Below are 72,089 nucleotides of genomic sequence, written 5' to 3' on the forward strand. Positions count from 1 at the left end.
AATGAGTACCAAACTCGAATCCACAAAATGCCCCAGCCATCCTAGGAAAAACATTCCACTCCTCCAACACCTCAGGAGTTTTCATGCCACTGGCATTTTGTTTGATATTCCTTTTCAAATCTTTTCTTCAGAAAATGCCTACATACCATACAAGTATTCTCTCCCAGGTAATGTATAATAAAACATCCTCTATGTGTGTGTTTCTTATATAAATTCTGAGCTTAATTTTAGAATATGATTGCAACATTGAGGATACGCTTATAATATTGTGATTCAGGTTGGAATTGCTCCTGAAGGGTTGGTCATTCTTAGTGTTGATCATATGAGAGAAAAGCTAAGCCCTCCCAAAAGAAAATAGGGGTGGATCTCTTACTACTTTTATCCTTCACATTCTTAGAAATGGACCTCTGGAGCTCAGTCATGCCTGAACTTCCATATGACTGGGGAAAGACAACATCTGCCTCTCATAGATAGATCTAGAGATAGATAAAGAGGCCTCCCAAGGTTTGTGCTCATTAGCATAAGATGATCAACTCATTTGTAAACCAAATTATCAAGATCAGCAACCTCCATAAGCTATTTCCACTTCCTGATCTGTCACAATCAGTTATGAGATGCATCACAGTTTAATTATCAATAACAAACATCAAACAGACACTTTACAGAAGAAGACATACAGGCAAGTAATAAATATATGAAAACATGTTCAACATCTCTAGTAATTAGAGAAATGCAAATTAAAACAACTCTAGGATTTCATCTTACTCCAATTAGAATGGCGATTATCAAGAAAACAAACAATAATAGATGTTGGCATGGATGTTGGGGAAAAGGCGCACTTTTACATTGCTGGTGGAGTTGCAAATTGGTGCAGCCACTGTGGAAAGTAGTGTGGAGAATCCTCAGAAAACTTGAAATGGACCCCCTTTTCACCCAGTTATCTCTGTCCTTGGAGTATATGCGAAGGACCTAAAATTAGTATACTACAGTAACACAGCCACATCAATGTTTATAGAAGCTCAATTCACAATAGCTAAGTTGTGGAACCAACCTAGATGCCCTTCAATAGATTAATGGATAAAGAAACTGTGGTGTATATATATATATATAATGGAATATTACTCAATCGTTAAAAGGAATGACTCTATGACATTTGCAGATAAATGGGTGGAATTGGAGAATATCATGCTAAGTGAAATAAGCCAATCCGAAAAAAAACAAAGAACAAATGTTTTCCCTGATAAGTAAATGATGATATATAATGAGGGTGGGGGTGGGGAGTGAGAGAAGAATGGAGGAAGCTTAGATTACATAGAGGGAAATGAGAGGGAGGGGGTATAAAAAATGGTGAAATGAGACAAACAGCATTACCCTATGTACATGTATGATTACACAAATGGTATGAATCTACATTGTGCACAACCATAGAAATGAAATGATGTACCCAATTTGTGTACAATGAATCGAAATGAAGTCTGCAAAAACTTTTTAAAAAGAGGTAAAAAAAAAAAAAAAGAATATTAGACTGGAAAAAAATAAATGAAAAATAAAATGCATTTACACTATTAAAAAATCATCAGTTTAAATATGACTTATTTAAAAAAATAACTAGAGTGGATTCCTGATTATCCCAATAATATGGTCCTCACTGTTCTGCATGACAATATGCTAACTTGAAAGGGAGAAAGTGAAGAGGAATCATAGCTAGGTAGTGGACAAACACTCATAACCTGGGAGGTCCATGAAAGTAGGTCATACGTCAATGTCACTTGCCATGTGCTTTTTTCAGTGAGGAAGAATTGAGAACAATTCTTCCATTTGTATGTTACTATTTTTCCCATTAGTTATTCCCTAGTCTAATAAACACATGTATAAGTGATCCCTCTAACTCTTCTTTGTGCTGCAGGGAATCATTTGGACCACAGAGAATGTGAAACAAAGAGCAAAGCCCTCTTAAAGTTCCCAATGTTTGGACAGCCATGGTGACTACTTCCCCAGAGGGAATAATTATTTTCAGGAAAAAGATTAGGGGTTATAAAGTTCCATGGCTCCTTCCACATGAAAATTTACTGTCTAAGGTTAGTGTTATTTTGTAATGTAAAAGGCAGTGTTCTTGAAGCGTTTTTAACACCCCCAAGCAAATTGAGTCATGACCCACTTGTTCCTCTTGTTCCTTCCATAGTTTTGAATGTATGCTCATACCATAGATTTTATCACTCTACATTCTAATTATTTGTTTACATGACTGCTTTCCCAGGACACTGACAAGTCACAGCAAACAGACCTTATACTACCTTGAATTACTATTGCTCATTAGCATGGTGTTTGATGTCGTTGATAATCACTATCGAGTCTTCATCAATGAGTCAAATATGATTAGAAAAGAAACAAAACAATCATCACATTCAGTCTGAGGTCTATTTGACACACAAAACGTTGTTTTTCTGAAACTCAGATGTGATGGAGTTAGTATTTTGACAAATTTTATTCAGGCCTGACTTCATAAAATTCAAGATCCATAATTTAGCATTCTGTCCTTCTCATCATTTTTAGGGTGTTTCCTGTAACTTTTATACCGCTGAATTCTCCTCCCACCACACCTCTTAAATGCCAGACCATCTGGTTTAGTCTAAACCGCAGAGTCACAGGCCTCTCTCCCAGTTACCATTCTATTTTCTACCTTATTTTTCTCCCTTGAAGAGCTCAGTTAGTTCCAAAACTTTAAATATCTGTGCCAATGATTCCTAATCTCCAGCCTTGTCTTTTATATTCAATTGCCTCTTCAATAGCCTCACTTAGATAACGGATAGGCATCTCAAATGTAGCATGAAAAAAATCAAATTCATATTTCTACCTCCTCACTTCTCAGAGTATTTATACTCCTGTCTCCTTCAGTTCAATAGAAGCAACCACCTTGCCTCGAGATACTTAAGGGGAAAAAAAAAGAAAAGAAAAAAAACTAGACATTTCATTGTGGACTTCTTTTTACCCACTTGAATCTCCCTCTCACATCTAAATCATGAACAAATCCTGTTGAATCATCCTCCAAATCATAACCAGAATTGACCAATGCTTCTCCATATATACTACTATCACCCTTGTTCTAAACTACTACAATATGCTAGTCACTAGTCTCTGCATTTCCACTCTTACCATTTCTGAGCATGCTTCTTTTTTAAATGTAAATATGATAATGTCATGTTTTTTGCTTTAAAAAACCTGATTTTGTAAGCAGAATAAAGGCCACCCAAAAATAACCTCATACAAATCTGTGGATGCTATGAATATGTTATGATATGTGGCATGACAAAATAAAGGTTGCAGATGGAATTAAGGTGGTTAATCAGCTGAATTTAAAATTGGGAAGTTATCCAGGTGGGCCTAATATATGACACTACCTATTAAGAACAGAATGAGTTGAGTTGGAATAGAGGGATACAATGTGAGAAAGATGGAGCTAGCCATCTTTGAAGATGAAAAGGGGCCATGAACCAAGGAATGAGACCAAGCTGTAGAACTAGAAAAGCCCTGTCCACACCTTGATTTTAGCCCATTGACACCATTTCAGACATAACTTACAAAATTGGGAGGTAATAAATTTGTGTTGTTTTAAGCTACTGAATTTGAGATAACATATTTTAGCAGCAACAGGAAATGCATACATCCTCCCAGGGTTTCTTATTGATCTGAAAATAAAACACAGACTCCATATTTTTTGTTACAAATTGTAGATGTTCAGAGACAGGTTTGCTGAGGGTGAGGACCAACGATGCCTACCCTTCTTAGCCTTACCCAGCGCGCTTACCCAGGCACTGGAGATCGAGCTCTGAAGGCACGGATCTAATTTTATTTAGGGTTGCACAGGACATATATAGACACATTATCCAATCAGGTTAACATGCTTGTTAAACTATAACAGAGTCAGCCTATAGGTGAACTATAATGTCGAGGGTCCAGGTAGTGTAAACAAACCAAGCATGCCTAAGCAATTCTGCCCAGCAATAGATCTGAGACAAAGGACTAGGGGAATGGCAAAGCTCCTGCACACAGCATCACATCACAGCTTTCTGTGATGCATGACAGATGAGGCCTCCCCTCAGCTCAGACTCAGCCTCAGCAACTGCAAAGACCTTCATTCCATGGTGAGTCTTTACCATTACCTCAGTTTCTCTGTTCAGACTATTTGGCTTACTTAGACCATGGTGTCAGTGACTGCTGTCAGATAAGCTTGAGGAATGTTCCCTACAACAAATTCTATGAGATCAAGTCTTCCATCTATCTCCAACCACCCGACTGCACATTTTATGGGTTTCACAAACCTGCATAGCTTATTTCTGCCTTAAGCGATTTTCACTACCTCTTCTTGTACCTAACATGTTCTTCACCAAATCACCATAACTAGCTTCTTGTTACTCATGTTCTCCTACAGTCTTTTTTATTCACACTTTCCATGATTGTTTGATTAACTTCTGCACAGAAACCTTGTGTAAAAATCCCCAAACTTCAATGGCCTACAATGAATGACAAACATTAAAATTCATACTCATGGAATGGCAGATCTTCTAACATGTTTTGGACCACAAAATCTTAAGAGACCTAAGTTTTTACAATTATCTGATTTAAAATAACTCCCAATCTTTATCACATCTCCCTATTTTTGACCTTGGCATAGGGTTTACTGATTTTTTTCTTTTTATTTTCCCTTTCTTATTCATGTATTTATTTATATTTGTTTCCCTAATCTCCTCTATCAGGCTATAATAAAGTAGTGTAAGAATAGAATGGCAAATAATAGGCAGGATACAGTATTTTTTGTATAAGTGCATTACCAAATGATAGCAGATTTATGGTTCTTAATATGAGGACTTTTAAAAATTTTTCAGTAAATGCAAAAAGTTTCATAAATGTGTAAGATTAGGAAGTGATCATTTGAGCTGACTCCCATAAATCTTTCAATAGAGTCCACATTGGTCATAGATAAGAGTAGAATAGGCGGCTGGGAACAGCATTCATCTTCTTCCGTGGTTCCCTTCATGACTAGCTGTCATTACAGGAGAAAGCTGCCCCATAATGCTATCTCAGCAAAGACCTTTTCCTGCATTATCTGATATATGGTCCTCACTTGAATAATCACATTGTTCTAGAATTTAAGTTCCAAGGGTAGGAAACTTATCTCGCTTTGTTCTTTACTTTGTTCAGAGAATACCTCATTGTTCCTGCTATCAATGAAGTGGTAATCAAGCTGAGGGAGAACAAGACTTACACTCATGAAACGTCATAGGGCCACTCAAGGCAAATATTGAGATCTGAGATGTGTTATATGGGTAACAAGGGCTTGGATTGAAAAAGACACAGATGTGTCTGTCCTAGGGAAGGGGGGTAAACCGAATCTGACCATTAAAGGGAGGTGGGGACATACAATTCGGGTAGACAAAGAGACATAGTAAAGATAATGTAGATGGGCTGGAGTCGTGACTCAGTGGTAAAGCACTTGCCTAGCACATGTGAGACACTGGGTTCACTCAGCACCAGGTAAAAATAAATAAATAAATAAAATAAAGGAATTGTGCCCACCTACAACTAAAAAATATTTATTAAAGAACGAAAATGTAGATGAAGCAAAAGGCACAAAATGAAGAATGAAAGTGAATTATCAGAGAACCAAAAATAGAGGTGCTGGACTCAGGGATAGTACAAGGGGAGTGCAGAATACAAGAGGACAAAGCAAGCTCAAAGGATGAAGACCGGAAAAATCAAGATAAGCAATTGCAATCATTTGGGTCTTAAATGGACAATATGTTAAAGTCTTGTTCTCTGGCATTATTGGGAGGTGATGGATCCTTTAAGTGGTGGGTACGAGTGGGATATCTGTAGGTCACTGGGGGCATGCCTGTGAAGGAGATGGTGAATCCCACCACATCCTCTCCTTCTTTTGCATTGCAGCTATGAGGTGAGCAGCTTTGCTTGGTCACGTGCTTCTGCCACGATGTGCTGCCTCACTAGCGCCCAGAGCAACATAGCAAAGCAGTCAGAGACTGTAGCCTCCAAAACCAGGAGAAAAAATAAATCTTTTCTCTTTATATGATGATTTTCTCAGGTATCCGTTACAATGATGGAAAGCTATCCAGTAATTAACCAAATAAATTGATACTTGAGTTTGATAGGTACTAAGGAGTAACAAAGATGTAAAGATTATTTTAGTAACCAAGGTATAAGATCAAGAATATTATCATTTCAACTGCACATGCCTGCAACACCAGCAGCTCAGAAGCCTGAGGCAAAATGATGACAAATTTAAAGCCAGTCTCATCAACTTAGCAAGGCCCTAAGCAACTTAGAAAGACTGTGTCTCAAAATAAAAAATAAAGGTCTGGGATGTGGTTCAATGGTTAAACATCCCTGGGTTCAATCCCTGGGACCAAAAAAAAGACTCTTATAATTTCAAAGAAAGATTTCAGAAATTGTATTATGTCATTAAAAAGAGATGAGATATATTCCATGCATGTACAATTTTATCAAAGTGGACTTGACTGTCATGTTCAACTAAAAAAAAAAACAGTTAAGAAGAGAGAGATGAGAAAGGTTATACTTTCCAACTCATACCATGCCTTCTCTCCTCTGAAACAACCAATCCTAACTCAGTTACCACTTTCTCCATTAGGAACTTTTCCTTCATGCATGGTATTCTATATTCAGATTGGTGACAAGGATAAATAGGACAAGCTCAAATTAAAATCAAAACATGGCCCATTAGTTTAGAAATCGTCATGTGCCTTACTCTCTAGATCTCAAAGGACACATTTAATTATTCCAATTTAGTATGCCTCAGATGTACAGAAGATTGGGTCTCCCATGCTGTGCTCTGATGTCAATGTCAAATAAATCCCCTTAGAATTATTCTGAGTATTTGAACCATGTTTTACCAATCACATAAATATTATCATTGGCCTCTTTGCAGAAATATTCTCCTAAATATTTAAGAAGATACTTTTTTATTGCTGGACCTGCTTTAAAAACTAACATTAGGTGACCAACTTGCCTCTATAAAACTCTCATCAGGGAAATTCAGGTGAGAAAGAATTTAAAATATATTTTTGCTAAAATATTAATCTCTGAAATATTTATTCCTCTAAGTTACTTACAAGATTTTTTTCCTTGCAATTTTAATTTTTTTAAATGTTTTAAGGTTCTTCCCTGTACTCTAAACTTTATTGTGTCATACTAGATAATTGCCACTCATTTGCCTCACTTCTGAATTCAAGAGGAACCCAAATTTACCAAAAAACAAATTATAACATACTGACGATAATAACAGAATACAATAATAAAGTTTTTGAAACTTCTTTGAATAATGTAGTTTACAACATGTTAAAACGGATTATTAGCCTTTACAATGAAGTAGAATTTAAAGGTCTTGTGTTGGGCATTCCTCATATGCTAAACAAATTATATGAGCAAGGACTATCATTTCAATACAGTCTTTTAAACTCTCAATGTAATATTACAGAGGATTCTAGTTTGTCTTTTGATTGTTAGAGCAATTAAGTATAAATGTAAAATTTATTTCTGTTTAATCAATTATTATCAACTTGGAAAACTGATGGAAATCGTTATGTTAAGTGACTTAAAGTTGGCAAAAGTAACATTTAATTTAAAAGATTCATATTGCATAGATTATAAATGTTATTTTCTTTTCCTGGTGATGTTCTTTAAGTTCTTGTTCCCAAGTAATCTGAGATTTACAAGCAATATTATCATGAAACTGAAAAAGAGATAGTCCAATGTCTTTCCAAAACAATTTTTCCTCTGTTCTTGAAATTTGGAGCATAGCTGGAGTCAATGCCTATCAGGAAAACTATCTACCTGGAAATATCTAAAAGAGGCAACAGTGAGTGTAAAAAAATGCAGGTAGAACAGAGCGGATATATAATAAATATCAGGTCGGTGAATAAATGATTCTCAAAGTACTTAAAGTAATTTAAATTGAAATAAAATGTTCCTCAATAAATAAGAACTCTGTCTATAAAGATATATCTAATGAGTAGAAAAAGGAAGCTTTCAAAATATCCTGAAATTTCAATAAATGTAAGTACCAGAAAATCTAAGAATGCCACAGAAGCACATGACACTGAGAAGAGTAAAAGGCGACAACAAAGATACAGCTTTTCATAGAAGCAAGTGACCGTAAGAATGCATTAGTACAATATGTGAGTAAATCCCTGAATGTTTGAGATAAATGCAGTACTGTAACCCTAAAGCACAACAGACATTAGTCAGGCCCTCAGTGATTACTGTGGCCTTGTCAGTTATAAAACAAGGAGACTAGGAGCATGCTATTTTATTTATTGAATAAAAATTGTTTCCTGATTATAAGAGTAATAGTAATCATAGGGAATTTGAAATAAGAAAATACAAAAAAGTGAAAATATTATTTTCCTCAACAGAGAAAACTAGAATTAACAGTTTGATGTGTTTTCATGCTACCTTTAGTTTATATTTATAGGTACTTATTTGAAAATTAGAATTATTCTGCATATAAAACTTTTTGTTTTGTTTTTCACATAGTATTTTGTACTTATTACATCATTACAACAAGTATTCTGGGTAAATATAATTTTTAATGATTGTACAACATACCATCAAATGATGATTAACTTTTACTTACCCATATTGATCTTTTAGGTATTTTGCTTTGGTCAACATTGTAAAGATTGCAGTAGACATGATTATATGTGAACCTTGAGTTTCTGATTATTTCTGATAGACTTAACATTTTTAGAGGATAAACACTTAAGTTTCATTAATCCACTACCAAATAATTTTCCTCCAACGTCTATAACAACCAGAAAAGCAATTAGAATTCAATTTCATTGTTACAGAGAACATTGAATATTATCATTATTTAAAATCTTGCTACATTGTTAGGCAAAATAAATATGCTCACATAGCTGTTTCAAATGATATTTCTCTATTAATAATGAAGGAAAACATTTTTGATATATTAAAAAGTTGCATTTCCTTTGAGAGTTTTGTTTCTGCCATTAATCTATTTTCTACTAATTATTCCTACTGATTTATACAACTTTATATAGAAAAAACTAGAGAAGTATTCTACATACTGCAAATAATATCCACATTTGTGTTTGACATTTGATTTTATTCATGATTTTTTTAATATATATGAATTTAACAATTTTTAACCCTTAGGATTTCTCACATTTCTTTTAATAGCATTTAAGTTTTTTGTGTACATGAACATGAACATGTGAATAATTTTACACTGCATTAATAAGTGGTATTATAAATAATCTACAAGATTTTTTGAACTGCCTTTCTTTTCCCTCTTCCTTCCTGTCTCTGTCTTCCCTGTTTTAATTTATAGCACTTTCCCTGCCCATCCCCTGTTATTAAATACTTTTTTAATAGCCACCCTTTTCCCCAAAGCATTTAATTTTAACCATATATTTTAATATTATTAGAGATAATAAATTACTTAGAATATGCAAATGAAAATAATCCTTAACTTTTAGTGTAGTAAAATATATGTAACAGGAAATTTGCCATTTTATCCATATTTGACTGTGCAGTTCAATGGCATTAATTACATTTGTATTATTGTACAAGTATCACCATTACTTATACCAGAACTTTTCCATCTTTCCAAATTGAAACTCGGTAACCATTATAACAGAGCTCCCCGTCAAACCTCCACTGAAAATTAACACTTTATATTCTACTTCTATAAATTTACTCATGCCTTGTGTAAATGAAATCATACAGGTCCTTTGTATCTGCCTTATTTCACTTTGCATGGAGGTTTATCAATGTGGTAACATATCAAACTTTTATTCTTTTTAAAGCATATTTGATTTTATATGTATACCATATTTTATGCATTCATCTGTACATGAACATTTGGGTCATTTCCACCTTTTGGCTATTGTGAACAATGCTGCTATGAACATTGATGAACAACAATAATCTTCTAAACATTTTTTCTAAACATTTAATCCCTTTGGTACCAGGGATTAAACATGGGCACTCTATCGCTGAGTCACATCCCTAACCTTATTTTGTATTTTATTTAGAGACAGGGTCTCACTGAGTTGCTAATCTTGCTTTTGCTGAGGCTGGCTTTGAACTCATGATCTTCCTGCCTCAGCCTCCTGAGTGGCTAGGATTACAGGTATGTGACACCACATCCAGTTTCAACAACATTCTTAATCACCACGCATATGGTCATTGTACTTGTTTGGGAACACTGATACAAATTGCTGACACTTGAATTATCAATCAGTTTTACCTAACCATTATAAAGTTCATGGTCCTGAATATGCCTCAAGAACTCGAAGCCATCCTTGTGCATTCAATTGTAAATGTCCTTGAAAACAGACTGGGAAAATGTTCAGTAAGTGATCAAAGAGGTTTTATACTGGAAAGGTTGATTCTTCCTCAGAACTAGGCACTCACCAAAGTCCAGGTGAAATGTGGAGCCATTGTGAAATATGCTTCTCTTCCTTTGAGCCAAAGAGAGCTCAATAGTGTTTTGGACTTTCTGCAAACTAGCACCTTATATCCCACTTTTTTTTTTTTTTTTTTTTCCCACAGAAGTTGGGAATGATTGAAGAAAATCATACCATGAAAAATGAGTTTGTCCTCACAGGATTTACAGACCACCCAGACCTGAAGGCCCTTCTGTTTGTGGTGTTCTTTGCCATCTATCTCATCACCATGGTGGGGAATCTAGGGTTGGTGGCCTTGATTTTCACACAGCATCAACTTCACACACCAATGTACATCTTTCTGGGTAACCTGGCTCTGGTGGATTCCTGTTGTGCCTGTGCTATTACTCCTAAGATGCTAGAGAACTTCTTTTCTGAGGACAGAAAAATTTCCCTTTATGAATGTATGGCACAGTTTTATGTTCTTTGCACTGTGGAAACTGCAGACTGCTTTCTTCTAGCAGCAATGGCCTATGACCGCTATGTGGCCATATGCAGCCCCCTGCAGTACCACAGCATGATGTCAAAGAAACTCTGTGTTCAGATGACCACAGGAGCCTTCATTGCTGGAAACCTGCACTCCATGATTCATGTAGGTCTACTCCTGAGGTTAGCTTTCTGTGGGTCTCATCACATCAACCACTTTTACTGCGATATTCTTCCTTTGTACAGACTCTCCTGTGTTGACCCGTATGTCAATGAACTTATACTCTTCATCTTTTCAGGCTCTATTCAAGTCTTCACGATAGGTAGTGTCCTAATTTCCTATATCTACATTGTTTTTACAGTTTTCAAAATGAAATCTAAGGAGGGAAGGATCAAAGCCTTTTCCACCTGTGCCTCTCACTTTTTATCTGTTTCGTTATTCTATGGATCTCTTTTCTTCATGTATATTAGACCAAATTTACTTGAAGAAGGAGATAAAGATATACCTGCTGCTCTTTTGTTTACAGTAGTAGTTCCCTTACTAAATCCTTTCATTTATAGCCTGAGAAATAAGGAAGTAAAAAGTGCCTTGCAAAAAATTCTGATAAAAATAATTACCTCAAGAAAGTTTAAACAGATGACCTCTACTGTAGCTTAATGATTTAGATGCATCAAAACCTTCCACATGAGATCACACAGAGAAAATTCATAAAGTGGACATAAGCTATTAATCTATCATAATAGATTTCAATACAATATGTAAATGGGATGATGTATGAAAAAGAGTAAACTGTGCTAAATCTCAACAAAAAATAATGAAAACCAAACTTTGAAGTCACTAGACTAACATGTTAGTATGTTGTCAAGCTCAGTATATCTTTGTCAGAATCCAGGATGATCAAACCCAAAAGACAATAGCAAAACTCAAGAAATATAAAGACAGTTGCATACACATTTATAACTATCCCATTTCAATAACTTACAGCATGAATGTTCCAGGTAAGCTGAAAGAGTTTAAGGTCCTGTGAAACTTCAATCAATGAAATCACTTAAAGTTATGCACATCAAAATTTTGGCAAGTGAGTTTTGAGGAAACAGTTTTAATAGAATTTAGAGGACACTAATGAAGTTAGGATAGAAATAGAGAGGAAATGAAGATGACAAACAAAAGTGAATATTACATCTCCAAATTGAAGTTACTGTAGGGTTAAATGATTAAACACAGAATGCCCATCTTCCAGTTCTATCTATTCCATGTGTATTTAAAGAGGTACAATAACATAAAATTCTAGACAAAGAGTCAAAAGACATTTCACATTCTAGGAACTCCACTGTCATTAAAACTAAACTTCTCCATCCCCCTACTTGAGAGGTGAAAAGGGATTCAATAGTGGGACACTACAATGGCCTAATACAGAGTCACTGAGGACATATGGTTGCTAAAATGTGGATACGGCTCATCCAAAACTCTTTCCTTTTAACACAAAATGTGAAGTTGTAGAATGTGGGTGGAATCTATTGGTCTTCATGGGACATCATAAAAGAATTACTTCCAATTATTCACTCACCATTTATTTATTCAGATCCAGTTATGTAGAAGCAGAATTCTAGGTGCTAGGATATATCAAATACCAAAACACCATCTTTTCATTTTGCCAAATCATAGAACAATGGTTATTATCTTAATTACTAACTTCTGGATCAAGGAGGAATCATATCATATAAGTGCATTCTACTGTCATGTGCAACTAATTAGAACAAATAAAATAAAATTTTAAAAACTCCCCTTCCCACCTCTTTTCTTGATGCTCCGAGGTCACATCTAAATTCCCATATGACAATTGTCAGATTGATGCAGTGCCCCAGACTAGTCACCCACTAGTGACTGATGTCACAGGGAAAATCAACATATTGAAATTGTTGAGAAAAAGCAGTGGGAAAAAAATACATTTCCAATTCCCAAATTCATAAATGAAAAAATGTAGACCCCCCAGTTTCTCTTTGTAAGTTCCAAGAAAACCTAACATAGCTCATTCCATTTATATACAGACATTTCAAGATTTCCTTGGTTGATTCAAATTAAACCCATCTATGTGGGATTTTCCTAACCTCATCTCTATCCTTTTGTGATTGTGTGTAAGTTTAGGTCCTTGCCCTGTATTGTGGCATTCAGTGCATGGACTGTGTCATGTTACAGATGAGCTCTGTCCAAACTGTGATCATCCAAGATGTTGAATCCTAGTTGGCTCTCTGGTTATCTCTTCATGCCACTCCCACTTTGGGTATCCACATCTATGTCTAGTCCCCAGGATGCACTAATTTTTCCTAGCCTGGAGGTCAGGCTAGGTTCTCACATTCACTCGGCTAAAAGTTTACTGTCTTGGTCTTTCTAGCTTGTTGCCCCCTAATTTCTGAGTAAATTATCTTAACCTCCTTCTTTCCAGGTACAGAAGAAATCAAAAGGCATCATTTTTGGATTTAAGATGACACGCAATACCAGTAAAATGCAGAGTTTTGTTTTCATGGTCCTCTCAGGAGGTCCCTCTTATTCATAGTCCCCCAGATTTCTCTGAATGTTTCATTGTCACCCATCTGTATTCACAGGATGCCCCCTGATTATTTAAGTCTCAGAGCCCAATCTCAGCAAATAGCAACTCTTCCCTCTGATGTTCCACTGTTTCTAATTCATTGAATCTTTATTCCCCTAATGATATCTAGATTGACACTGACGTCCTCCTCTGGTCTCATGTCTTAAATTAGCAAGAAGTTTTAACTGTTCTGCTGCTATCTGAAATGGGAGGGAAGGAACTTGCTCAAAATAGAATCACAGGCTTCATCTGAGAGTTATTGGTAAGAGTAGAAACAACTCACAAAATAAATCCTTTTACATTATTGACCAATAATTTATAGTAATTAGAGAAAAGCAGAGATTTATTTAGGACTTTAGTTTCTTGAAAATAAAACTAAAATATATGGAAATAAATATTTTATCTTGCATTTAATTAAATAGTTTTAATAACAAATATGAACTATGAAAATAGTGAACAAAGTGTCAAGTATTTTCCTGAGTATTATTTTCTAAATTAAAGTACACCAACTTAAAAATTTTAATTTTAAGAAATGGTAATAGTAATAAAATAATGGATCAATTTTGTAAAAAAAAAGGCTCCTCAAATTTTATCAAGGGTCCCATTTACTCCTTTTTTGTATGAACTATTCTGTATTAAACATCTTACATTTGTTTGTTTGTTTTTTATTCACATTTAGATTGTTCTAACTATACCAGATCATTTGTTAATGGAATTATACATTCTGTTCAAGCAATTTTCCAACATCACTTTCATTAACTTCACAGTATCTGTTCAATCTTTGTAAAGATCACTTAATACTGAATTTCTGTAATGCTTACTATTAATGCAGAAAATCAGTGGGCAGCACATTTGTCACAATGAGTGAAGACAGATACTAAGGTGAAGCAGGGAGGGATAGTTCAAAGGAAAGTAATTCTATGTACGGTCAGCTTATTCAGGAATATTCATATATTATGACAATTCTCACACATCCCTAGCAGCATTGACACTTTGGAGACTGGCATGTTGAGGGCTGTGTGGTAAAAATCACTCTGTGGCTCATCAGTTAGTATCATATTGTTTCATCATACATGCAAAGATTGGCACTTGACCTACTTTGTAGTTATTTCTAATGCTGCTAACTCTTTCTTTCTTCATACATTTTAATTATTAGAGTTTTACTTGACTCCTTGCTATTTCCTGTTATCTGGATGAACTGTCAAGTTATCTTGGTATGCAGTTTGGTGACAGAATATTCTACATATTCATCTATAGACTCACCATTTAACTGCCTTCCCTGTCTTTCTTCTTAGGATGATATTAGTCTTCAATCCCTGCTCATTTTCAGAATAAGAAAAGTGCTCTGAAGTTGGCATTGCTTTGGGACATGTCTGCTTTATCAATGAGCCTATCTCAAGACATAAGTTTAAATGTCATATTATAAGCAATGTTGATGAAGCATTAGGGAAGCAGAATATAGTGGCAGTCTTCTGTTCTCCTCTAAAGTCATAATCCTAGAGTCACAAACTGTTGAAACTTTAATTCTCTAATTTAATATAACTCCCAGATTACATTTTTAACCTACTTAGATGGGACTATACTGTAGAATAGGGGAAAAATGTGTTTTAATATGAACTCATTCTTATATCAGAACAAATAAAAGATTTCATTCCACCCCCAGATTTGCCAGTCTATGAATCTTTCAAAAACTTAAAACTTTTATAATATTGAATTATTTCTATAAATTTGAGTTATCATTAGTTTATTTAAGCAAACTTTTAATTAAATGCAGATGTTATGATTTGTTTATTTTTTAAAAGTATATGCTTGATATTGGATTAATTCAGTCCTTCAGAAAATATGTACAAAATTATCTGTAGCACATGCGATGGCAAAAAAGATAGGAAAAGAAGTATGCTAAGATTCAAACAACAAATTTATACAATAAAGAAACAATCTTTATTTTAAAATATTTTATGTGAATATTTAATACATATATTCATAACTTCATTTGATCTTCTATACCTCATGAGTCAGTCACATTTAGAAGAGGTTGTGTCTTTCTTCAAAAATTTACTTTTTATGGGCTGGGGTTGTGGCTCAGTGGTAGAACACTTGCCTATCACATGTGAGGCACTGGGTTCAATTCTCAGCACTACATATAAATAAATGAATGAAATAAAGGTCCATCAACTACTAAAAAAAAAAATTACCTTTTACTAGTATCATCGAAACTTTACCACATATTCCATGAACCGTGGAATGATGGATAAACAAATTTTAAAACTTTCAAAAGAGAATTTTACATAAACTTTTAAAAATCTTTGTAATAATTTTATTTATAACTCACAACAAAAGTAAACTATTTTTAGATATTTTTAAGTAAAATATTTACTGCTTAACTAATCAAACTATTAAAAATCAAACATACAGCCTACAACTCACATAAGAATCTTTCCTTCTTGACTTTTCCTAACCCAGTATCATGTGATTTTCTACATACTAGCCAAGATTAGTCTCTATTAGTCCTTCAAAGTCCCTCTTAGGGCCAGTCTCTGGTTTATGCTGCTTTTGACCATCTCCTTATGATGCTGAGCAAGAAAAGTGCAAATTCTTCCATGTGCTCTCTTCTTATATTTTCTGGAAAGTAACAGATAAATGGCAATTCCTGTTTTCACCCAAGACTAACTGTAATACATGAACATTTTCTTGACTATTCCTGTTTCATGTTTTTAAATGACCTTAATCAAATCAGAAGATATTTTCCTTCATTTTTGCTTTTACCATATGTGTAAGTCTCATTCTTTCATTTAGCCGACCTATTTTTGAGATTTATAATATATGAACCACTGAGGTAGGTCTCAGGTGAAAATTAAAATTAAATAAGACCTAATATCAACTTGAAAGAATAAAATTTGTATTCAAGAAGATGTTTTATGTTAATTCACATAAAATCATTTTGAAATATTAAAATGATATATTACTTTATTATTTACCTAAATATATTTTCACAACAAGTCCAATACTAGGCATGATCAGCGAGCATCTTTTTTATACCTACAATCTATGAGTCATTCCATAAGTAGATTAGCTCTTGCTTACTGTCTCAGTAGGTACATCATGAAAATGTTAATTTCTGTCACTTATGTCCCTGTATTGAAGGGCTCAAATTCACTATAAGAGTCCAGACCAGAAATGAAAAGCATAACATGTTCTCCCTCTTAGGTCAAATCTCTCTCTCAAAACTAATTTTCACAGGCTGAATTTATAAACAAACAGGCTATAAGATAGAATGTAGTGTGCACATGTTACCAAGGCCATGCCCTTGATAACAACTCTTGTAGAAAGGAAAAGAAAGAAGCATTTGGAAGGGGGAAAATTCAGTGCCATACAGATTCCTTATAGCCAAGGCCAATCCCACAAAAAATCTTGGAGTTAGAAGGGCTCCATATGTCTCACTGAAAGGAAATGGAAGAAATGAACTTTGAAAAAAAGAGACAAATCAGTTAAAAATAAAACTTCAAAGAATTATAATTTGTATCAAATAGAAAATTCTGCCATTAAAAATATAAGAAGAAACTAAATAAAAGTAACATTTAGAATACAAAAATATACTAAATTCTTAAATTACAATAACAGAAATTCTTAAAAATCAATTTAAGAGTTAGAAGATAAAGCTGAGAGGTAGAGCAAAATGATGGAACGGAACTTTTTAGCAATTGTCTCCTGGCAGAAATATCTATTGGAGCAACTATCCATGCATAAAAATATTCTCATAAAAGCTAAGGGAACTATTTGAAAGATTTCAAACCCTGAACATAGCACAGAAATAAGGAAAGATGAATCGAAAGGATTAGAAAAGATCATTTCATATGACATGTGTCCCTTTTCCCTCATGTCTGGGTAACAGTTATGAGAAAATAGGTGCTTCATGATGAAAGAAGACTGAAATGATCAACCAAATTTACCATGGAACTCAGTGTCTGGGAAGCCTCCCTGACTCCAGATTCTGGGCCATCAACCACAGATCCAGCCTTCTAGTCAGCTCATTTACATGTGACCCTTCTAACCCAAGCCTTAAATTCATCCCATCAGGCCAACCCCTGAAGACCCCAGTCCAGACTGAATCCCATGACCCAAATCTTCAGGCCTTTCCCAGTACCTGACCTGCTCCTGTATCCCTAGTCCTCCAGTCAGCCTTTGTGTTTGTCTGGTCCCCACAACCTCAGACTCCAGGTCAATACACATGAACTCAGTCTCCAGGTCAGTTCCACAACCCCAGGCTTTAGGCTTACCTCAAAGCCCCTATATTTCTAGGTTTGCAATTATTCAGTGACAATCTAGCCACAGTCCCAGATTCCAGACCAGCTTTAGCAGATCCATTTTCCATGCCCAACCCAACTTGAGGCAAATACAGTCCAAAAGACAAGGCCAGGAGCTACAGCCAGGACCCCATAACTGCCATTCATAGAAACCACCCCCTGCACCCTGAGAATCCAGGCTAGTCTTCATAGACTCAAGATTCACACTTAATTCAACAGACACTAGCTCCAAGTCAAACTACCACAGATATAGACATCAAGTTCATCCATGAATCTCACCAGATGTTCCAACCACAATCTGGACTTGTTGACTTCTGAAAGGTATTCCTGTTGAAGTCATAATATAAAGACTCGAATAGATGACCACTTCTCCAAGTGTGCAAATACCAGTGCAAGGCCACAAATAAGATGAACAACTGGAAACATGCCATCAACAAGCAAACAAAATAAAGCACCAGTAATTAATCCTACAGATATGGAAATTTACAAACTGCCAAACAAAAATGTCAAAATAATCATCTTAAAGAAACTCAATAATATTCAAAAGAACACAGATAAACACTTAAATGTAATCAGGAAAGCAAATGCACAAAATGAGTAGCATAACAAAGAAATAGAAACGGTAAATAAAGAGCCAAACAGAAATCCTGGAACTTGAGATGACTGCACTGAAGAATTCCATAGAAAGCTTCGACTGCATACCCAATCAAGCAAAAGAAGAAATCAGGGAGCTCAAAGACAGTTCATTTAAGATTACCCAAAGTGTTATTAGGTTTTCATTACTGTGACCAAAATACCTGACAAGAAAAACTTAGAGGAAGAAAGTTTATTTTGGACTCATGGTTTCAGAGCTTTGGTATATGGTCATCCAACTTGATTGCTCTGGGCCCAAGGTAAGGCAAAGCAGCATAGCCAAAAGACATGGTGGAGGAAAGCTGCTCAGTTCATGGCAGCCATGAAGCTGGGGGGCTGGGGAATGCTAGGGACAGATAATAGTTGAAGACTACACCCCCACTGACCTACTTCCTCCAGCAATGATATGATCCATTTGGCTAAAGTTATCATCAATATTCCATTCAAATTATTAATCCATCAAATGAATTAATCCACTTATGAGGTTATAGCTCTCACAATTCACTCTTTTTTTATTTCTGAATATAGATACACTGACTAACACATGAGCTCTTCAGGGGACATTCCTAGATCCAAACCCAGGAAGAGTAACAAAAAGCAAAAATAATAAGAAAGTAAAAAAAGTCCATAGGAATTATGGGACATTATCAAGCAAACCAATGTACCTGAATGAGGGGAGAAAAAGAAAGGTACACAAAACTTATTTAAAGGGACAATGATAGAAAACTTCCCAATATGGAGATGGAAATAAACATCCAGATCCATAAAGCCTAATGAACCACACATACTTTAAATATAAAGAAATCTTCTCTAGGACACATTATAATCAAATTCTCTAAAGTCAAATGCAAACCTTGAAATTTGGGAGCAGCAATAGGAAGACAATTTGTTATATACAAGACTATTCACAATTTCTCAGTATTATTCTCAGTATTATAGCAGGCTATGAGAGAGTGAAAGATACATTCAAAGTGCTGACATTAAAAATCAGCCAACCATAAGTACTACGCTCAGAAAGACTATTCTTCAGAAATCAAGAAGGTATCAGGACTTTATTAGGAGGAGTTAAAAAAAAAAAACTTGGAGAGTTTATCATCTCTCCACCTGCCTCATGAGAAATGCCAAAGGGAGTTCTTCAAGTCGAAATGAAAGGATGCTACCTAAAAAAATGAAAATGTATAAAAGTATAAAACTCATTTTGAAGCTAACATTAAAGTCTTAAGTTTTCTAACATGATAAATATTTAAGGTTATAGAAATGCAACTATCCTGATTTGATCATTACACATTATATACATGTATTGAATTATCTCACCATATGCTATAAATACATGTGATGAAAAAAATCTTAAAGAATATAGTTAAATTCAGAATACAATTATACTCTAAAGGTGATGCATAAATTAAACTCTAATATAAAATTAAAAGATTAAAGTATGCAGAAAATATGGCTATAATTTTGGATTTGAATATAAAAAAATATGAAAAAAATAACTTTGTAACTGACAGAATAAATAGCTGGGGAAAGAGGAAATAAAATTTGGGGGGTTTGTATGTGGTTAAAGTTATGTTGCTATCAGCTAAAAATAATTCACTACAAGTGGAGGACACTTCACATAAGCCTCATAGTAAGCACAAAGAAAAAATCTGCAGTAAATACCCCAAAGTTAAAGAGAATGGAATTAAAGTATACCACTATGAAATAAAATCAAATCAAAAAGGAAGATATCAAGTTAAGAAAAATAGAACTAAAAACAGAAAATAATCAACTAAACGAAATTAATAAGTCCTTTCTTATCGATAATTAAGAACAGTTCTAATTCTCCAAACAAAAGTCACAGTGTAGTTAAATGAATTTAAAAAAAAAAACATTCAAGTATATGATCCCCATACAAGACTGACTTTAAGCACACATATAGGTTGAAAAAGAGACAGGTGGGAAAAATTGTAATAAAATAGCATTGTGGATATACTTTTATTAGACAAAATAGACTTTAATGTCCAAAAGTGACACAAGAGACAAAGAAAATCATTACGCAATGATAAAGTGGCCATTACAAAAAGATATGATTGTAAATATATGTGTATACATCAGAGAACATAAATATTAATGGAACTGAAAAAAGATAGAACGCAATACAATAATAGTAGGGGACTTCAATATTCCACTTTTAACAATGGACAGATCATCAATAAGGAAAATGTGAACTAGAACACCACTACAGACCACAAGAACCTAACATATATATACAGAATATTCCAGCCAATAACAGTATTATACGCATTCTTCACAATTACATGTGATATATTCTGAACGACAGACCATGTGTTAAGTAACAAAACAGTCTTAACAAATTCAAGAAGTATGAAATAACAGCAAGTGTCTTTCCAATCACAAAGGTATGAACCTAGAAAACAATAACAAAAATGGGAAAATACAGAAACGTGAAAATTAGATGACAGTCCTAAAATCATATGGACCAAAATAAAAATCCAAAGTGTAATTTTAACATATCTTGAAATAATTAAAAATGGAAATACAGCATTGCAAAACTTGTAGGATATAGTAAAAGCATTTCTAAGGGGAAAATTTAATGATAAGCAAGAAGATCTCAAATAAGCAACCTAACTTTACACCTCAAGGAATGAGAATTTAAAAAAAGAACAAACTGAGTCCAATATGATCAAAGGAAGAAATAATAATTTAAGACCAGAAATAAACAGAAAAGGGCTGGGGATATAGCACAATTAGTATAGTGCTTGCCTCGAAAGCATGAGGCCCTGGGTTCAACCCCCAGCACTGCAAAAAAATAAAAATAAAATAAACAGAAAAGACTAATAAAACCAAGAATTGGCTTTTGGCAAGATAAGCAAAATCAATAAAGTTTTATCTAGAAGATTAAAGGAGAGAAGGATCAAAAATAAAATTATAATTGAAAGAGGAAACATTATCACTGATACCACGGAAGTGCAAAAGAAGCTGTACAATTGTATGCAAACAAATATGAGAACCTAAAAGAAAGGAGAAATTTCTAGAAACATATAACTTATCAAAATCCTGAAGAAATTTTAAAAATCTGAAGAGATCAATAATGAATAAAGATATTGAATAAGTAATCAAAACATCCCAATGGTATGGAAAAATAAAACAAGAACCTGATGACTTTGATGATAAATTCTACCAAGAACTTGAAAGAGTTAATGCCAACCTTTCTACCACTCTCTTAGAAGATTAAACGGAAGGGCATACTTCCAACTGCTTTTTACAGGGTCACCACTACCATAAAAAAAGCCATAGTAGGAGAGTACCTGGAAATAAGATTATAGCCACTATCTTTTGTGCACACAGACACAAAAATTCTCAACAAAATACTACCAAACTGAATTCTCCCAGCACTTTGAAAACTTCATGCACCATGATCGAATGAGATTAATCCCTGGGAGGCAAGCAATATTCACATGCAGATCAACAAATGTAGTATATCACATTAACAGAATGGCAAATTAAAATTATTTGATAAAGGGAAAGCATTTGACAAAATGCAACCTATTTCATAAAATTCTCAACAATTTAGATATAGAAAGATTGTACCCCAACCTTATAAAGACCATGTATAACAAGCCCAGAGGTAACATAATATTCAATGGTAAAAAGCTGAAAGCTTTTCTTCAAAGATGAAAAACAAGACAAGAATGTCCACCTTCACCACTTCTATATAATAAAGACCTGGCAGTCCTAATCAGAGCCATCAAACAGGAACAGCAAATAAAAGGCATTCATAGAGAAGGAAAGAAGTGCAATTATCTTTTTGCAGACAACATAATCTTATATATAGAAAATCCTAAAGAATCCACCAAAGAACTATTAGAACTATCAAACTCATTCCGTAAGGTTGCAGGATATAAAATCAACTTACAAAGTCAATAGTGTTTCAGTACATTAACAACTGGAAAAAAATAAAATAAACTCACTTAAAATAGCATTACAAAGGGGCTAGGGTTGTAGCTCAGTGGCAGAGCACTTGCCTAGCATGTGTGAGGCACTAGGTTCAATCCCTAGCACCACATACAAAAATAAATAAAAAGTATGCTGTCCATCTACAACTACAAAAGAATTCTTAAAAAATAGCATCACAAAATAAAATACTTGGGATTAAATTTACCTGTTTTAGTCAGCGATTTCGCTGCTATGACTAAAAGATCTTGCCTGAACAATTGTAGAGGAGGAAGAGTTTGAGAACTCATCATTTCCAGAGGTCTTATTTCATAGAAGATGGGCTCCACTCCTTGGGACTCAAGGTGAGGCTAAATATCAAGGCAGGAGGGGGTGGGAGGGAAGCAGCTCACATTTTGGTGATAAGGTAGCAGAGAGAGACTCCACTCCCCACTAGCCAGATAAAAATATATATACCCCAAAGCTACGCCCCAATTCCCTCCTCCTCCAGCCACCACTTCAATTACCACTCAGTTAATCCCTATCAGGGGATTAATTCACTGATTGGGTTAATACTCTTATAATCCAATCGTTTCTCCTCAGAACCTTCTTGCATTGTCTCACACATGAACTTTTGGGAGACACCACATCCAAACGATAACATTCCCCAAGGAGATGAATGAGAGTAATGAAAACCATAAAATACTGACGAAACAAGTTGATGACAAAAATAAATAGATATCCCATGTCAATGGACTGAAAGAATTAATGTTAATCTTCAAACATGCACACTACCTTGAACTAAATATAGATTTTGTGCAATTGCTATTCAAAATTCCAATATTTTCACAATTAGGGGAAAAAAAGCTAGTATCAAGAAACACAAAAAGACCAAAAACAACCAAAGAAATTTTGAGTAAAATGAATAATGTTAGACATTTTTCACTACTTGATTTCAGAATCTATTACAAAACTTCAATAATCAAAATAACACAATACTGTCATAAAAACAGACACATATCAATGGGACAGAATAAAGAGTCCAGAAATATATACATGTATTTATGATCAGCTGATTTTTAACAGAGTAGTCTCTTCAAGAAATGGTCTGGGGAAAACTGAATATCCACATAAAAATAAAATAAGAACATTATTTCACATCATAAGCAAAAATTAACTCAAAATAGATTGCTTAAACATAAGACATAAAATTACAAAACTAATAGAAGAAAACACAGGAAAATCTCCATAACGTTGGTCTAAGCAATGATTTTTTAAAAAACATGAAACCAAAAGCACTAGCAAAAAAGAAAAATAGACAAATGGGACTGCATTAAATTAAAAGGTTTCTGAAAAAATTAAAATACCAATAAACAGAGTGAAATGAACTCAAACAACTCAGTAGTAAGAAAATAAATAACCTGATTACAAATTTGACAAAGGACCTGAAAAACAGATTGCTCAAAAGAATGTATATGAATGACCAAGCACATAGGGAAAAATGTTCAATATCACCAAACATCAAGCAATTGCAAATAAAACCAAAAGGAGATATGACTTAACACCTGTGAGAACTGCAAAGGCAGTTTGCATTTGCAGGAGTACAGAGAAAAGAGAATTGTATACTCTGGTGAGAATGTAAATAAGTATAGCCATTTTAGAAAACAATAGAAGATCCCCAAAAAATTAAAAAAAAAATAGAATTATCATATGATCCAGCAATCCCACTGCTAGAATATATATTAAATAAAATCAGTAACTCTAAGATACATCTGCAATCACATGTTCATTACATTATTTGCAATAGCTGAGATATGGAATAAACATAAATGTCTGCCAACAGATGAATGGATAAAGAAAAAATGGTATATATACGTAATAAAATATTATTCAGCCTGAGAAGGAAATTCTGTTTTTTGTCACAATATGTATGAACCTGGAGGTCATTATGTTGTGGGCAGTAAGCCAGGAGCAGAAAGACAAATATCACTTGACCTCATATGTAGAACGTGTATGTGTGGAACTCAGAGCTGAAGTCTATTGGTTAGGCAGCCACAATGGCACATTCCAATGATCCTGGCAGCTCCAGAGACCAGAGAAAAAGGATCACAAGTTTGAGGCCAGCCTGGAAATTCAGCAAGACCCTGTCTCAAAATAAAAAAAAATAAAAGAGGGCTAGAGATATGACTCAGTGGAAGAGTGCCCCTGGATTCAATCCCCATTACAGAGCACAACAGGGGCGAGGGTAATGGGGAGGCTTGTTGTGTTGGGAAATTGAAAAACACAGAAGGCAGTGGAGATACTAGTCAAATAATATAAATTCTCAGGTATATCCAAAGAACAATTTCAGTTGATTTCTTGTGCAGTAATGGAAATGTATTTTATAATAATGTATTTTATTTATACATTATTGCTGAGTAGATTTTTAATGTTCTCACCACAAAAAAAAGAAAATGCAAGAGACAATACATATAATAATAAGATTGAGCCATTTCACAATTGACAAGTATGTCAAAATTTCATGTTATACACAATAAATATATGCATTTTTGTCAATTAAAAACAAATAAATAAAATTAAGAGCTCCTGAAATAAAACACTGATATGAATTAAAAAAAAAAAAAAAAAAAAAAAAGAAGTGGCTCTTTCCAACCTCTAATCACACCACACTTTCTCCCCTAGGAAGCAACCAATCATACATTAGTACTCACTTCCTCCACAAAGCCTTTGCTAACCACTTCTGGGTGGAAAGTTTTTTTTTCCACTTAGGATTTTGTATTTAGATTGAAGGTAAGGATAAAGATCCAAAATCAAATGAATTAAAACCAATGAACAACCCCTAAAATTTTTAACAAATGGATGTTTGCCTTACTAAGTCTCAAAGGATACACTTAATTTTTCCAATTTAGTATGGCTATGATGTTCAGAACATTGAGTCTCCAAGGTCAATGCCATTGGGTCTCTGATGTCAATGCCAAGTAAATCCCCTTAGAATTATTTTTAACATTTAAACCACTCTTTACCAATGGCATAAATATTATCCTTGACTTGTTTTAGAAATATTCTCTTAAATAATCACAAGAAAAGTTTATTGCTGGAGCTACTTTAAAAACTAACATCCATCAAGCAGTCATTTGGTCTCTATAAAATACAGAAAACACAGGTGAGAAAGAATTTAAACTCTTTTTTTTACTAGAAACGCTAACTATTAAAACCATACATTTTTCTACATTCTTTAGGAGTTTTTCCTTAAAATTCTAATTTTTCTATTTTTTAAGATCCTTGAAGTCTTCCCTTTACTCTGAAGTCTATTATGTAAGCACCAGAAAAATCTACCATTCATTCGTATCATTTCTGAATTCAAGAAAAGCACAAATATACCAAAAAATAAATAAATGTATATTTCATAATAACAGTGGTACACATTGTTGAAATTTATAAAATTTCTTTAAATTATGTGGTTTGTATAGTAAATGAAATGTATTATTAGCCTCCACAATGAAACAGAATTTAAACTTTGTGATGGTCATTCCTTATGTATTAAACAAATTAGATTATCAAGAAATATAATTTCAAACAGTCCTTTAAATCTCCAAAATAATTTTAGGGAGATTTCTATTTTCTCTTTTGGTTCTTAGAGAAATAAAATAACAGTACAAAACTTATTTCTGTTTCATCAATTATGTCATATGACTTCAAATTGGCAAGGGTAAGGCACATAATGAAAAACAATTCAAATTATGTAGACTTCAAAGTTTCACTTTTTAAAATATTGTCCTTAAATGTATCACCCCAAATAATCCAAGAGTTTAAAGTCAATAACATTTTTTTTAATGAAGAAGAAAACGTTCTATATCTTCCCAAATCTCTTTTTCTGTGTTCCTGGAACTTGGAGTGTAGTTATGGTCAATGACTACCAGGAAACTTATCAGTCTAGAAATGTTTAGGAGGGTCAATTGACCATCTAAAGAAATTAGGAAGCACAAGCAGTTATTCAATAAATATTAGGCCAATGAATAAATGATTCTCACAAGTTACTAAAATAAACTGAAATAAAACATTCCCCAAAATATTAGAGTTCTTTGTCTGTGGGACACATGTAATGGGGTCAATAATGAGAGTTCAATAAATATCCTGAAGTTTTATTAAATGTGAGCATCATAGAATCTTAGGAAATCATGGAAACAGTTGATGATTAAAAGAGTAAAAGTTGACACTTTGGATATTGCTTTTCACATAGGTAAGTGAAATTAGAAATGCCTTCTACAAGATATGAATATACTCCTGGATGGTTTGAGATGCCTGAATGTTGTCATTAAATGATTATTCTTTCTAAGAATTAATGCCATTATCACAGAACTAGATCAGGCACTGTGATGTTATCCATTATAGAATTGTAAAGTGCAGAAAATATTTGTTTAATCTCCTGTGCTTATTATGGACTTATCAACTTACAAAATATAGAACTCCTTAGAATATATGATTTGATTTACTTAAAAAAAGTTTTGGTTTTCTGATTATAAGCACAATAGTAAAATAACAGTAGAGAGTTGAAAGAAGAGCAAAACATAAAAAAGAAAAAATGATGTATAATTTCATTACACAGAAAAAATGTAGTATTAACATTTTGATGTGTTCCCATACTATCTTTCTTTTACCTTCATACATAAATATTTATTTGAAATTTAGGATTATTCTTTACATAAAATTTTCTCTTTTGTCTATTTTACCATTTCATGAAATATTCTAAGTAAACACAATTTTTAATGATTGTACAATACACCTTCATATGGATGGTTGACATTTACTAATCATCATTTGTGTTTTTAATTTTTTACAAAGTGACATTATAATAACCATAACTATATATAAGCCTTTTTTGTTCTAATTATTTCATTCTGACAGACTCATTCTTATTGGTCAATGATTGTGAACTTTTAGGAGTGTCCTTAATCTAATATCAAATTCTCTGACAATAATTGTATCAATTTATTCAATTTATGAAACAGCAGTCCTAAGATTATTTATCAGGAATGCAAATAAGGTTCCATTTCACTGTATTCTATACGACACTATAAATTATCATTTCCTTAAAAACATTTTTCTTTAAACTCCTGATAGGCAAAGTAAATATAATTCCATAGCTGTTTCAAATGGTATTTCTGATGAGTAATGAAGCTAAACATTCTTAACTGGATAAGAAAATTTTCTTTTGAGATCTTTCTGTTATCTTTTACCTACCTTCTAGTGATTATCCATATTATTTCCATAAGCTTTCCATAGAATAAAATGATAGAAACACTATCCTATGCATTATAAATAATCTCCCAATTTGTGTTGGCATTTGATTTTATACATTTTTGACATATTGTTGCAAAATTGAATTTTTATTTCTAACCCTTAAGATTTTTTCAATATTTTTCATAAAATTAAATTTGTATACACATGAACACATGAATAATTTTACTTCCCATGCACAAATGGTATTATAAGTAACATGGAAGTTTTTCACTACAACAAAAAGCATATTTTGTCTTTCCTCTCCTCCATATTTCATCTCCCTACTACCATTCACATTGTTCTTCCTCCCCACCCCATCTCCAAAGTATAAATATCTTTATCCAATAGCATTATAAAGCATCAATTCCACTAGTAATGAAGATAATAAATTATCAGAAAATGCAAATGAAATTGTTAAAATTTGTAGGAAATTTTTAATACATTCACATTATTATGCAACCACCATCCCCATTCATCTTCAGACCTTTTCTATTTCTCAAGCTGAAACTATAGAACCATCGAACAACAGTTCCACTCCCTCCCTCCCTCGCCTTGGCAGTTACCATTCTCTATTTTGTTACTATAAAGTCACCTACTCAGGCATCTCATGTAAGTAATATATATAGTATTTCTCCTTTGTTTCAGGTTTATTTCACTTAGTATAATGTCTTCAAGGTTCATCTATATTGTAACAAGTGTCAAATTTTCATTTGTTTTGCAGACTGAATACTTCATTGTTTGAGTATACCACACTTTATACATTCATCAATCCATGAACATTTAGATTATTTCTACCTTTTGGCTATTGTGAACAACGCTGTTTTGAAATTGGTGGACGATAATAGTCTTTTAAACAAATTCTTAATCATCACATATATGTTCATTGTACTTGTTTGGGAACACTGATACAAATTGCTGACACTTGAATTATGAATCAGCTTTACCCAACGATCATGAAGAAGTGTGTTGTCCTGAATATGCCTCAAGAACTCAAAGCCACCCTTGCGCGTTCAATTGTAAATTTCCCTGAAAATAGGCTGGAAAATGTTCAGTAAGTGGACAAAGAAGTTTTAGCCTGGAAAGTTTAGCCTGAAAGTTTCCTCAGAACTGGGCACTCACCACAGTCCAGGTGAAATGTGGTACCATTGTGCAAAATGCTTCTCTTCCTTTGAGTCAAAGAGAGACCAAGGGGTGGGGGGAAGGAAAAATAACAGAATGAATCAAACATCATTACCCTATGTAAATGTATGATTACACAAATGGTATGCCTCTACTTCATGTACAACCAGAGAAACAAGTTTTACCCCATTTGTTTACAATAAAAAATAAATAAAAATGATCAATTTTTTCATTTAAAAAAAAAAGAGAGATAGGTCAATAATGTTTTGGACTTGTCATAAACTAATGCTTTATTTCCCAATTTTTTTCCCACAGAGCTAGGAATGACTGAAGAAAATCATACCATGAAAAATGAGTTTGTCCTCACAGGATTTACAGACCACCCAGACCTGAAGGCCCTTCTGTTTGTGGTGTTCTTTGCCATCTATCTCATCACCATGGTGGGGAATCTAGGGTTGGTGGCCTTGATTTTCACACAGCATCAACTTCACACACCAATGTACATCTTTCTGGGTAACCTGGCTCTGGTGGATTCCTGTTGTGCCTGTGCTATTACTCCTAAGATGCTAGAGAACTTCTTTTCTGAGGACAGAAAAATTTCCCTTTATGAATGTATGGCACAGTTTTATGTTCTTTGCACTGTGGAAACTGCAGACTGCTTTCTTCTAGCAGCAATGGCCTATGACCGCTATGTGGCCATATGCAGCCCCCTGCAGTACCACAGCATGATGTCAAAGAAACTCTGTGTTCAGATGACCACAGGAGCCTTCATTGCTGGAAACCTGCACTCCATGATTCATGTAGGTCTACTCCTGAGGTTAGCTTTCTGTGGGTCTCATCACATCAACCACTTTTACTGCGATATTCTTCCTTTGTACAGACTCTCCTGTGTTGACCCATATGTCAATGAACTTGTACTCTTTGTCTTTGCAGGTTCCATTGAAGTCTTCACAATAGGTAGTGTCTTAATTTCTTATGTCTACATTGTTTTTACAGTTTTCAAAATGAAATCTAAGGAGGGAAGGATCAAAGCCTTTTCCACCTGTGCCTCACATTTTTTGTCTGTGTCTCTATTCTATGGATCTATTTTCTTCATGTATATCAGACCAAATTTACTTGAAGAAGGAGATAAAGATATTCCTGCTGGTGTCTTGTTTACAATAATAGTTCCTGTATTAAATCCTTTCATTTATAGCCTGAGAAATACAGAAGTAATAAGCGTCTTGAGAAAAATTCTGAAGAAAAAGTAAACTTGAGAAAGTTTGAAACCAATGTCATCTACTGCAGCTTAATGTTATAAATGAAGCAATAACCTTCACATGGAGTGACAGAAAATAAGCACAAATGGTAGGTAAATAATTACAATACATCATAATGCAATCAAATTGTGAAGCAAAATGTAAATGGTAACAATATACAGAATGCTGAATCTTGAGAGAAGAAAACAAAAATCAAAAGCTGTCTTTGAACCTATTTAAGAATCAACCTAAGATGCTTCCAGGCTCATGGACTGTGTCAGCTACAGTGATGATCTGTACCCAAAAGACAAAAGCAAACTAGTACTTATAATGGCATTTTAGGGGGATATAATTTAGTCAGTTTTGTTTGTGGTGAATAAATAAATGTGTCAAATAAAAATGATCTATAATTCAAAATTGAAGTCACGTAGTTAAATGATTAAACACAGAATGTTAATCTTCAAGAGAAGATAATTTTAGAGAGTTTTCTCTACTCCTGTGTGCTTGTGTGTATGAACACATACATACACACATACCTCTATATTTATGTATTCATATATATATTTGTATATTAAATACATGTACACTGAGGATAAAGTTCTAGACAAACAGTCAAACCTGGTGTAAAATCTGAGGAGCTTCCTTGTTAGTAAGTCAAGCCAAAACTTCACTGTGCTCCTTTCTCAGAGGTGAGGAAAAGGCATATTATATAGAGATATGAGGAAGAGTATCTTGTTGGGTTGTGGAAAAGACTTATTTAAAACAATTCTTTTTTTTTTTTCTTTTCCTCATTGTAAAGCCAGAAGTTAGAGCATGTGAAAAGTCTGAATGATCTTAATGTGACATCACAAAGAATTACTCACTCATCATATATTTACTTAGACTCAGCTATGTAGAAGAAGTGATCTGTAGAAGCAGTGATCTCCTAAAATAATAGAACATTGTCAAGATTTTCATTGCTAACTTCTGGGCAAAGGAAGACCCACATGGAATAAAACAAAAACTCCCCCTCCCACTTCCTCTCAATGCTCTGGGGTCAGATCTAAATTTCCAGAAGTCAGCTGTCAGGTCGATGCAGTGTTCCAGGCTAGCCACCCACCGGAGGCTGATTTCACAGAGAAAATCAACATGTTTAGACTGTTAAGAAGAAGCAATGGGAAAGAAGATACATTTCCAATTCCCAAATTCATGAGTGAAAAAAATACAGCCACCTCATTGCTTTTTATAAATTCCAGAAAAACCTAACCTTGGTCATTCCAGTTATATACAGACATTTCAAGATTTCCATAATTCATTCAAATTAAACCCATCAATTTAGAATTTTTCCCATCCTCATCTCTGTTCTTTTTTAGTTGCATGTAAATGTAGGTTTTTGCCTTACATTGTGGCATTTTGTACATGTGTCATTTGATACAGATGACCTCTGTCCAAGCTGTAGTACTCTGAGATGTTGGATCCTAGCTGTCCCTCTGGTTATTTCTTCATGCCACTGTCATTTTGGATATCCACATCCATGTCTAGTACCCAGGCTGCACTAATTTTCAGCTAAAAAAATCTGCTTGTCCAAGTCCACAAGGCTTAAATTTTGCTGGTTTGGTTTCTCTAGCTTGTTGTCCCCTAATTTCTAAGTAAAGGCTCCTGACCTCTCTCCTCTGAGTCCAGGAAAAGATGAAGGACTTTGATTTTGCGCTTCTGATGCCACACAATGACACTACAATGTCATGCTTTGAATGTTTTTTATTTCTCCACAGAAAGCACTATTTCTACAACGCTTCCTCCCAATTCTCTGGGTATTTTCACACCACCTCCATTCCCAGGAAAACCCCTGGGAATTTAAGTTACAGATCCACATCTCAGTGAATACCAACTCTTCTCCTCTTTCCAATAGAACTCCTCTTCTATTTGTCTGAAAGCAATTAATTCTTATTTCTACAATGATTCCTAGCTCTCACATCATTAGAAATGCTTCCTAAATCTGCTGCTGTATGAAATGGTAATAAATGTCACTGGAGAAAACAGAATTATAGACATTATCTGAGGATTACTATGTATAGAAAGAAAGTATTCTTATCAAATGAATACTTTGAGAATCTTGATCAGTATTTTATAGTAAATAGAGGGGGTGAAGAAATTTTGTTTAGAACTTTATTTTCTTTTAAACAAAATTTGGGAATAAATACATTATCTCATATTTAACCAAATGCTAGTCATAATCACAAATGTGCACAAATTTAAAAAAGAATAAATCAAGTATACAGGGTTCTCCTTGGTACTACTTCCAGAAGAATAAAGTATGATACATGATAACCCTTTAATTAAACTTTTGAGTTCATTTTTATTACTATAGTGATAGTAGCAGCAGCAACAGCAGCAGCAGCAGCAGTATTAATTTTGTAAAATTATCCAAAGGGTCCTCAATTTTTTTCAAGATTCTCATTTAGTTATTAATTGTACTAATTCTTTTCTATTTAAAATAATTTTCTCACTTGTAGTTTATTCACATTTTAATAATTTTAACTCTACCAGACCCTATTGTTAACTGGGCTATACATTTTGTTCAAGCAGTTCTCCAACACTTCTTTAATTAACTTCATGATATCCCTTCAGTCTTCCTAATCATTTCACTCTGAACTTCAGTAATGTTTATTAGAGCAGAAAATCACTGGGTAACACCTCAGCACAATGGGTGAAGCAGGGAGGGATACTTAAGAGGAAAGTAATTCTATATACATGGTCAGTTTATTCAGGAATATTCATGTATTATGACAATGCTCGCACATCCCTAGCAGCAGTATGTGGTGAAAATGGCTCTGTGACTTATCAGTTAATATCATATTATTTCATCATAGATTAACACTTGTAGTTATTTTTAATACTTCCTACACTTTCTTTCTACATTTTAATCATAGGAGTTTTACTTGAATCCTTGCTACTTTTTGTTATCTGACTGAACTGTCAAGTTATCTTGTTATACAGTTTGGAAACCCTCAGAATATTTATTCTACACACTCACCTATAGGCTCACCATTTAATTCCTTTCCAGATCTTTCCTCTTAGGATGACATTAGTCTTCAATTCCTGCTCATTTCCCACTCATTTCCACATCTGCACAAGTGCTCTGTGGTTGGCACTGTGTGTGGAAAAGATCTGTTTTATCAATGAGTCTAACTCATTACATAATTTTAAATGTCATATCATAAGTGATATTGTTGAAATATTAGAGAAGCAGAATATAGTGGTTGCAGACATTCTCTAGAGTCATAACATTAAAAATTCTTCAGTTTAATATGATAATCCTCAGATTATATTTTAACCTGTCTAAATGGACTGTATCAGGACTGTGTGCAGGGTAGGAAGACAGACTCTGAGTTGGAGTTCAATGTACAAATGTAAGGAGATGCCCTTGAGATTAACTCTTGTGAAAGAAAGGTGAAAGGATTTAGCATGGGAAGAAATCCAGTGCAATATGGACCTCTAACAGTCTTCACCAACCCCACAGGAGTCCTGGAAAAGAAGAAGGGTTCTGGAGATTGCATAATAAAAAGGGACAAATCAGGTAATAAAATAAAACTTAAAAGTCATAATTCATATGCTCAAAGAAAGAAGAAATTATTATATATAGATCTCAAATACAAGAAGTTATAAGAAAGAAACACTTAGATACAACAAATGATGCAAAAATTACAAATTACAGTAGGGAAATTTTTCAAAAATCAATTTAAGAGTTAAATGATAAATCTGACCTAATAAGTTAAAAAGAAAAAAATGTTACAAATTAAAATAAGGACAAGCAGCTTATATTCAGAAACTCTAACCTTCAAATAACAGAAACTTTATAGAAAGATAAAAAAAAAGAAAAGGGAAGACCGGCAGGAAGGAAAGGGGGGGAGGAAATGAGGAAGAGAAGGGAAGAAGAAAGGAAGAAAAATGACAGCCACATCAAAACATATTGTGCGGGGCAATCCAAGATGGTGGACTAGAGGGTGACTGCATCTCCAGTTGCTCCGGAACCCAGGATTCAAGAAGGGGAGGCATTGAGAGACTCGGACTAAAATAGAGCCGCAGGGTGAGTCTCCCCTACTGGGTGAAGCTCGTCCAGAGCAGCAGGCCCGGATAGGAGCGGCTTATCAGAGCACGGCAGGGCAGCTAGAGTCTTCCACAGGTAGCCCTGCTCACTACGGCAGTGGGCTCCTCCCACACGGCCAGCTTCTCCAGCTTCTCGGAGCAGGCCCCCCAGTGAGAGCCTTTCTGCACAGAACCAGCTCCAAGTCCCGGAGCCAGCGGTGAGCTCTGGCTGGCAGGCTGCTTCAGGGACCAGGACAGGGCAGCCAGGGACTTCCCCAAGCAGACCTGCTCCCTCCGGCGGCAGGCTCCTTTCACGGCCAGCTTCTCGGAGCAGACCACCCAGGGAGAGCCTTTCCACACAGAGCCAGCTCCAAGTCCTGGCACCAGTAGCAGGCTAGGAGCAGCTTTACTTGGAAGCACTGCATTATCAAGTTACTCCAAGACTTCAGGCTACTGAAGGCAGGAAGGTGATATACTGGAAATCTACAGGGACACTATAAGCCAATAGAAAAATTCTGTAATATCACAAAGTCCCACTGACATCCGACCAATATGAGAAAACAAGGGAAGAAAATGTCGCAAACAAACCTAAATACTATATCAATAAACCCCAAGGACAGCACAGCAGAAGAAATGTCCGAAAGGGAGTTCAGAATGTACATAATTAAAACATTCAGGGAAGCAAATGAGGAGATGAAAGAGCAAATGCAGGCATTAAATGATCGCACCAAACAACAGTTAAATGAGCAAATACAGGAAGCAAGAGATCATTTCAATAAAGAGTTAGAGATACTGAAAAAAAAAACAAACAAATCCTTGAAATGAAGGAAACAATAAACCAAGTTAAAAACTCCATAGAAAGCATAACCAATAAGATAGAACACCTGGAAGACAAAACCACAGATATTGAACACAAAATATTTAATCTTGAAAACAAAGTTGACCAAACAGAAAAGATGGTAAGAAATCATGAACAGAATCTACAAGAATTATGGGATATCATGAAAAGGCCAAATTTAAGAATTATTGGGATTAGGCTTAGAGAAACAAACCAAAGGCATGACCACTCTATTCAATGAAATAATATTAAAAAATTTCCCAAATCTGAAGAATGAAATGGAAAACCAACTACAAGAGGCTTACAAGACTCCAAATATACAAAATTACATCAGACCTACACCAAGGCACATTATTATGAAAATACCTAACATACAAAATGAAGACAGAATATCAAAGGCCGCGAGAGAAAAGAATCAAATTACATTCAGGGGGAAACCAAAAAGAAAATCAGCAGATTTTTTAATCCAGACCCTAAAAGTTAGAAGGGCCTGGAACAACGTTTACCAAGTCCTGAAAGAAAACGAATGCCAACCAAGAATCTTATACCCAGCAAAACTTACTTTCAGATTTGACGAGGAAATAAGATCCTTCCATGATAAACAAAAGCTAAAGGAATTTACAAAAAGAAAGCCGGCATTACAGAACATTCTCAGCAAAATATTCCATGAGGAAGAGATGAAAAACAACGATGCAAATCAGCAACGGGAGGAACTAGCCTAAAGGAATAGCCAAATAAAGGAGAAACAAAATCATGTCAAAAAACAAAAATGAGTCAAATGACTGAGAATACAAATCATATCACAATAATAACCCTGAATGTTAATGGCCTGAACTCATCAATCAAAAGACATAGACTGGCAGATCGGATTAAAAAGAAAAATCCAACAATATGCTGCCTGCAAGAGACTCATCTCATAGAAAGAGATACCCATAGACTAAAGGTGAAAGGATGGGAAAAAACATACCATGCACATGGACACAGCAAAAAAGCTGGAGTATCCATCCTCATTTCAGATAATGTGGACTTCAAGCCAAAACTAGTCAGAAGGGATAAAGAAGGACATTACATAATGCTTAAGGGAAGCATAAATCAGCAAGACATAACAATCATAAACATCTATGCCCCGAACATTGGCTCATCCATGTACGTCAAACAAATGCTTCTCAATTCCAGAAATCAAATAGACCACAACTCAATAATACTAGGCAATTTTAACACACCTCTCTCACCACTGGATAGATCTTCCAAACAAAAATTGAATAAAGAAACCATTAATCTCATTAACACAATCAACAATTTAGACTTAACTGACATATATAGAATATACCATCCAACAAAAAATGAATACACTTTCTTCTCAGCAGCACATGGATCCTTCTCTAAAATAGACCATATTTTATGCAACAAAGCTACTGTTAGCAAATACAAGAAGATAGAGATACTACCTTGTACTCTATCAGATCATAATGGATTGAAATTAGAAATAAATGACAGAATAAAAAACAGAAACTTCTCCAATACCTGGAGAATAAATAATACACTATTATATGATGAACGGCTGACAGAAGACATCAGGAGGGAAATAAAAAAATTCTTAGAAGTAAACGAGAACAAAAACACATCATATCAAAATCTCCAGGACACTATGAAAGCAGTACTTAGGGGAAGATTTATTTCATGGGGCACATTCAACAAAAGAAGTAGAAATCAACAAATAAACGACTTAAACTACTGCTCAAAGCCCTAGAAAAAGAAGAGCAGACCAACACCAAAAGTAGTAGAAGACAGGAAATAGTTAAAATCAGAGCTGAAATCAACGAAATTGAAACAAAAGAAACAATTGGAAAAGTTAACAAAATAAATAGTTGGTCTTTGAAAAAATAAACAAAATTGATAAACCCTTAGCCACACTAACAAAGAGAAAGAGGGAGAAAACTCAAATAACTAAAATTCGGAATGAACAAGGAAATATCACAACAGACACAAGTGAAATACAAAACATAATTAGAAGCTATTTTGAAAATCTATACTCCAACAAAACAGAAAACCTCGAAGACATCAACAAGTTTCTAGAGACATATGAATTACCTAAACTGAATGAGGAGGACATACACAACTTAAATAAATCAATTTCAAGCAATGAAATAGAAGAGGTCATCAAAAGCCTACCAACAAAGAAAAGTGCGGGACCAGATGCGTTCTCAGCCGAGTTCTACAAAACCTTTAAAGAAGAGCTCATTCCAATACCCCTCAAAGTATTCCATGAAATAGAACAGGAGGGAACCCTTCCAAACTCATTCTATGAAGCCAATATCACCCTGATACCTAAACCAGACAGAGACACTTCGAGGAAAGAATATTTCAGACCAATATCCTTAATGAACATCGACACAAAAATTCTCAACAAAATTTTAACAAATCACATACAAAAACATATTAAAAAGATAGTGCACCATGATCAAGTGGGTTTTATCCCAGGGATGCAAGGTTGGTTCAACATCTGGAAATCAATAAATGTCATTCACCATATCAACAGACTTAAAGTTAAGAATCACATGATTATTTCAATAGATGCAGAAAAAGCATTCTATAAAATACAGCATCCCTTCATGCTCAAAACACTAGAAAAAACTGGGATAGTGGGAACATTCCTTATCATTGTAAAGGCCAACTATGCTAAGCCCATGGCCAATATCATTCTAAATGGTGAAAAACTGAAAGCATTCCTCCTAAAAGCTGGAACAAGGCATTTATGCCCTCTTTCACCACTTCTATTCAACATTGTCCTTGAAACTCTAGCCAGAGCAATTAGACAAACCAAAGAAATTAAAGGGATACGAATTGGAAAAGAAGAACTCAAACTGTCCCTGTTCGCTCATGACATGATTATATATTTAGAGGAACCTGGAAATTCCACCAGAAAACTCTTAGAACTCATAAGTGAATTCAGTAAAGTAGCAGGTTACAAGATCAATGCTCATAAATCCAATGCATTTTTATACATAAGTGATGAATCTTCAGAAAGAGAAATTAGGAAAACTACCCCATTCACAATAGCCTCGAAAAAAATAAAATACTTGGGAATCAATCTCACAAAAGAGGTGAAAGACCTCTACAATGAGAACTACAGAATACTAAAGAAAGAAATTAAAGAAAACCTTAGAAGATGGAAAGATCTCCCATGTTCTTGGATAGGCAGAACTAATATTGTCAAAATGGCCTTACTACCTAAAGTGCTATACAGATTTAATGCAATTCCAAATAAAATCCCAACGATGTACCTTACAGAAATACAGCAAGCAATCATGAAATTTATTTGGAAGAATAAAAAACCCAGAATAGCTAAAGCAATCCTCAGTAGAAAGAGCGAAGCAGGGGGTATCGCAATACCAGATCTTCAACTCTATTACAAAGCAATAGTAACAAAAATGGCATGTTATTGGTACCAAAATAGACAGGTAGATCAATGGTACAGAATAGAGGACACGGACACAAACCCAAATAAATACAATTTTCTCATACTAGACAAAGGTGGCAAAAATATGCAATGGAGAAAAGATAGCCTCTTCAACAAATGGTGCTGGGAAAACTGGAAAACCATATGCAACAGAGTGAAATTAAACCCCTATCTCTCACCCTGCACAAAACTCAACTCAAAATGGATCAAGGACCTCGGAATCAGACCAAAGACCCTGTATCTTATAGAAGAAAAAGTAGGTCCAAACCTTCAACTTGTTGGCTTAGGAGCAGACTTCCTTAACAGGACTCCCATAGCACAAGAAATAAAAGCAAGAATCAATAACTGGGATAGATTCAAACTAAATAGCTTTCTCTCAGCAAAGGAAACTATCAGTAATGTGAAGAGAGAGCCTACAGAGTGGGAGAAAATCTTTGCCACTCATACTTCAGATAGAGCGCTAATTTCCAGAATATATAAAGAACTCAAAAAACTCTACACCAAGAATACAAATAATCCAATCAACAAATGGGCTAAGGAAATGAACAGACACTTCACAGAAGAAGATGTACAAGCAATCAACAGATATATGAAAAGATGTTCAACATCTCTAGTAATAAGATAAATGAAAATCAAAACTACCCTAAGATTCCATCTCACCCCAATTAGAATGGCAATTATCAAGAACACAAGCAACAATAGGTGTTGGCGAGGATGTGGGGAAAAGGGTACACTCATATATTGCTGGGGGGGTTGCAAATTAGTGCAGCCACTCTGGAAAGCAGTATGGAGAATCCTCAGAAAGCTTGGAATGGAACCACCATTTGACCCAGCTATCCCACTCCTTGGCCTATACCCAAAGGACTTAAAATCAGCATACTACAGAGATACTGCCACATCAATATTCATTGCTGCTCAATTCACCATAGCCAGATTGTGGAACCAATCTAGATGTCCTTCAATTGATGAATGGATAAAGAAATCGTGGCATATATATACAATGGAATATTACTCCACCATGAAGAATGATAAAATTATGGCATTTGCAGGCAAATGGATGAAATTGGAGAATATCATGCTAAGTGAGATAAGCCAATCTCAAAAAACTAAAGGACGAATGATCTTGCTGATAAGTGGATGAGGACATATAATGGGTGTGGGAGGGGTTAGCGTTAGGGTTAGGGTTAGGGTTAGGGTTAGGGTTAAGAAGGGGGGCAAGAATGGAGGAAGGAAGGACTGTATAGAGGGAAAAGAAGGGTGGGAGGGGTGGGGGGAAGGGAAAAAATAACAGAATGTATCAAACAACATTACCCTATGTAAATTATGATTACACAAATGGTATGCCTTTACTCCATGTACAAATAGAGAAACAACATGCATCCCATTTGTTTACAATTAAAAAAAAAAAAAAACCTATTGTGAATACTAGAACACCAGGGGCAAAGGAAGATCTAAAATACTCCAGAAAATGAAAATAATAACAAGAGTTTGACATAAAAAAAGATCGAGAAGTCAAACGTGATCAGTTAATAAGGTGATCACAAGTTACAAAGCCTTAGTTAGAAAAAATGCATTTAAAATTCTGAGACATATTTCTAGCATAAAATTTTATTACCATCAAATTATTAATAAAGGTTAAGATAAAAAATATATTTAGACAGAAAAGGACTCAAAAAATAAAAAGAAGAAATACATCCAGGAGAGAATGAGTCCAACGTAAGAAAGCTGTAAGGGGAATTTGCAAAATGATTGTGAAATAAAATCTCAAGACGAAACAGAAGACCAAGCTTGGAGCAGAGTAACAGCGCTCCAAAGAGTCTCAATTTAAACATTTAATCTGGCACATTACTGTTTTGAGATAAAATATACAACTTTTGGAAAAAAGTTTGGGGAAAAAATGGTAGAAAATGAGCAAGCAAAAAAAAAAAAGCCACTGATTAATGTAAGGGAAAATATTTTGAATAAGAGAAAAATAAAATGACAATAAGTTTGTAAACAATAAGTTCTCATTCATAGGACTATATCTGTTGTCTGTTGAGTTGATTAAAATTATGACAGAACTATTGAGAGATGAGGGGAGTAAAAAGGCATCCTGGAGCACAGGTATGATATTTAGTGGAAATGCTATATATTCCTTTTACATGGAAGAACTGTATAGATATCTATTACTGGAAAACCACTAAATAGCAATATAAGCATATTGTTCCATAATTTAAAAAGTAAAGCTAGAAAACCAGTTAACAGTTGAGAATGATTGAGAGATAGGGCAGGAACTGACATGAGGGCATAGATACTATTTTTCATTTTAAGCCATGTAAAATAATCTGATTTCCAAAATTATGCATATGCATTTCTTTTTGATAAAAATAAGACAATTTTAAAACACTCTATTGCATTAGCTTGAACATTTTGCTTCTTTCCATTTTCAATTTTTTTTTTTTTTTTTTTTACAGAAATGCCACTGGTTTATTAAATGTGTATTACATTTTGGTGTATCCCTACTTATTCATTAAGCAAACAAATGAACATATACATTTAATTGAGAACAAATTACTACCAATTTGTGCCTCTCAGGTTAGGCAAGGTTTTATGGCAATAAGCAAACCACACTGCCCTCCCCCCTCTAATCTAATGGTTTAAAAGAACAAAGATTTAGTTCTTATTCAAGTGCTGTATCTTGTGCAGGTTGTCAGAGAGCTTGGCTCATATTTGTTCCATCTTGACACCTATTCCCTAGTCACTGCAGAAGGGAAGGCAGGGCTACAAGTCATGCATCGAAGCTAACCCACTGGACCTGGGAACCACACACATCCCTTCTGCTCAGTCTTCCTTAGTGGCAGGTAGATACCAGTTATGTTTAAAGGGAGTATCCTTCCTGCATATGAGAAGTAGAGAAGGTCTAGGACAGTTTTGACTTATACCAGGTGATTTGAGGTTCTACCACAAGAAAAAGTCAATAAAATCATAATGTTGTGGCAGAATCCACCAGTTATTTACTTTGTGTTCATTTTCTACTTTCTTTTTGATGGTATCCTTGTAAGTCAATGCCTACTGAGAAGTAACACTACAGACCCCCTAACAGCTAAGGGTGGACCTATGACTAAAATATGGCTGTTTGGATAGAAACAGAAGTTGTGAGGTGGTGCTTAAAGCAAAAAGCATTTTTTTGACGAGAAGGGTGGCTTGGCTTGTGTTCTGAGCATCTGTTCTTCCCCTCACAACCCATCTTCTTTCTCCCATCTTAAAAAGGTGGCACAGTCTGTGGGAGCTTAGGAACATTCTGTAACCATGCACAGAAGCCTCCCACTAAGATCAGGACTGCAGCTGGAACCTGGATTTCTATGACATTGTTGAGCCTCTATTCCAGTCTAGACTGCTTCCCCGACATCACTAAAGACCTGGCACTATTGGGTCTTCTGTTACTTGCAGACAAACCCAACCTAAATGAAGCAAATAAGATTTTGGGGATGGGGATGTACTTCAGAGGTAGAGCACTTCCCGAGCACATGTAAGGGCTTGGGTTTGATTCTCAGCAATGCAATATATTAAAAAAAATAGCACAATGATGTGTTCATATAGTATCATTTTCAATGTTTGTGCTAAGATGCTAAGTTAGCATTTTTGAGGAAGACTGTATCAGTTCCAAACATGAAATTCCATTGTTTGGCTTCTGTGTCCTTCAAAAATATCAGAAACTCCCTGAGAAAACTATATACCATTTTAAGAAATGGCAAGAGAATAAGCACCCATATATGCCAAGGCATGGCTAAATGAAAAGGTGCATGTTAATGGCTGCATATAAGGAAAGTCAAGAAATGAGACTTCAAGGCATCCTAACATGTTTGCCCTGACAAATGCCAGAACAGGCCCATACTTATCCACCCACAGGATCAAACTAGAGTATGTTGGACTTCTTTGGGGAGAAACTTCTTTATTGTCCCACTATGATATGTTACAGTTATTATTGCTGCACACCCTAAAATTGGGTTATTTAAAACAATAGCTATGTTATTATCATTTATGTTTCTGACCATGGTTATGCTCATTGAGGCAAGTTTTGCTCAACATGTCACATAGTTGCAGTCAGATGATGGCTAGGACGAGAGTCATTTCAAAGGCTCCCTCACTTCCATGAATGGCAGTGGTTACTGGCTGTCAGATGGAATCTCCATCAACATGTGGCCTCTCCTTGTAACCTGGTGTTGTGGATTGAGTTGTGTGTCCCCAAAAAAGACATGTTAATGTTCTAATCCCCAGTACCTCAAAATGGGACCTTATTTACAGGGTTAATTAAATTAAAGTCAAGTCATTAGGATGGGCCCTAATCTAATAAGATTGGTACCCTTTAAGTCAAAGTGGAATTCGGACACACAGAGAGAGAGGGAAAGACAATGCAGGGAAACATATGAAGATGGAGAATTGAGTTCAATGCATCTATAGGCCAAAAGTTCCAGCATACCATTAGAAGTCAGGAAGAAACAAAGGACTTGCCCCTATGAGCTTCAAAGGGAATTTGGCCCTGCCAGCACCTTGGTTTCAGACCTCCAGCCTCTAAAACTGTGAAATGACAGATTTTTTTTATTGTTTTAAGCCATGTCCTTAGTAGTTGCATTATTATGGTAGTGCTAGAAATAAATAAATCTGAGTTTCCTTGCAGCATGGCTATGTTCTGAGAACAAATGTACCAAGAAAACAAGACAGGAATACATGGCATTTTGAAGTCCCAGTTTTAGAAATCACTTAACATCACTTTTGCCTCACTTTCATCATTGAGACTCTCACATTTCATCCATATTCAAGGAAAGGAGAGATAGATCCCCTGATGGAGAAAGTGTCAACATCACAATATAAGAAATGCATGTGGATGAGACTTACTATATTGACCATCTTGGTTGATATAATCTTCCACAACTTAACAAAAGATTACAAAAGAGCTGATAATGATCACAGGGCAGGAGCGAGGATATACCAAGTGCTGAGTTTGTTGGTCCAACCAAACTCACCTATTCTTTGTAAAATTCTGTTCACCCCTGGGTAAATGAAGGGTGACTGTTATGAAACAAAAAATACAGCAGTGAAATCCAAGTGAGTTTGACTTTTTAACATACAAGTTCCTCAGATGTTCTCAACTTCCCACTCCACCCCCATAAACCATGAGTCAGTTCTTGTGGTTTATTTAAGTCAATAAAGATACCAAATCTTCACCTTCACCATCAGCATCACCAAATTGACTTGGATATATATTGTGTGTCCATCTTATGTTAAGCTATATGTAAGTCTTACCTCATTTAACACTCACTTGAATTCTGTGAGAAGCAGAAGTATTATCCCATGTGACAGATAAGAAAATGAAGCCCCCTGTGACTGAGTCACTCACTCATGTCCTTCAATAGTCTGTGAAATATGACCTCAGTCTGTCTAACTATAAAACTCACATTCTTAGTGATATAATATATCACAAGAGGTCACCCAAGAGTTGCACAAAATTTTTGACTTCAGCCCTTGTAGTGCAGAACAGCATAGTGTTATTGTTTTATTATTATTATTTCATTTCAAACATTTGAAAATCAGGATAATTCTTTATAAAAGCAAATTTTAACTTTTCTTGAAAAGTTGAGAAACCTGTCTGACAACAATTAGTTCTTCCTATACCACCTTCCTGGCCCCTCTGAAAATGTTTTTGTTGATTTTTTTTAATTAAATTATTTAATTTTACAAATTAATGGGTGTCACTGTGACATTTCAATACATGAATATATCCTGCATTGACCATGTCTACCCTTTCTTTCTTTTATTTCATTTGTGTTCTTTTATCCTTTTCTTCTAAAGGGAGTATCAAACAAAACATACCAGTATGTATTATCAGCATATGATTCATTTCTCCAAAATTACCATACTAATTTGGTGATATGTTCTTTACCACATTAGCATTTGACCTTCTCCATTGACCTTCTCCCTCACTTTCCACTGCTGCTCCCCAACTCTTCCATTCACTAAGTCCCTTTTCTACTTCCCTCTGAACAGCTGAATGTAGAATTTTGCATTACAAAATATTTCCTGTCATCATGCTTTATTATTTAATACCTACTTTCAAGTAAAAACATTTACCATGTTGCTCTTGTAAATTATAAAATATACTGATTTGAACAATTTTTCATTATTTCAGTTTATCTTTTACAGTTAAAACATTAAAAAGGAGGGAAATGACCAAAAAAGGCTCAGAAGGGCTATTTCACTAATTCATTGACATCCCTATATATGGAGAGAAACTATATATCTATATATAATAATGGGTTATGAAAAACAAAAATAATAATAAATATGCTAAATACAGTAATTCATATTTTTAAAATCTCACAGAGTAAAGAGATAACTATTGAGCTATACATTTTTTAAAGAAATTATTTCATCTTATTGAACAGGGAGTTTAGGTATGAGCTTGATAGAAATGTGGTAGAAAATAGTCAATTTAATACATTAAAGCAAATGTATGTTCCCTTTTTATTACCTATGAATTTAATATTTTATTTGATTTAAATTATGTTCATCTGTTTGTGTTATAATCTTGTTTTGCCTTTGCCAGTGAATCAAAATCAAACTCAGAGAACAAGGAGAACAAAATCTTGTTAGTCCTGTTTGAGTTAACAAGAAAGGCAGCTTCCTTTCATGAGGGTAAGAAAGCAAATGCTAATGTGGTAAAGTACATATCACCAAATTAGTATGATAATTTTGGAGAAATGAATCATATGCTGATAATACATACTGGTATGTTTTGTTTGATACTCCCTTTAGAAGAAAAGGATAAAAGAACACAAATGAAATAAAAGAAAACTGAGATAAAGTCCAAAAATTTCTATTGAAAGAAACACCTACTGAGAATTTTTAAAACATACCGAGATATGTTTCTGTGTGAAACTAATCTTCATTAAACCAGAGAGTGAACATACGAAAAAGTGAAAACAGCCTTTGGCTGGGACATGCAGTTGGGCATATGGGACATTCTAAACAAACACAGGTGCCCAAGATTGCTGATCTGAGCTTTAAAAAGTGGGTAGGGAAAACACCTTCTAAACGTTTGCAATAAATCTTGAATATAAACTAAAATATAGACTAAATAAGGTACTTTAGGTTACCATAATTAGGACAGGACAGAGAAAATTGATTTATTCATTTTTGAAATATAAATATATAGACTAGCATTGTGTATATGAAGCAATGAAATTTGAGGGGCACTCAAACTATTCTAGCCAAAATGCTTCTCCATCTCTATAACAAGTACATGATATGATTAGGATATTAAATTGAGACAAATATGATCAAGATATTTATCTTGCCCAATGAGCAACATTGATTGATGAGGGGTATTATTCATGGATTCAGAAAGAAAATGTATTACATATTTCCATGTTTAAAAAAATATATGTGTGTATTTTGTTTTATTTCTAGTAGCAGCCTATGTTCTGTATGAGGGCAGAGGTGCAGTCTATATTCTCTGCGTCTATTATAATGCATGGCCACAGCTGAGGTGCTCAAAACTACTTAAAGAAAGAGAGAGAGGGAGGAAGTGGAAGGGAGGGAGGGAAGAAAAGCAGGCAGGCAGAAAGAGAAGAAGCAAGAAATTAGGATTAAGGTCTTGAAGTTCCAACTATTACACACATAACTTACCCGGATGGTGTCACTTGGTATTTCAGTAACCCAAGTGAGCTCATCTATTTTGCTAGGTCTTCAACAGGAAACAGCCCAGAGGAATGAGGCACATATTAAGGAAACCCTTAAGTCTCAGAGACCCAGGTCATATAATGTCCCAAACTTGAGATTCCTGGAAGGCTGGACAGCCTGAGAACCCTAAGTCCACAGAAAGAGGCAGTCTTAGAAGTGGGTGGTAGGAGGGTCCTGAAACACATTTTCTTTTGAGTTTATATTGGCTGAACTAGAAGTACAACTCTTCAAAATTCCATGACCTGAGCACTCTTAGTTTTTACATCATCTCAAAATACAAATTTATTATAAAATTTACTATGACAAGAATTCTGGTAGAGAGGTCAGCTATGAGATTCTACTAGAAACAAGACACCTTTGGCATGATTTCCTCAGCAAGCTGAGGCCTGTCCTCTTGTGTTAGTGCTCTCCATTGTCTTGTCTTAATCCCCTCCTGCAAAGCATCTTAGATTCCTTCTGTGATCACCAAGAAAATATGTAGTGAATATAGTTACTCTTCATTTAAGAACCAATATGGGGCTACACAGTAAAACAATTGCATAGGCACAATCCTGCTATTTAGGAATGTATGTAATGCAAGCTATTTAAAAAAGAAAATGGTATAGGATATTTGTAGGGTATTAAATACACACGAGTAAACTAAATGGAACTTCATTCTCAACAATACTTCCTTCCTCTCAATTTCTTCTTCTGTGTCACTAACTTCATGTTTAAATATGCAGCCCCTACTTAGATGGAAATATTGATCTTTAAAATAATAAATGTTTTACTTTCCCAAGAAAACACATACCAAGAAATTAATGTTTTACATCTTTGAGGACTGATGGGAGGTAGCACTAAAGCTCAAAATTTAATAATTATGTATTTATCTGTATACATAGCTATCTACAGGTAGATAAATGTACATGGATTGAACAATAATGTATACATCTATGTGCTTAAATCTGAAAAATTATGGCTTACCAGACTAAAGAATTAATTCTTAGAGGAAAAAAAATGTCAAACAATTACATAAACTAAATATTATTTTTTCATGCATCATTTTATATGTACCTACTGGGCATTTTTTAAAAAATGCCAGGCATGTATAATCACTGTGCACTATAAGTCAGATTAAGATTTCTGCTCTCATGGGTCTCATCGTCAAGTTTCCAGTTCTGCAAATATCTTAAATTGATACAGGTGCATTAAAATAGATTAGAAATCATAAACTAGAGCCTATATATCCTTTATATTTTCACATATATATGAATTATATATATCCAAATGCTCTAATCATTCACCTATTACTTCTCTCAAAAGAACAGAGCTCTAAAAACATAATAGCTCAGTATACAGTTTGAATGTTTGTCCCCTCCCAAACTCATGCCAAAATTTAATTGCCATTGTGACAATGTTAAGAGGTGGGGACTTTAAGAGGTGGTTAGGCCAGGAGGGCATCATCCTCATGGGTGGGATTTATGCCCTTATAAAATGGCTGGTGTCCCACTCTTTGCTTTCCTTTGACCTCTCCAGCCCTTCTGTTTTCATGCCATGTAAGGAATAGCCCACCTCCCCTCTGGTGGATGCAGCATTCAAGGTGCCACCTTGGAAGCAGAGATCAGACCCTCACCAGACACTGAACCTGCTGACTCGCTGGTGCTAAACTTTACAGCCTCCAAAACTTAAGAAATAAACTCCCATTCCTTATAAATTATCCAATATCAGATACTCTGTAATAGTACTACAATATCAGACTATGACAGATTGATATGGTTAGCACAATCACTGAAAGACCAAAAGTCTCACACTACTGCAATCATCTTGGAGAGACAGGAAAAAAAAAATGTAAGCTTAAAAAGTAAAAATTCTTTCACGTTGAGAGGCATGAATAGCTAACTAGCCTAAGTAAAGAGGCTGTTTTTAGTAAACCTTAACTGGAAGCCAAAGACTCTCCCCAACACCAGCCTCCTCCTCACTGGAGAACAGCCACAAGAATAAGCCCCAATAGCTCAGAGTCCTGTGCACTAAGGTCTGACACACAGGTTAGGCAAAAGCCACCCTCCTCCTGTGCACTGTGTTGGCCTGCAGGTAATAATAGGTAGCATTTTTGAGCTCTCATGTTTCAGGATCTGTTCTAAATCTTTGCCTATATACCCTATTCAACCTTCATGACAACTTATTGAAACAGAAGCATTTGACCTTCATTTGATAGACACTCCCATTCCATGTTCATCTTCAAGGATTTTCTGACTTATGTAGAGGTTAATGTCAAACCCTCAATCTTCTTTCTTTCCAAGTTTAAGCAAGAGAATGAAATGACAAGCAGACCGCAATCAAAATATTCACTTTCTTTATGGAGGCCTAATTAACCACTCCAAACTACAAGCCCTGAAAGCAGTACAGAAAGTACAGTGTTACCCCTCTTTTCCATGGTTATGCTTTCCCTGACTTGTTACATGCAAGCTCAAAATGAGCAATGTTATTACCTTCTACCAAATCCAAACTTTAGGACCAATCGCTAGAGTACACTGGGTCTTGTGTGGGTCAGCTTTTCATTGCTGTAATCAAAATACCTGAAAACAACTTAGAGGAAGGTGTTTATTATGGCCCATGATTTCAGAGGATTCAGTCCATGGTCAGTTGACTCCAGGGCAGAAATGCCATGGTAGAAGAGTGGACAGAGGAATGCTGCTCAGCTCATAGCATCAGGGAGCTGAGCAGAAAGGGCTGAAGACAAGATAAGCCATTCCATGGCACATCCCCAATAACCTACTTCCTCCAACTGTCCTCCATCTCCCAGTAGTCCATTTGGCTATAGATGGATTAATCCACTGATGAGGTCAGAATCCTCATGATCCAATCATTGCCTAAATGCCCCACCTTTGAACCATGCTGCTTTAGGAATCATGCTTTCAAGATGTGAGCATTTGGTGATACCTTCCAGATTCAATCCATAATAGGTCTGTACTGGGGCAACTTCATAGATGTTTTATTCAGCTTTTTCGCTGCTGTGATTATAGGACCCAACCAGAGCAACTGTATAGGAGGAAAAGTTTATTTGGGGGCTCACAGTTTCAGAGGTCTTAATCCATAGGTAGCATTCTCCATTCCTTAGGGCTCAAGGTGAGTCAGGACATCATGGTAGAAGAGTGGTAGAGGGAAGGAGCTCACATGATGATCAGAAAGCAGAGAGACTCCACTTGTCAGATACAAATATATACCCCAAAGCCACACTCCTAATGCCCCACCCTCCTCCAACCATAACCCACCTGCCTTCAGTTACCACTTAATCCCATCAGGTGATTAATTTACTGATTGTGTTAAAGCTCTGATAACCCAATCATTTTTTCTCTGAACCTTCTTGCATTGTCTCACACGTGAGCTTCTGGGGGACAGCTCACAATCACACCATTACACCAGACATCTCCAGTCAGCAGTGGTATAATGGATCAGGGTCTGTCTCAAAGGGCCAGTCGACAGCAGTAGGAGTACTAGAAAGCACAGGACAGAAGTAGATGCTAGAAGGCAGGCACTATGCCAGATATATTTGCTCCCTAGGCAGATAGGATGCCAGGTCTATTTACTCCACTGTCTTTCTAATAATCCGCCTAGAGGAGAGAAAATTCTAGTGCTTTTAAGTGTAGCTTTCAAACACAGTTGCCCCTGAAATCATATGGAAAAGCTGGAAAATTTAGAAAAACCTAACCACACCCCAGGCCAACTAAACCAGATTCTGAGACATTCCCAGGCCAACTAAACCAGATTCTATGAGACATGACTAATTTTTAAATTTGTCCAGGAAATTCCAATGTGCAGTCTAGACTGAGGATGACCAATTAATAGCCTTGGTAACCCCATCACCTTGTAATGTAATCAGTCATAACTAGCATTTTTGACTACTTTATGCTTAGCAATTCTCTTCACAACTCCATAAAGCAGGTATATTATAACCAATATACACTCTGCTGCTCCAGTGGATACCCTGATCCCAGCAATCTCTCCAAGCAGTAATAACACATTCCCCCTTTCAAAAGAAGGAGCAAGTAAGGGTTGGAGATACTGGAAGAATTAATTCTAAGACTCCCTTAAGAAGGGCATAAATTTCTTCCATGGAAATCAAGGAAGAATAAGTTTCCAAGAACTTTTACAAGGAGATTTGAAAAATGTGAGGTAGGGAGTAATAAACAGAGATTATTGTACTTGTCAAGCAGTTAGTCAGAAGCATAATTTTATAGAAAAGTTTTAGTTTTGAACAGACACCTTTGGTGGTTTGAGACAGGAATAAGAGAACTGAATAGCACAGCATATGAAAATAAGGCTAAGGATTATATAGGAAGAGACCATGGGAGATTATGGGGACAAGAGAATCAGAGATGTTTGTGAACATATGATGACAAGGTAAGGAAAATTAGAACAGAATGCTGGTAGACTAGGAAGGATAAAAAGTTGAAGGACAGGTGAGGTGAAGTTCACACCCTGAAACACCAACACTGAGTCAGTAATAGATAAAACGTGATGCATTACTCAGTCATTTTAAAAGACAAAGACAAAACAGAAGGGCTGAAGATATAGCTGGGTGGCAGAGTGCTTGCCTAGCAATGCACAGGGCCCTGGGATTGAGCTCTAGCACTGCAAACAAAACACAAAAACAAATTCTTTTTCATAGTTCACATTTTCAAACCTCTGCAAATGCAGACAGAAATATAAATTGGATCTTGCATATACAAGTTTCCTGAAGATGTGTGAATATTTATATGTAAAATAATGTATCGATTTTGCTAACAGAAAATCTGGCATTGTAGAAGATTTATACTAAAAACAGCAGGTAATCATTTTTGTTATTTTTCTTGCATTTTAGGATTTCCACATTATGAATCTGCAGGACATTGGTATCTATCTGTAATTTGACCCTATGGGAAAAAATGCATCTGATCAAAAGTGCCAGAACACCTGATGAACAATAGGAAACAGAATTCCTACACATAGATGTGCTCCCTTGGTTTACTCCTTCTTCAAGGTAGGAGCCATCATTTCCTTATGAGAAGAGTCCTGAAAGGACAAAATAGTCCACCCGTCTGTGCCAGGACAGTGCTGCATCCAGCCTGTGAAATAACCACTGGCATCATCAGAGTCTTACCCATTAACTGGGACACTTCAGGAAGTGTTGTAGTTGCCAAATTAGGTCAATTCAACAAGTTTTCATTTTAGATAAAAACTTACGTGAGGATTAAACATTGAAAAGTCCTCATTCTGAATATCTTATAGTCAAGTGAACATAACTAGCTTTGTAAGTTTTAACAGTGTTTGGCTGCATTTGGTGATGTTTCTGGAATGAAAAATGTCAAACTCTAAATTGATTTGTTGTACTCACCTCATTCTTCTCAATCATGTGAATAAATGACTAAGTGATTTCACCTCTAAGTGATTTTTTAATTCTATCCTCCCTCCCAATACATATATACACACCCCTAAACACTTAGAACAAAAGAAATCTTAATACAATACTATTATATTGCAACTAGTGTATTATGATATAGTAAACTGAACAAATGAATTCTTCTAGAATTAGTCTTTTTTATTGTATCAATTTTGGGTGTTTTTAAGGCTAATAAATTTTGAAATGTATTTTGCTAAAAAGCATTTAGGAGATATTCATCCACATCATTTAATCAACTAGGAACCATAAAATTAATTATTTAAAACATTTCTTAAATTGTCATAAAACTTATGTTTTAAAAAGTGTGTTTGGTTTTTGTTTTGTTTGTTTTTACTTTGGGAGTTGCTTTCAAAGATTAAATGGATATTATTAACACAATTTACCTTGCCACTTTTATGTATTAGATTGATCAAAATGGTTGGATATCAACTGGGCACTAGTGACACATATCTGAAATCCCAGTGACTCCAGAGATGATTGCACGTTCAAAGCCAGCCTCAGCAACTTAGTGAGACCCTAAGCAATCTGGTGAGACCCAGTCTCAAAATAAAACAATTAAAAAGGGCTGGGGATAAGCTCAGTGGCAAAACACTCCCAAGTTAAATTGCCAGTACAAAAAAAAAAAAAAAGTATACATGGTTGGGTATCAGCAATTTCATATGATTCAACCTGATTAGAAAAAAAAACAAACTTTTTTCACACTAAATGAAATATAGTTCTATGTATTATGGAGGAAAAAAAATCTTTGCAAGACAGCATGGCCTGAACTACTCTGCAATGTGCTAAAAATACCAATTACAAAACATATTCTGCAACAGAGATTATGGTGCTAGCTTTTCAAATTCAAAACTACTACCACCAAGGCTATAACTTAAAAGTCCAATTCTCACTTAATTTCCACAGTGCACATTAAAAACTGATTTAGGTGGACAGGCACAGATAACTCTGGGGGCAAAGAGCCAGGAATACTATTTAAAATAACTTCCTAATACAAAAATGTCATGCTGTTGATAATTTTTAAATCCCATTCCAAAGGGTTTGGTTTGTTCACTTATCTTTTTTCCTATCCATTCCACAGATGCTGAAGAGCAATGAAATTTCAAGAGTTAAGAATAGGTAGAAACCTGAGTAACCAGTCATTTCACAGTAATTGGAGTAATGCTGACCTTGTCAGAGTTGACTTATTTAATACAGAATACAAACATCCACTAATAAAATAACTTTCTAGGAAACTGGTCACATTAAGTATGATGTGCAAAGATCACAAAACTAGTTTGAAAATGTATCTTAAAATTCTGAAACACAAAGATTCACTTATTTGCTAATGGTGGGGAGTTCCCATATTTTCTGGAAGACTGAACCAGACACAAGATATAAAGACAAGTCTAAAGAGCAATAATGCATTTTCCACAGAGAACCATCCCAATGTACTGAGATTTAAATCAATTCACTCTATACACAATTCTTTTGAGTCTCTTCTCATTTTTATTTTTTAAAAAAGACAGATTTAGCATATGGTAAGAAATTACTAAGTTACAATTTTTTTAAATCTGTCAAGTGCTACAGTAATGGAATAAATAAATAAGATTTTTTTTAAAGTTCAATGTTTATAGACATATTTATAAAAAATGACTGAATTAGTAAGACATTAAATAATGATATACACCAGGAAGGGATTTAGGCAAGGAAAGGCACGTCATTTCACCACAAGAAATAAAGACCATAGTTGGAGTTTAAATGGACAGCCACAGCTTTAGATCTTGTGGTAGTATTCCCAGCTCTGTGGGCTCTTTATGGTAGAACCTTCTTTATGGTACTTAGCTGGAAAAAACAGAAAGCAGTTGGGAAATTTCTTACTCTGTGATCCTAACAATATTAAAAAGAAAGTATTCTTTTAATAAGCCTAGTATGGAAGAAAGAAGAAAACAACTAAAAATGGTTTGGTGGTACTGAAAATTCTATAAAGGAGTTTTTTTTTTTTTTTTTAAAAAAAAAAAAAAAAAAAAAAAAGCAATACAATAAAATAAGATTAACCCGTTTGGCTGAATTAGAATTTTTGCAATTATAAAGCTAAAATTTCAAGTAAACACTGTATTTTTCACTTCTTTTCTTGTAGACTGACATGGTGTAAATAGAAACAGCTGCCATATTTCACCTTAGGATGAAGCTATGTGCCAAAGTTTACAGAAAAGGATCTTAGATAATTTTCCAATTTTATGGAGCTTTTAAATTTTTGAAAACAGCACTAATATGCCTAACCAACTGGCTATCTACAACAGCAAAATTCTGACAATAAGAGGTTTAACCAAAGAAATTTGTACTTTTGGTGGAAAGTCTAATACACATAAGAAGAACTTGTTTTGGGTCAATTTCCCACTGCTGATTTTCTGTCACAAATTTGTGTCAATCCTCTATTTCTTTATGTCTAGACTTTGAACCTAAATTAGTTTGAGAAATGGAATCACTCTGAGTAAACCACATAAATTTTAGTGGCATTTACTATATATTTAGTGGTGTGTGTGTGAGTATAAACAAAAGGGACTTTCAGGATAATATGGTATATCCACAAAAAAGTAAAAATTAAAAACAATTGGGAGGGAGGCAAGGGAAAACATCAATATCAAAAATATTAAAAATGGCAAATGTAAAGCAAGGAACTTCCTGTTCACGCCACCCGATATGCCTTCATTAAGGTGTACTCTTTACGGTTGGTGTGAGCAGCCCAAATGAACAGAGCAGAAGCCATGAACTGTAAGGGAGCGGAAACACAAGCCAGGCAGAAGGACCATCCAAATTCACCAGACACATTCTCAGGCAGCTCTAGTTTCTGGTGGAGTAGTTCAATTCCAGCAACGAAACAACTTACTGAGCCCAGTGTACACAGACCTTGGAGGAAAATTTGGAAAACAAAACATAGTTGGGTAAGAGCATAGAAAAGAGCTTTTCAGGCAACATGACAGTGCAATAATATGTGACTATTTATGAATTATAACTCTTTGGTCCCTAAGGAGACAGAAGAAGTTAGAAGTTAAATATGATAACAAGACCCACCTGCGAGGAGATGGAGAATGCCTGTGGCAATGGTGGGATACAAACTTCGGCAGATACAAGCACAAAGTCCAATCAAAGCCCCAAAGCACATCAAACCTAGACTAACAAAAGGTAAAAGGAACTGGCACCGCCAAAGATCTGGTTTTAAAAAGGAGAGAAAGAACAGAATTGTTACCATGATTTCATGCTTTGTGAATTAATCCCCAACAACTCTTATAAAAGATACTATTACTATTTCTATTTTAACTCTTACAAAGTGAGACAGTAAGCAGGAAAGTCAGAATTTGCAAGGGAAAAAAATGGTCTAACACTATGTATAGACAATATTGAAGTCGTTACAGGATTTTTTCTTTCATATCAGAGATTAAATTCAAGGGTGCTCTAACACTAAGCTATATCCTCAGCCCTTGTTTTTATTTTTATTTTGAGACAGGGTCTCACCAAGTTACTCAGGCTGGCCTCAAATTTGCAATCCTCCTGCCTCAGCCAATAACTGGAATCATAGGCATGCACCACCATGCCCAGCCTCCTTACAGGATTTAAAGGCAGGAATAACAAGTAAAGGGATGGTAATTATAAATGTCCTATCTTCAAAGCTATTGACAGAAAATAGAGTAGGTCTGGAATACACCAGGCACTCAATAGCAGTTTTAATCACCATAAATTTCCTTATCAACATGAAAAGAAAGGTGATAGTCTCACAAAGCATCTCATTCTATTTTCAGATAATTTTAATTATTAGTAATGTATTAAATCAATGTTACTCAAATTCTACTTTTTGGCACAAGTTTTCCTTTTTGGAACTTCATATAAGTAACTTCTCTTCAAACTCTGGTAGTAATAAACTCCTTCCTATGCATTCTCATTGAAAAATTGAGAATCTTCAGTTTATCCAGTTTTCCCTTATAATATGGACATTCTTCATAAGTCTCTAAAGTTCTAAAAACTGAGCTCAAATCTAAAGACAGTACTTCATGGGCAGCCTGGTTATCAGGAATATAAAGTTCATAATGAACGCTTTTTTTTTTTTTTTCTCACATCTACACTTGTTACCACCACCTGAAGATTGCTTGAACACTTTTGACAGGCCTGAACCTCAGTGATCCCATTTATAGTTTGTAGTTAACTTTTTTCACATGATTATCTGAATGTTGGTAGTGTGTTTAACTCAAATATAAGAATTTATTATTTGATCCCAAGTAAATTTCCTCTTAATAAACTGGGCCCATAACATCTTTTGACTATCTAGATTTCATCATCCACCGTATTAGCTGCCTCCCTCAACTTCAAATCATTTGAAATTTGTTAAGTATATTTCTGCCTTCTAAAATACATTATCAATAAAAGAGAGTTCATTGGAATAGGGTTAGAGAATTTACTCCAAGTTGACACTATCTACTAACACATCATATTCCAGAAATACATTTCAATCAACCACAAATAAAATTATTTCTTTTCCTCCCCAACTGTCCTGCTCAGATCAAAGTACTCACAGGTTCGAAGTAGATCAATTCCACTATTGTGGTTTCCGGGATCAACAAATTTCTCCATGAACTGCTCATTTAGAGTGAAACTCATGCATTTTGTAACCACATCAAATGACTCTAGAACAAGAACAATGATTCCTTGTTGTTTTCATTATAAACATTTCACAATAATCTCTTTCATTAAATATCCTCTGAAGTATAAAGTGATGTAGAAAGATGTTCCCAAGGTAGTAAGCTATTTTTTTTGGCCACAAGCGACACACAGGTCCCTTTGATGCCAATGGATGCCACTGGTTCTCTGTGACAGATTGAAGATAGAAGCACGAAGATTAAAAAAAAAAAAAAAAAATACACACACACACACACACACATATATGATGAGTAAAATGAATGGTAGAATAGATACGTAAAACTAAAAGGAGAGAGGACAAAGAATGAAATAAGTAAGTTTGATCTTGTCTCCAAAATGGTCAACATTTCAGGGGGTGACAATTCTACCCTTCCAGTTCATCAGATTTGAAACTTTAATCATTCTTGCTTATATACACTTCAATAGGAAATTCTGGAGGATCTTCCTCCAAAATAAATCCAGGATCTAGTGTCACCACACTGGTCTGATTCACAATCATTTTATACCTGAATTAATGCACCAACCTCCTAACCAATTCCCTAGCTTTCACCCTTCCCTGCTGCCTATCTGTTCTTACCACATCAGCCAGGGTAACCAGATGATGTCTCTCCACTGCTCAACGCCCCCTCATAGGGCTCTACACTGTACTCAGAGTAAAAATTAAAGTCCTCCCCATTCCTGAAGTCCTGAACAATTTACACCATTCCCAGCCACAATCTGTCTCTGACAGTGTAACCAACTCTCCCCACAACTCATCCAGCCAGTGGATTCCTTGCTGGTCCTTGAACAAGTACGCTCCTGCAACAGGGCCTCTGCAGTAGTCGTTCCTTTCGATCTAAATGATTCCCCCAACAAACTCTGATTACCCATATGGCCAATTCCTTCTTCTAGTCTCTACCTCCATCTTCTTTAAGTTGTGTCATCTCAATGAAGCCTGTGCTGATTACCCTAATGAAAATTAGAATCTATGCCCACCAGTATTCTCCAATAGTCTTCTCCCCTTGTATTTCCAAAATCCCCTTTATTTTGCTCTATTTATCCACAGCATCCAAAGTGTGTCATCTTTTAACACACCATATAATTACTTATTCTGTTTATACTGTTGTACTTTGTTATTCTGATTATTGCTTGTCACCCCTTTTTCGAATACATGGTCCCTATGAGTAAGGATTTGTTCTCCAATTGAGACCCAGGAACACAGAGGTATTCAATCAATAATTGTTGAATGAATAAGTAAAGAACTGGTAGGATTCCAATATCAAGTGCTCCTGTGTCCTCATAAGTAGAATTGAACATTTTACAAAGAATTTTAACCAAGTTTCTCCCCTTTCTTTGCATTCTATTTCCTTTTTTCATATATGATAGTCATTCTTCTGATATATAACTCAAGTGTGTTCTTCAATGATTTGAACACACTGCTTCCTCACCAGGAAACGAATAGAAGTTACCACAAATAGAAAAAAAAAAAAAAAAATCAGTGTTGTTCCTTACAAAGAACTCTCAGTCCTCCAATTTAACTACTAGAAATTAAAATCTTTAAAGTGTTAAATAAGAATGCTTGCTAAATAAAACTGAGAATCATCTTAAGATTTTTTTCTATAATAAAAACTTTTTAACCTACAACTTGTATAACAAAATTATTTTAAAATACTCTCTAATATATTTAAAGGTAGAGTTGGTCAAATTTTGTCTTCTAAGTATAAAGCAAAAGGAGGATATTCACTATAACACAGCTAACCCCCGCAAAAAAATCAATGAACATTTATTAATTTGATTTTGGATACCAGTCCTTTTATCAACTACCAAATATTTAATCTTCCAATCTACTTTTCCAAGTATTTCCCCATACACATGTGAGATTTAAAATATTTTAGTAAGTTAGTAAATAAAATGATTTCAAGTGGCTTTCCAAAGACAAGAAGTTACTCATCTAACCAATATTAATTAGTATGGAAATGCATAGAAGTTGGGAAAAGAAGGTGATAGGAAAAGAAGCACACATAAGATTTATTTCTTTTCAATACATAAATGGGCAATCATTGGGACATTCTGTCTGTTGTTGTATAGGTAAAGGAGAGAGAAGTTGAAATGGAGGAATACCTGTCCTTTCAGGTGGAGCGTACCAATGTGTGTTTTTGGGTATGGTGATACACCGTCTCCATAATCCCACTGTGCCATTATATCGAAAAAGTGCATCATTATAAGTCTTTTCATCTGCCTCATCACTAATGAAGTCTTCCCAGATGCTTTTATTCAAATCACTTGAATTTTCTTGAACTGGACTTCGATATTCATACCAAAAGTCTGTACCAATTGAGGCCGCCATGTAGATGGTGGAAATGAGGCTAAGCACACAAGCAATTACAAACGCTGTAGCAAAACGGTTATCCATTCTGGCATTCAGACTGCTCTGTTTAAAAGTTGAAGAAAGAAGGAAAATTAGACTTCAAGAACAAATAAGAAAGAGTATTTTGAAAGAAATTATCTAGAAATCACCCTTAACCCTATTCCCCATCCCTTCTTTCAAGTAATGTATAATCATAAGGAATTGAAAAATAAAAAAGCAAACATTCATAAGTTTAAAATAAAACTCATTCTTATAAAAGTACTTATTGAATGCTCACATACCCAGGATGCTACGGAGACAGAAGTCTTGTTCTCTAGTCTATCACCTGCATACTAAAACAGACAACACTGAAATGGACATACACATTACAGATACAAACAATAGACATGCCCATGGTCAGCAGTGTACCGTACACACATTTTTAATTACAACTGAATTTTTACAAAAGCTGTAGAGCATTAAGTGTCATGGGTGTGAGTACGGGGAAAAGACAGAAGGAAACGAAGCAGTGAAAACTGGCTCCTCCCAGTTTCCTCTGTAGAGCGAAGCCTCTCAAAACAAGGGCAAGAGTCAGGAACCTCTTGGAAATCTGAATCGAAGACATTAACCCAGAGGGAAAAGTTGTTCTAGGTGTATGGAAGAGCAAAGAGAACAATAACATATAATAATGCCAGGTATCAATCTCCCCAACTCATTTAAGTTAAGCCAAGCTTCTCTAGACTCAAATTCTTCGCTCCTATCTATTCTCCCCAATCATCATTATTCTGAATCTCAGCTGCAACCTTGCTCTCTCCTTAAATCCTTAAGTACAACATGGATCCATTAAAAAAAAAAAAAAAAAAAAAAAAAGATCCTTTCCCAGCAAGAAAGAAAACTCTGAATTGGGCAAAATATGAACACTCCCTAGGCGTGGACAGGGCTCTACGGCAGTAGTAAATGGCCGCGGAAAATGACTCAAGGCGGATCACGCTGAGTCAAATACTGTCAAGTATATACCGTGACCGCCCCAAACACCTTACAAAGGTGGACAAAAACAGGCTCGCAAACTGGGGTTGCTGACTTTGAAAGATGGGAAGTGGCTCAGGTAAGATCAGCGCAATTGCAGTATTTAACAATATCTCAAAACTTGGGCATTTGGTTTTTTTTTTTTTTAAATCCCCTTTCATCTTGGTGCTCTCAAATGACCTTAAAGGGTCCCGGTACTAGGAGCTGCGATTCCTGGTTCGCCCGGGACGGTCACCTCGCGGGCCGCATCCCGGGCCGAAGGAGGCCCAGGCAAGCCGAGTCTGGGGCGGGGCAGCTCAGCGCGCCCCCAGCCAGGGGCCCCCGGCACCGGACCAGGCCCTCCCCATCCCGCACGACCCTGGGAAATCCCCCGCCACAGTCCGCCTCTCAGAACCCGCCCATCCAGCGCGCACCGGAAAGGAGCCCCCTCTTCAAACCGCCGGGAACGCCGAACGGCGACGCGACCCCCGCGGGCGACGCCGGCCCCGCTTACTCACCGCCCATCCTCTTGCTCCGCCAGCTTCACCCTTCAGCTCAGACCACAGCACCCTACTCTCCCCGCGCCTCCTCTGACGCACTTCCCTGCAGAGCCCGCCCCCTCCATAACTCCCGCGCCTCCGCCTCCGCCTCCACCGCGGGCCGGGCCGCAGCCCCGGGCCGAGGGGACTTGTGGGAGTTGTAGGAAGGACGGAGGGAAAGCTGGCTAGGGCGGCGGAGTGCATGCCGGGAGCCGCGCGGCCCATTGTGGGGGATGTAGTTCCGCTCGGTAGACGAGGCGGTGCCCCTAGCGGAGGTCTTAACTAATTCTAGCTTTGAAAGGATGGGGTGAATGTCTAGAAAGTCAGGCGGCCTGTCTCCGGCTGCAGCTAGGCAATGATTGTGACCTACATAACTAAGGTCTGCTTTGAGTCCTGTGTTTTCACTGATTCACCACCCTCCCCTTGAAAGTAAGTACTGTATAAATGAACAGTGGGATCCTGCTTTTGAAATGTTAACCCCATTTTCCCACTATCCCACAACCACATGAAAGCAGATCTATCTGGCCTGTTTTCATTTAAACTAAAAATAATATGACCTGGAAGATAGTATGTGTCTAGAGTATAAAGATTATATATATGAATATATATGAATTCTATATATATTCATGGCTGCCTTCTCTTCATGACAAGTTATATTTATTTTTTTTTTTATTGTGGTAATATTTTAAAATATAAATTTCAGTTGATTTTTAAAATATTTTTAAAATACTAAGTACTGAAGACATAATGCTTCAAAGACTGACTAAAAAAAATTAAATAGTATAAAAAATTTAAATAGTATTTAAAAAAAAAAAAAACAAAGTTTAGAGAACATCATCTCAAGCAGTGAGGTCATGGATAACCTTGGAGATTGTATGACATCAAAGCAACAGAAAGCTCCAGTATTGCGCAAAAATTTATTAACATGAACCAGATACATTTTTTTTTAATTATAAAGACAAGTTTTCTTCAATTCACAGTTCTAGTCCAAGATGAAGGGACTGAATCTGGAGATGGACTTCTCACTGGCAGAATCACAATGTGGCACAGAACATCATATGGGGAAAGACCAGTAATATCAGGGACATATTGGTGATAACTTGTGTGCATCCATAAATGAGGCCTGAGACCAACCAATAACTGGTTTCTCAACACTGCAGAGACAGCAGACTCAAGGACCAGAGTATCTCCCGAAGCCCCTCTTTACCACCAATGTCTTGGAACTTAGCCACTGCACAGGGGAAATATGGAAGAGCCAACTTGAGATCAAAATTCTACAACCCTGAAAAACTGAAGGTATGATATCTATTTTTCTATTTTTCTGTTTTGGATACATTTCTTTTACCTGAGTTGGTAAACTGATATTCACATTCATTAGATAAATAAAATAGCCAAGTATATCATAATATTCAAATATGACTGAATATCCATCTATAGCATCTAATCAGGAAATAATTTTGTTACAGGCACTAGAAAAATGGTAGAGGTGCATAAGCAAATGGTTAGTGTGTAATAAGACTTGTGATTGTATTTATGCACCATGAGATGTCTTCATCCATTGTCCCTCATTAGAAATCCCCTACTTTTGGATCTACCTGTCCACTGTAGTCAATTGTATGGACAATAAACCCAGGTAAAAGGAAAATTTAAAGGAAAAACAAAGAAAAAAAACCCCTCAGTTTGTACATAGGGAAACTGAGGCCTGGAGAGAGTAACTGAAATGGTAAACTTGAAAATTTGGGTAAGTAAACTAGTTTTATGACTTTGGACAGTTTACATAGCCATCTCTAAGTCTTGGTTGTCTTTTTTTCCAAAATAGGGACTTTTGACAACAGTTATTCCATGTCATCATTTTGAGGTTTAAATGAGAAATTACATATGAAATACTTAGCACAGGAACTGAGACTCAGTAAAGAATTACTGAATTATTATTATTTGCAAATATTTGTTGAGTACTTACAACATTTGAGTAAAGTCTGTATAAGGATCTTTTCAAAACTCCTGGATTCCTCCTGGAAACTGTAAATAAACCATACATAGAGGTATGTGTTCTTGCTCACCTCTCCTGTTTAGCCCATGGACTAACTGCCAATTGTTTGGGAAAAATTTGCCAGGACAGCATTTATGCCATCCTTTTTTGTCCATAATCAGGAAATTTTAAAGCCTGGGCTCATATCATACATCATGGCACAGGAAGTAAATGTTTCTTCAGGAACTTGCAGAGGTAAATAATGCCTTTGCCCTTCATAACTGCATGCTCAGAAAACATTCAGGACACACTTCAGTCACCAACTTGGTGTGGGCATGTTTGAGGTTTGAGGTTTCAACCATCCTGACCATCTCAGCACAGAAAATCTGCATTACCTTCTCACACCCAGCTCCAACAACCACAGAACTATATTTCCAGTTTATCTCTGCATCTTTGTTTTTTTTCTAATTTTTATTTATTATTATATGTAGGTGGATAAAAATAAATCCTTAATAAGTTAATGGAAGTAATTCCTGTTTCTGTTTCCTATTCTGCTATTCGGGAAACAGTAGCTGGTCATACATTTTTACAAATGTTAAAGATGATTTAATGCAATCATGTACAGATTATGAAATTCAATTTAAAAATAAAGTTGAACTAAGCTTCTGGTTTAATTTGTTAAAGATATATCTAGACTTAGCAGGAAGATGACATAATTGCATTGTAAATAAACCAAATAAGTGAAAATCTAGGTTTCAAATATTATAACATGTTTTTATTATGTGCTTATGAAACAACTCTTCACACAAGAATTCCCTTCAATATCAAATTCTCTAGTATCCTTAAGTATGATTCAATTTTTTAATTGCTTCTGGTTAAAAACTAAAAATTACTTTTAAAAATGTATCAATATTTTTTCTCATACATTTTGTATTAGTTGTTTTTCTTATGAATTTTGGAATTTCCTCATACGTATTCACTATAGAACAAAGGCAAAAATCAATCTAGGATAAGGCAAATCAAAAACTCTAAAAGACTCCTTTCATTTAGCAATTCCTGTCAAGTGCCTCAAAGTGTAACAAACTAGTTGTTTGGATGTCCCTGCTTCCGAATAATAGTGAATGACCATATGTATATGACGAATTCACATTTAAATTGTCCTTTATTTTAAAATCATCTCTGTGGGTCTTTGAATGATGTCTATCTGGGCTACAGTGACCTCATTAGGAAAACAGTTGTACTGATGATCACTAATATCACTTGAAGCTCTAAAATTTTATGATTCTTAATTCCACCAGAAGAAGAAGGTAGGTACAAAATATGGTTGTCATTGATTCATAGCTATAGAGTGTCATTAGGGAATTTGTATATATAACACTTCCAGCCCAGGCAATATACAAGAAGCATAGATAGTGGGAAATGCAGATGAACAGAGAAGAGGAGGAATGTTATATGCATTCTAGTTAAAAAGATAGAAAATTACGGCCCTTACTGTTTCAAAACATGAACAGCAATCATGGGAAAGGCAGAAATTATGAAAGGAAAGATTTCCTTATTTCTCTTTATTGACATTTATTAGTTTATAGATATGAATGTTGAGTCCCCAAATAAAATCTTTGCAAAAGGTAATCTTTAATGCAGGTATTCTTTATAATCACTAAATGTGATTGACTAATTTGCCTATTTACAAGCTAAAGCAAGAGGTCTTCATTGAGCATGTCTCCATTCCTTCTCATTACCATCAAATTTATTGTTAGGTCATGGTAAATGTACTAGCAGGATGCATTAAGTGGAAATGTTGGCATAAAATAGCCAAAAATATGTCCTGCTAACTTAGAAGCGTGTCTCCATATTAGATTATGAAGTGATGAAGACCCAAGGATTGAATAGAAAACAGAAGCTGCTGAACAAGTTTGCAAAAGTTCCCCAGAACTCAAGCACAATTCAGTCCAGGTCTGCATGACAGACACTGTGCTGTGTTGCCAGGGACACCAGTATAAATAAAGAATTTTGTTACGCAGATCAAATATACACTTATGAAGAAGCCTTAAGTATATGTTCCTAGAAAAATAAAATAATTACTATCTATGTAAACATGAGTTGACATGGGAAATAGTCCAGTAAATTAAGTGGGGGGCTGCACTGATAACAATAAATACATGCCATTTAATTTGGCATATGTTATTACACTGTTCGGTACTAAATTCTCCAAGTAACTGTGAAAATAAAAACAACTAAACTACAGTATAAATGATTTTCTCAAACTGGACTGCTTAAGTGACTCACATGTTATAATAATCAATAAATGGACAAGAGAGTGTGCCTTTTTAGCAAATACATATATAATTGCATTGTCTTGTAGGTAAGGTTAATGAGAATTAGTTTGCTTCATGCTGTTTGCCACTTATTATGGGTCCTATCAGCAGAATGTGTCTGAACTAAAGGCATGTGTGAAAAGAAATCCAGGGATTTCTTTCTGCTTTGCTGTGTGCATATAATCTGGTGATATAATCTCCACCTAGTAATGGGGTCAGAGCTGAATGATAAGGAAGAAGCTGAAGTAATATAATCACAATGCCAGGGATCACAGCCTGACACTGGTAGCTCTCTTCATACAGTATCTTGTCCTCCATGAGGCACAGGCTGCAAACCACGCTACAGCCATGTAATAGATGATAATAGATTCACTTGGGCATATGTCTCAATGAAGAAAACTTCTCTGCTTCTACAACATCTGATCCAGTTCTGAACATATCTCAATAATTGGAAATACAATAGGTAAGGTGCAGAAATTCAAGTTAATTCCTAAACTGTGAGAGATACAGGGTAAAAGACTTTCATGAGTTTCAAATTTTGAAGTAATTTTTTTAAACATTTTTAAAACTAGAGTAATACCAAAGCATAACACCTTATGTTGGCTAATTTAGGTGATTAAGATCCACTGTTCTAAACTTCAGTGTGTGTAAGATTCACCTTATACAGTTAAATATAGAGTCCTAAACTTTGTCTCCAGTGATTCTCATTCCATAGATTTAGGACAAAGTTTGGGAATGTATACTTTAGTAGGTGTCCCAGGGTCTCTGATGTGGGTAATATGGTCTGGTGTCCACCAGTTCAAAACAATGACTTTGAGAGTTCATAAAGACTTTAGTTGAGTAACTGCCTTCTGCTAGAGTTGAGCAGGGAGAGAACCAGTGTGCCCTGTCTTTAAGTTACTCATGATCAACTCAGGGGGTCAGATGCCAAGACAACTAACCACCTGATATGAGATAATAAGTACTTTATAAGCAGCATTTTACAAGTTCAAAGGCAGATGCAATTATCTGTCTGGGGTTGGGGAAGAAATTAAGTGGGTTTTTCTGGGAAAATTCTTAAGAGGTGGCATACAGGCTATTATTCAGTTAACTAATATTTATACTTTTTTCCTTTTTTCTTTTTTTAACAGCTTGTTCACACTGCCTTTTAATATGCTTATGGAAATCTGTGTGTGAATTTCAAAGGGCATGCAAATTCTTAAAAATGGCCTTTGCAATCAACTTTGAACTACGATCTCCCTGCTTTTTATAGCCAGCATAAACTGTGCCTTCTCTCTTTTACTAATATTGTACTTAGAGTTATGAAAAGCCCAGAACCATGCTATGTGTTCCTTTTATGGCTAAAAATGATTAATTTAATTTGTTCCTTAATTTGAGTCTCAAGATACTATCCATAATATATATACTCATATTGCAACTTTTTACCACCAAATATCATACTTCGAAATAGCAACATGTGATAAGCAAACCACTTTATCTACAACTGCTTCAATAGACTGCTGAGAAAGTCAGATTTATTTGAGATAGATGATATCATCAACCAAGCAACTTTAAAAATGCAGAAGAAATGTAAGGCCTACAGAATGATTGCAAAGTATAATATTTTCCTCCAGAGTATGAGTATGAACTCTTTTCCATTTTATACTTTTGTGTAGAACTCTTGAGACATGTAAGGATTAAAAAAAAAAAAAATCTAAGACCCAGAATCAACCTTATTTTTTCAAATAACAAAAGAACTTCTGATAGCAAAATTCTAATATTACAATTAAAGTACAATTAAAAATAAAGAATATATGATTAGTACTTGAACACATGCACATTTACATGTTAAATAGTGTTTAAATATTTTGTCACTGTATTAATCTTTTTCAAGTAAATATTGTCCTACATCAAACTATTTAGTAAATGAATTTTTCTCTTAAATAATTAAGGTTTACCAAGTGGGAAAGATTTCTGTCCCAGAAATGTCAAGGCTATTAATTAGTTTCTTTAATCTGCAGTCTATATTTAGGGAAGGATATGCTTCCTGCCCCCGTCACTCTCTCCCCTCCACACGCTGGAATTAACGAATAGCACAAAGAAGCCAGGGACAAAGAAGGCAGCCCAGGTCCATAAATCAACCCCAAAGTGACTTCATGGGGCTGTCCCAGGGCAGGGAAGCCCTCATCCTTCCCCTGATCTTGCCTATCTTGTCTGTGATTGAGATGACATTGAACCACATCAGGAGGGAGAGTGGAGAACAACAAGCAGTATTATTCTTTTCAATATTCCAATTACTGAAAAACTCAAAATGCCACAGAAAGGACTTTAAATGTTTTACAATTAACTTTTTCATCTACAGGCAAACATTCTTTAATGTAATGGTTAGACCCACCTGAAATTCAAATTTTGGACATTAAATGAGATGCAGAGAAGAGGATACCAGAGAATCTTGAGCCATTTTGGCCTGCAAAGAAATGAAATTAATAGAGACAATTTCAAATTTTGTTAAATTTGACTATGGTCTTCATAATATAAAAGAAAACATGTGAAAAACCCTGTGATGGAATCCTTTGTTTTGGCCTGTTTCTCAAATGTTTTAAGTATACCAAAAATCTTCCCGTTTAGAATGCCTCTGCTGGCAGCTCCAATATATCTTTATATCTGCTGCTTGGTCAGTGATTCCACAAGTGAAGTTTGCTGATGTGTGGAGGTACTTAATGAACAGTCATGGCTTAAAAGAAAAAAGAGGTCACTGCAACAAAAGTGTGATAAGAAGGAAAGGTCAGAGGCAATCTGGAATCTGATGAAGGGTAATTATTGAAGTTAGTAAGAGAAAAATCTAATCAAGGATGTTAACTCTTAACAAAAGGGAATTTCATTGGTCGAGTTAGAATTTCAGGTAAGAGGGTAAAAATAGCAGTTTGTGATTTTTAAATGTGTATGTAGAGTTCACAAATAACAACAATGCCTGCAGTTAGACCCAAGTAAGTTAATTTCTGCTAATTTTACTAGATCACAAAAATAAGAATTTTCTGAAGCAAATCTAATAAATTAAGATTTCCAAGGCACCAACTATGCCTATATAATATATAGGTTTAACGTAGTACCTTCTAGGTACTATGATGGAAAATTTGAAATAATGGTAAAAACAAAAGATCATAGCCTTTTGGAGATTTTTTTTTTTTAATCATTAAACCAGACAGGGTTGATTATGTATGAGATGAAAGCCAAATGAATGGAAAGGCTCTTATGCCCTAATTGCAATCATGATGTTTGCCATAGGTGCAGATGGGTATGACTTGGCAAACTTTCAGTTCTCTCTTTATGCAAAGAAAGATTAATATTCTTCATATATCACCAACAGTGCAAATAAAACCTTCCAGTTCTAAAATCAAAGCAGTATCTGGAAGATGAAACAGAAGGCTAGATCAAAAGAATTCAGTGTCAGAAAAGCAAAAAGAGGTGAGAATTTTAAAGTTCATTAATTTCTGGATTAAAAAAAAAAAAACAAATCAAATGTGTTGAATAAAGAAGTCAAAAAGTAACTCAGTTTCATGGGCAAGTGCAAATAAAGAAAACCACAACCACAACCAACCAAAACCAATCAGAGTGGTGTTCCTTGTAGGCCCTTTCTGAACATTGGTAGAAACTACTTTTTTAAATCTGTTTTCATGCTTGTCCAAAATCGTTAAGGGAAGGAAAAAAAAGCACTATATAAAAGAAGCTCCCTTGAGATTTCTAAAATTCATATCAAAACCTTCTAGGCAAGGGAACTTACCAGATTTGGTATCTGATCTTCCGTGATGGACCCAGAAGCAACTTCGGTTTATTTGGATTATTACTATGCTACAAGTTCAAACTCTGATGTCAAGGAGACACGCTCCTACATTCCTTACACATCTGTCTTCCTTCCTATCTTTTATACAGCTGTGTTCCTGACTGGAGTGTTGGGGAACCTCATCCTGATTGGTGCATTGTATTTCAAACGTGGTAGCCGACGATTAATCGACATCTTTATCATCAACCTGGCCACCTCTGACTTTATTTTCCTTGTCACTTTGCCTCTCTGGGTGGATAAGGAAGCATCTCTAGGACTGTGGAGGACGGGCTCCTTCCTGTGCAAAGGCAGCTCCTACATGATCTCAGTCAACATGCACTGCAGTGTCTTCTTGCTCACTTGCATGAGTGTTGACCGCTACCTGGCCATCATGTGTCCGGCTATATCCAGGAAATTCAGAAGGAGAGACTGTGCATATGGAGTCTGTACCTGTGTCTGGCTTGTCTCCTGCCTTCTGGGGTTGCCAACCGTTTTGTCCAGGGAGCTCACACTGATTGATGGTAAGCCATACTGTGCAGAGAAGACGGCTACTTCATTAAAATTGACATGGGCCCTGGTAGCCTTGATATTCACTTTTTTTGTCCCCTTGCTGAGCATTGTGACCTGCTACTGTTGCATCACAAGAAAGCTGTGTGCCCACTATCAGCAGTCCGGAAAGCATAACAAAAAGCTGAGGAAATCCATAAAGATCATCTTTATTGTCGTGGCAGTCTTTGTCTTCTCCTGGCTGCCCTTTAATACTTTTAAGCTCCTGGCCATTGTTTCTGGATTACAGCAGAAACCCCATTTTTCTTCAGCTCTTCTCCAGCAAGGCATGGAGGTGAGTGGGCCGTTGGCATTTGCCAACAGCTGTGTCAACCCCTTCATTTACTATGTCTTTGACAGCTACATTCGTAGGGCCATTGTGCACTGCCTGTGTCCTTGCCTGAAGAACTATGACTTTGGGAGCACCACTGAGACATCAGATAGTCACCTCACTAAGGCCCTTTCCAACTTAATTCACACAGAGGATTTTGTTAGGAAGAGGAAGAGGTCTGTGTCACTCTAAAATGAGCACATTTCAAGACTTGCCGGTGCTCATCAGGAGTAATTTTTGTCAACAGCAAAGAAGAAAAGTATTAAAATATTCATATTGCTTGATTAAATCCAAGGAAGAATTCATTTTTAAAATGAACACCAAAATACGTCACATACTGTGTTTTCAACTAAGGGACCTTATTTGAACCTTGTCAGTCAAGTCAATCAGGCAAAATTCAATTCTCATCTGTCCTTTGAACTCTTAGATAAAGGCTCCTGCTTGGACCAGTTGCTATCTTCATGACTATTAATGTACTTTACAGCCTTTTTTCTCAGGACCTTGATATTTCAGCCAGACCTCCCTTCATGTTGGGCTCAAATTGGATTACACTTAAAAGATTCTGCCCACTTTCATCAGTCAAGAAATGTGGTGGCCAGTGCAGGTAACAAGATATATACTACAACTGTTCTCTATAATTGATTGTCCCTGAGTTACTAAGATATTCTGGCCTCAGTCTTTAAAATTTGGTATAGTGATTCTTCATCATCTTCCAGTGTGGTCTATACTATGCCCACTCACAGAAACTTTGGACCAGCACAAAAATGTTCCTGAGGAAAAATCATTTTTAATTGCATTTATGATTCAGGGTTTTATCACTTGGTCTTCTAGAATATAGTAAAAGTAAGCATATTATCTTGTTAAAAATACAATTCATTATAATGCTCTAGTAACTTTTTAATGGGGTTGTGCTATGCTTTTTGTTTTCATTGCCTTTATAAGTTAGGATTTGACTTCACTTTAATTACATGTTTTTAATTGCCTGTTGTCTAGTCATCAAATGACAATGTTACTACTAATATAATTAAAGCTTGACAAATACGTGGTCCACCCCCATACAGATTATTATTTTGTATTTTAATTAAAATATTAGTGCTGCACATTCCCTATAGCATCATTTGCTTGATAAAATTTGAAGATGAAATCTAATAATACTGGAAGACAGGATGCTTCAAAGTGAAAAATCTGTGACAAAAATGTAATTATTTTTTTTATACACATTTTTTCCAAATCCCAAAATCTTCCTGAGTTCTTTACCTAATAAAATATTTACTGAGTCATTAGGTACCTATATTCCTTCTAAAGACTTTAAAAGGGAAACATGTAATTTTAAAAGAAAAGACTTTAGAGCAGCAAGCATACCATTGTAACCATCTTTTGAGTTAAAGAGAAAGTGGGTTGTTTTTACCCCACTGATGACCCAAATGAATTGCCATTTTATTTCTAAATATTGGTTTAGAAATAAGGAAAAACTTAAGAATCTTCTCAGAGATAGACAATTTAATTTTATCCCTTGTATTTCTCACATTAAGCAAAATCTCAAATATTGGACATCTTATATCATAACCTGCTTAGAAGTTGAAACAGTTATTGCTTTATTAGTTGTTACTTTTTAAACTTCTGTTAAACCTCTCTTACATAAGATATAATTTCTGTATATAAATATTCTTTTATAAGTGTTAATATTTAATACTGTCAGCATTAATACCAATATTTTAACAGCCTTTTAATAATTTATCATGATTATTAGAGAAAAGAGTATAAATCATAACAAGCAAAGCTTCTTGGAAAACTTCAAAATTGTATTTAAAATAATTGAATATATCTCCAAAAGTTAAACAAAAACCAAATATAAAAGGCAGTAGAAACACATTTCTTTAAAACAAATCAACCACAGCCCTATCACTAACCTTGAAAGTTATTGCCTTTGAGAAATATTCCTTTAAAAAATAACTCAATTAACCAACTACTTGTTGGAAAATTAGAAAACCTAGGTTAATAGTTTTAGCTTTGTTCTTAATGTTGGGGCATTGAGAAAGTCATTTTAATCTTTAATACCTAAATGTAACTGGGGGAATATTTATGTCTATAAAATTCTCAAAGATATTATAAGCTTAATAAATATAAACAAGATATTTTAAAATATTGAGTAAAAATTTACTATATATAGTAATTGAATTTCTGTTAATCAATGATTGAGTGATACTTAAAAATTTCTAGCATAGAATCTCAAGTGATGGTTAAATCACCCTCATTTAACATATATTGAGAATATGTCTTACTTTGATGCCTTTTATTTTTGCCAGAATAATCAAAATACACTCAAATAAAAACATGTTGTTAGATTTTGAATACTTTAAATAAATATGATAATAATATGCCTTAAGAAAATCTTAGTATATTTTATATTCATAATGTACCAATCGTGAAAGGAAAAATAGAAACAATTTCACAGATTGTATAACTTTGATAGAGAAAATTTTAAATCTTGACTGAGTTGGTATGTTATTGTGTCATATAAGAATACAGTATTCAAATTGTTATGAAATGCACTAATATTCTAGTAAGCATTAAAACTTTATTAAAAATTTTTAGTTACATGCCATTTTGTGTATTTTTAAAACCATATTATTTTCCAATGTTTAATATGAATTCAATTCATATACATATGTAGATACAGATACATGTAGAAACAGACATATATTTATAATTCAAGAATTTTATCTCAAACTGCTCCAAGGGCTAATTTGTCATAATTTAATGTCAGCATAGAAAAAATTAACACTCAGTGCCAAGAATTTTCAAAACATTAATCTGACATCCTAACATAATCATACCTTGCAGGTTACCTCCAAAGTTAGAAAAACAACAGAATAAAACTTATTAATCCAGAGGGAATGTGTAAGGAAAACACTACAAATTAACATTACATATTGTTATTTGCTTACACATTCTAAAGGTACTCCAGGACTTTAATGACAAATATAAAAGAATATAGTCATCTCTGAAGCATTTCTTAAGTAGTTTTTCTTTAATTTATCCCCCAAAACCCTCCATTAAGCCCTGG

At 35.1% G+C, this 72,089-nt stretch overlaps 4 protein-coding genes and 1 long non-coding RNA gene across 9 annotated transcripts; 4 read left to right on the forward strand and 1 right to left on the reverse strand.

Annotated features, from left to right (window-relative positions):
• The first annotated feature begins 8,435 nt into the window (after positions 1-8,435).
• LOC306637762 (olfactory receptor 5K1-like) lies at positions 8,436-13,869 on the forward strand. The gene has a single exon (XM_079100553.1). It carries the CDS (start codon positions 10,618-10,620, stop codon positions 11,584-11,586), a length of 969 nt encoding a protein of 322 aa, XP_078956679.1. The 5' UTR covers positions 8,436-10,617; the 3' UTR covers positions 11,587-13,869.
• A 9,826-nt stretch (positions 13,870-23,695) lies between these two features.
• Positions 23,696-32,812, forward strand: LOC306637771 (olfactory receptor 5K1). The gene has a single exon (XM_079100563.1). It carries the CDS (start codon positions 29,109-29,111, stop codon positions 30,033-30,035), a length of 927 nt encoding a protein of 308 aa, XP_078956689.1. The 5' UTR covers positions 23,696-29,108; the 3' UTR covers positions 30,036-32,812.
• Positions 32,813-49,693: 16,881 nt separating this feature from the next.
• Positions 49,694-53,507, forward strand: LOC306637790. Its single transcript, XR_013757264.1, has 2 exons — positions 49,694-49,803; positions 49,836-53,507. It is a non-coding gene; the product is annotated as an uncharacterized lncRNA (long non-coding RNA).
• Positions 53,508-53,525: 18 nt separating this feature from the next.
• CLDND1 (claudin domain containing 1) lies at positions 53,526-60,140 on the reverse strand. 5 transcript variants are annotated; one of them, XM_079100578.1, is made up of 6 exons: positions 60,042-60,140; positions 58,821-58,871; positions 58,293-58,602; positions 56,069-56,179; positions 54,576-54,713; positions 53,526-54,410 (listed from the first exon to the last, which is right to left on the reverse strand). In XM_079100578.1, exons 3-6 carry the CDS (start codon positions 58,582-58,584, stop codon positions 54,190-54,192), a joined length of 762 nt encoding a protein of 253 aa, XP_078956704.1. In that variant the 5' UTR covers positions 58,585-58,602; positions 58,821-58,871; positions 60,042-60,140; the 3' UTR covers positions 53,526-54,189. The 5 variants fall into 5 exon arrangements, with proteins under 5 accessions (XP_078956704.1, XP_078956700.1, XP_078956702.1 ...); XM_079100574.1 differs by having other exon boundaries at positions 58,821-58,864; positions 60,042-60,127; XM_079100576.1 differs by having other exon boundaries at positions 58,821-58,886; positions 60,042-60,099.
• A 7,951-nt stretch (positions 60,141-68,091) lies between these two features.
• Positions 68,092-71,580, forward strand: GPR15 (G protein-coupled receptor 15). Its single transcript, XM_079101556.1, has one exon. It carries the CDS (start codon positions 68,132-68,134, stop codon positions 69,212-69,214), a length of 1,083 nt encoding a protein of 360 aa, XP_078957682.1. The 5' UTR covers positions 68,092-68,131; the 3' UTR covers positions 69,215-71,580.
• The last annotated feature ends 509 nt before the right edge of the window (positions 71,581-72,089 follow it).

Source organism: Sciurus vulgaris (assembly GCF_902686455.1).
Source record: "Sciurus vulgaris genome assembly, chromosome: 10".
In the NCBI taxonomy this organism is placed as follows: Eukaryota; Metazoa; Chordata; class Mammalia; order Rodentia; family Sciuridae; genus Sciurus; species Sciurus vulgaris.

Coding starts and splice junctions, on each gene's coding strand:
- LOC306637771 (XM_079100563.1), top strand. CDS start 29,109: ATGACTGAAGAAAATCATACCATGAAAAATGAGTTTGTCCTCACAGGA.
- CLDND1 (XM_079100574.1), bottom strand. Junction 58,603..58,820: donor CTGTCTCCGTAGCATCCTGG/GTATGTGAGCAT, acceptor ACTTTTAAACAG/AGCAGTCTGAATGCCAGAAT. Junction 56,180..58,292: donor CGCTCCACCTGAAAGGACAG/GTATTCCTCCAT, acceptor TTCTTGTTCTAG/AGTCATTTGATGTGGTTACA.
- GPR15 (XM_079101556.1), top strand. CDS start 68,132: ATGGACCCAGAAGCAACTTCGGTTTATTTGGATTATTACTATGCTACA.
- LOC306637762 (XM_079100553.1), top strand. CDS start 10,618: ATGATTGAAGAAAATCATACCATGAAAAATGAGTTTGTCCTCACAGGA.